Raw genomic sequence first — 72,089 nt, forward strand, 5'->3', positions numbered from 1 at the left:
GGGGACTCCGCCACCTGCACACGAAGCTGGGGATTGTGTAGCAGGGGCTCCGCGAGGAGGTCAACCCCCACGGTGGCCGCCACGGACCTGGTCGTTGAAAAGAGCTTCCAGGTCCGGAGGAGGTCTTGGTAGAAGACCGGCAGCCCGGAGAGGTCTCGCGGAAGACCTCTCGGATGGAGGTAAAAGAGCTGCCGGTCGTATCGGAGCCCTCGAAAGCGGCGGAGGAAGGCGTGCGCCAATACGCTCCACGCCGGACTACCCGCACCAAACAGGAGCCTCTGCAGGGCCTGGAGGCGGAAGACATGGACCTGAGCGCGTAAGCACTTCAGGCCCTGCCCCCCCTCCTCCAGGGGCAGGTGGAGGACCCCTGCAGAGACCCAGTGCGTCCCTGGCCAAAAGAACTCCAGAATCACAGTCCGGAGGTTGGCCAGGAAACCCGGGGCCGGGACCAGGGTGTTGAGTCGGTACCAGAGCATGGACAGGACCAGTTGATTAAGCACCAGTGCCCTCCCCCGAAGGGAGAGGCACCGGAGTAGTCCTGTCCATTTCCGGAGCCGCTCCGTCACCCTGCCCTGCAAATCCTGCCAGTTCTCCGGCGGAGACGGATGCGTGGCAGAAAGGTAAACGCCGAGATAGAGCAGCGGACCCGCGCTCCACCTGATGGCCTGAAGCGCAGGTGGGAGGGAGCTCGCCTGCCACCCGTCCCCGACCACCAGGCCAGAGCTCTTGACCCAGTTGACCCGGGCGGAGGAGGCCGCCGAGTACACAGCCTGGCAAGCCTCCACCCGCGCCAAGTCGCCCGGGTCCTGGACCACGAGGAGCACATCGTCGGCGTATGCCGACAGGACCAGCCGCAGCCCCAGCTCCCGAAGCACCAACCCCGTCAACCTCTTGCGGAGGAGACAGAGGAAGGGCTCGATCGCCAGAGTGTACAGCTGGCCCGAGAGGGGGCACCCCTGCCGCACTCCCCGCCCGAAGCTGACCGGCTCGGTCAGGGTCCAGTTGAGCCTGACCAGACACTCCGCAGAAGCGTACAGCACCTGGAGAAAACCCACAAACAGGGGTCCGAAGCCGAACGCTCGCAGAGTGCCCAGGAGATACCCGTGATCCATCCGGTCGAACGCCTTCTCCTGATCCAGGGACAAGAGGGCGAACGACAGACCATCCCTACACCCCAATTCCAGAAGGTCCCGGACCAGATACAAGTTATCAAAGATGGTGCGGCCCGGGACGGTGTAGGTCTGGTCTGGATGGACCACGTCCGCCAGCACGGACCCTAGCCGCATCGAGATGGCCTTCGCAACAATTTTGTAGTCCGTGCTGAGGAGCGAGACGGGACGCCAATTCCGTAAGTCGCGGAGGTCCCCCCTCTTCGGCAATAAGGCCAGCACGGCTCGCCTGCACGAGAGAGGGAGGACCCCGCTCTGCAAAGCCTCGGCCCAGACGGTGACCAAGTCTGGGCCGAGGACGTCCCAGAACACGCGGTAGAACTCCACGGTCAGCCCGTCCAAGCCCGGAGATTTATTGGTGGGCATGTGACGGAGGGCCTCCGAGAACTCGGCCAGAGTGAGAGGCAGCTCTAGCCGGTCCCGGTCGCCCGTGCTGACCGTCGGGAGCCCGTCCCAGAGCACTCTGCAAGCGTTAGGATCGGTCGGATCCGGGGAGAAAAGAGTGGCGTAGAAGGCCCTGGCCCTCTGGCACATCTCCGCCGGATCCGTGAGGGGGGTGCCGTCCTCCGCCAGGAGGCAGGTGACGTGCTTCTTGGCCCCCCTCCTTTTCTCCAGGGCGTAGAAGAAGCGGGAGCCGCGATCCATCTCCCGAAGGAGGTGGATGCGGGATCGAACAAAAGCACCCCGGGCCCGATGGTCTTCGAGGGCTCGGAGCTCCTCCCGCTTCTCCCGGCACGCTCCGCAGAGGGATGGATCCTCGGGGCTGGCGGCCAGACGCCTCTCCAGCTCCAAGACCTCCCGCTCCAACTGCCCTATCGCCGCATCCCTCCGTCGGCTGGCACCCCGAGTGTAGTCACGGCAGAAGAGCCGGGCGCGCACCTTCCCCAGATCCCACCACCGCCGCACCGAGGAAAAGGCGCGCCTCTGCCCTCGCCAGGCCAGCCAGAACTCCCGGAAGGACGCCACAAAGCCCGCATCCTCCAGCAAACTATTATTAAAGTGCCAATAGGCCGGCCCCGGCCTCTCCGCGCAGAGAGAGGCCGTCACGGTGGCAAGGTGGTGATCCGAAAAGGGGGCCGGCCGAACGCTGGAGGAGTGGGCCCGTGAAAGGTGGAAACGTGACAGGTAAATACGGTCCAGCCGGGAGTGGCACGACCGATGGGCCTCCACCCGGACGAAGGTGAACGTCGAGACGTCGTCTGGGTGGTGGTCGCGCCAGACGTCCACCAGGGAGTGGCGGTCGACAATCTCCCGGAGGACGTCCGCAGCTGCCGGGCACTGCTCGGTCCCCGAGCGGTCCCGTTCCTCGAGGGTGGTGTTAAAATCCCCTCCCAGGACCAGGCACTCACGAGGATCCAGGGAGCCAAGGAAGGCGGACGCCCGCTGATAAAAATGTAGCCTCTCCGGGGCCGATGTCGGGGCGTAAACGTTGACGAGATTAACCACAAGCCCCTCCACACGGACCCGGAGGTGCAGCAGGCGACCCGGCACAGCCTCGGCGACCCCTAGCACCTCGGGCCGTAGGTCGGGGGAGAACAGGGTCGCCACTCCAGCCGCGCAGACAGAGAAGTGGCTAAAGTAGGCCCCGTCCCCCCACTCCAGCCGCCAGCTAGCTTCAGCGGCAGGATCCGTATGGGTCTCCTGCAGGAAAACCACAGAGTACCCCCCCTCCCGGAGGAAGGAGAGCACCTGGCTCCTGCGGAGACCCATCCTACAGCCTCGGGTGTTTAAGGTGGCAAGGATGATCGGCGCCATGAGGAGGGCTGGGGGTGATCCTCGCTGGCAGACACGCCCACGGCCTCCGGCAGGCCGCGCAGCAATCCGTGACCAACCCCGAAGATGAGTAAGGAGTCACGGAAGACACGGACCCGCCGGTAGGCCGCGGCGGTCTGCTTCCCGGTCCTCCTACCCTCCCCCATGAGGGCCCTCGCGGCCCGGAGGACCTGATGGAAATCCCCCCACCGCTGGAGCGCAAGATGGACTTTGTTCCGGGAGCCACGGACGTCCTCGAGGAACTCCCGCAGCTCCTCCCTCAGCGCATGGGGGGGTGGGGTCACTGATTGATGACTGGCCCCCAGTGGGGCCCCTGTCACAGCCCCGTGGCCCACTGAGGCGGGTAGGCAGGGGGCAGATCCCCAACGTGGCAGCAGATGGACCGACGCCACACGACCCGCCCCGCTCCCAGAATCAAGAAGGGGCGGTGGAAGGGGAACAGCAGCCCCTGGGGGGTCGGGACAGGAAAGAACTAGTGAACCCGCTCCCTGGGAGGGATTGCCAGGGGCGGCACTGATATCACAGGAAGTGGGGGGGATAAGGACAGGGCCAACAGGAGTAGGGCGTGGATCAGGGAGAGAATCCGGGAAGGAGGTGGAAGCAGAATCCGGAGCCTCCATAGGTGAGACGCCGGAAGGTGGCTCCTCCTGGCCAGGCTCAAGGATCTGGGAAGTGGGCAGGGGACCCCCAACGATGCCGGGCTCAGCCACTGTGGCATGTGCGGCAGCCTCGGCATCCAGAGAGAGATGGTGGTCAATGGGGTCCCCGCTGGGGAAGGAGGGCGGGTCCTCCACACCCAAGAGGGACACCCCCTGGGAAGCGGGTCCCGGCAGCGGGGCACTGGCCATCGCCTCAGCGGCCGTCAACAGAGTGCCACCCGCAGCCAGGTCGATAGAACATTCCAGGGGACCCTCAGAGGTGGGAGCAGAAACAGCGGGTAGGGGAAGGGAACCCAGGGACAGGGGGGATGCAGTGAGGTCGCCCAGATCGAGGCCCGCCGGCAGAGGGTCGTCCTCCCTCTGCGTGACCGGGGTCAAGCCCAGGGCCTCGATCTCCGCGTAGATGGGAGGGAGATCACCGTCCACCACCCCAGGGCCCTCCCCGCCAGCACCCGAGGCGATACCCACCGCGGCACTCTCAGAGGCGTCAAGTGGGAAGGGGGCGAGAGAGGCTCCCTCGGGGGCATCCACAGGAAGGGACCCCGGAGGAGGGGCGGTGTCACCTTCCGGTGCTGCCACGGCATCCCCAGCCGGCACCACAAACTGGGAGTCATCAGGGGACAAGGCGGAAGACTCGACATCGGTGCCCCCCTTCCTGCTCTTCCGAGGGGCCTCCGAATCCGAAGTATGTAAAGAAACTCGAGCCTTCCGCTTGCCCCGCTTCCCCTGCACTAAGGACCAGCCCTCCATGGCATCATCTGGGGGCTGGCTAACAGGGGTCGGCTCGGGGGGTAAGGGCAATGGCTCAGGGACTCGAGGAGGCAGTGGTGGGACAGCAGAAACCGGGGAGGATTCCCCCTGGGACGAGCCCTCTCCCACGGCCGGCGGTAGCCCCGCCACACCCTCCTCCACAGAGGTGGACCGAGAAGGAGGAAGAGGGGCAGCTTCAGGTGCCGGGCAGCTAGGGGGACCGGCGATGACAGGGCCGGCGCCGTGCCGGGGCTCGGGGGTCCCGGATGCTCCTCCGTGCTGGGCCAAGGGACAGTCCCTCCGGACGTGCCCCATCGCCCGGCAGAGGTAGCACCGGGCCTCCCCCGTTGAATAATGCACCCGGTAGTGGGCTCCCTGGTAAGGGACCAGAAAAGACCCCTCGAGTGCCTCTCCGCCACGCGCCGCCGGCGGCAGTTGAAGCTGCACTTGCCGACGGAACGAGAGAACATGACGGAGGGCGGGATCCTTGCAGCCCAAGGGGAGAGGGCTGATGACAGAGACGGGGCGTCCCAGGGCAGAAAGGGCGGGCAGCAGGGCGGCATTGGGCAGGAAGAGAGGGACGGAGGTCAAGATCAAGCGGACCCCCAGGTCTTCTAACGGCTCCAGGGGGACGAACACGCCCCCCACCACCAGGCCCGTCTCTACCGCCTCCTGGGCGGCAGCCTCCGATGCCAGGAAGAAGACCACCTTCCCGTACATTTTGGAGGCCGCCACGATGGCCGTGGGCCCCACTACCCTGGCCAACGCCCGCACGTAGGTCTCCACGTGGGGCGAGGCGGGCACCAGGAGGCAACGGACACCGTGCTTCCTGGTCAAAGTGGGAAAGGGGCCCCGGCCGCTGTAGATGTTGGCGGAAGCAGCGGTCGGAGGAGCAGCAGCAGGCGGGGGGGCCGCCGCCACCTGGGCGTACGCCCTGGGGGCCGGGGGAGGGACACCTGCAGAGCTGGTGGAGGGAATAGCGGGGAGGGATGCCGCAGCCGGTAGCGGGGCTGCGGCAGCGGGGGCAGTCTCCGCCATGGAGGGCCTGGCCTTTCTAGCGGGGCCCTTACCCTTCTTCCCACCCCGACCCTTCCCACCGGCTGGGGGGGCTCCCCCCGAATCAGAAGGGGCGAGAGAAGTGGCAGCAACGGAGGTCTCCCCAGTACTCACCGCCGCCGGTGCCCCAGCAGGGGCGGTGGTAGGTGGATCGGCAGCGGCGGTCGAGGTAGAGGCTTGGGCAGTGGACACGGGGGCAGGTGGAGGAGGGGTAGTGGGAGCATCGCGAGGGGTCTCCCCCGCCGCATCCCCCGCCATAACGAGAGCGGGGAGGGGGACAAACAGCAAGGGGAGGGGAGGGAGAGGAGGCGGCCACCCTTCCCCGCTAGGCTGCAGGCAGGGGAGGAGGGCGCCAGAAGGGGAAGGCTAAAGGGGCGTAGGGAGCAACCAAGGACTAAGGGTGGGATTGTTGCAGGGCACCAACGCAGAGGGGGGTTCCGGCTCCTCCAGTTGCACTAGGGGAGCGGGGGGGCAACGGCAGAGGGGGGTGTGCAGTGAACAAGGGGGAACCAAATGGGGAAGGGCACAAGCGCCTGAGAGGGGGCGTGGGCGCATGGGGGGGAACCGATCAGGGCTGGGGGAGCACAGGGTGGGGGGAAAGGGCGAGCTGAGATTGGGGTAGAGGGACCACGGGGACAGCTACAGGGCCGGGGCAGAACTATCAGGCAACAGAGGGAAATAGGTGGGGTGGACAAATGTGGCAAAGGGCAGGGGGTCAGTCCAGTATGAGGGGGGAGGTGGTGCACCCACAGGCACTTGTGCCAAAAAGTCAATGGTTGGCTGCTGCTGCTGCAGGCCCAAATGGTGGAAGTGGGCGTGGTGAGCCAGGCGAGCAGCTCAGTCCCAGAGGCAGGAGTCCAAAGCAGAAGGAAAACAGCCAGCGGGGGTGGTGGAGGGGGCAACGATGGTGGTGGGGGCGAAGGGGGACACAGATGGACTGGGGACAGGCTCCACGCCACACCCCCGGTGCCCCAGCGGACAGAGTCCAAACCCCCACCACAAGAGCACAGTTTGAAAAAGACTCAGTCCAGAAAAGCCCCCTCCACAGTGGTCTTCATACTGTCTCCAGCAGCGGGTGGTCCTCTTCTCCTTCCTCTCCTCCTCCGGGCACCAACAGCTCCCCAGCAACAGCCACAGTAGGCCCAGCAGCTCCAGGTGGTGGTGGTCTGGCGTCCAGGCAGGAGGGACCCCGCTCAGAGGGTGGTGGTCTCAGCAACAAGAGCTGGGGTCCCTTACTCCCCTCTTCTCTGGGAAGCAGGCCAGCAGCCCCCCCCCAAGGGGCTGTAGGTGGAATAACAGCAGTAACTGAGGTGGGGGGGGGAACCACCAGCCAGCCAGCAAACAGACAGCAGAGAGAGGGGTAGGTGGTGGTGTCTAGCCCAGCCAGGGAAGCAGCAGGAGCAGGAACAGCAGCAGAAACAGCAGCAGCGAGGGCCCAATGCCCAGCAGGAACAGCAGCAGCAGCAGCAGCAGCCCTCTCCCTCCTTCCTCTACAGCAGAGTGGCAGAAGAGAGATTTCTGGCCCCAGGAGAAGCAGGCTTCTGCTCCCTGAGGGACCAGAGCAGGGGCTGCAGTAAAGTAATCAGGAATCTGCTAGAGCCAATTAAGGCAGATAAGCTGAATAGAACACCTGCAGCCAATCAGGGCAGGCTAATCAAGGCATCTGGGTTTAAAAAGGAGCTCACCCCCAGTCAGGCAGTGGGGAGCTGAGGAGAGGAGAGGAAGTGTGTGTGTGTGTGTGTGTGTGTGTGTGTGTGTGTGTGTGTGTGTGTGTGTGTGTGTGTGTGTGTGTGTGTGTGTGTGTGTGTGTGTGTGTGTGTGTGTGTGTGTGTGTGTGTGTGTGTGTGTGTGTGTGTGTGTGTGTGTGTGTGTGTGTGTGTCAAGAGGTACAAGGAGCTGAGAGTGAGAGGCTGTGCTGCTGGAGGACTAAAGTACAAGTGTTATCAGACACCAGTAGGAAGATCCTGTGGTGAGGATAAAGAAGGTGTTTGGAGGAGGCCATGGGGAAGTAGCCCAGGGAGTTGTAGCTTCATGCAGCTGTTACAAGAGGCACTATGGATAGCTGCAATCCACAGGGCCCTGGGCTGGAACCTGGAGTAGAGGGTGGGCCTGGGTTCCCCCCAAACCTTGCAACTCCTGATCCAACACAGGAGGAGTTGACCCAGATTGTGGGGAAGATCACTGAGGTGAGCAAATCTGCCAATAAGCACAGGACCCACCAAGGTAGAGGAGGAACTTTGTCACACTATCTAATGCTTCCTTCCTGTGATGTTATGAGTATAATATAATATCTCATTGAAAGGTGACAGGGCCAGAAAGAGTTAATTAACTCACCTCACTGACTGACCTGACCCATGGGTGAACCTTAAGAATTGGTTAGCAAGATATGTAAATGAATAGAGCTTTGAAATGCAAGTCTGCATTGTTAGAGGTAGAAGGGAAGGTGTTTGCTCAGGTCTTGTGATGTAAGTGAACAAGTCTTGTCTATTGCTAAATTTTTAATTCAAAGATCAAAAAAGGAATATTAGCATTTAAGATGATACTTAAGTGAAATAGTATTATTGTCTATGTGTCTCTTTGAAGGTTGTGGTAATCTGTATCTGAACTGTTTAATGAATAAATTACTCTGTGCTAATTGCCAGGATGTTTGAGAGAAGGAATTAAGCCTATTGTTTTCTCAGGCCAAAAGGCTGCTGGAAATGTATAAGAAGCCTGGGACACGATCCTTCATCTCAGATTTGCTTTGGGTTTCAAGAGGAGGAAACCTTAAGCCATGAGGATTGAGATCCCCAGTCGTTGACTGGAGCCACCCTGAATCTGGACACTGGATTATAACTTCTGGACTATATCTAAAAGGACTTTTGGCAACTATAAGATCACCTCTACTATGTATCTGAACTTCAAGAACTGAATTCAAGTCTGTATGTGTACTGATCTTTTAACCAACACTCTTTTTTTTTTTTCTAATAAATTTTAGCTTAGTTAATAACAATTGGCTATAGTGTGTATTTTGGGTAAGATCTAATTATAATTGAACCTGGATATGTGGCTGATCCTTTGGGATTGGAAGAACCTTTTCTTTTATATGATGAAGTAAGATTTTCAGGAATCATCATCATATCTGTCAGGTGTCTGGATGGAGGCCTGAGGCTGGGCACTTTAAGGGAACTGCGTGGTTTAGACTTCTAAGTAACCAGTGAGGTACTATAGAAGCTGTTTTGTGCTGGTTTATTATGTTCTATAAACATATTAAATAATGTATAATAATAATTTCTTATGGTCCAATACTACTCCCAATGAGGGCTGAAATTTTTTGTTGTTGCCCCTTTTTTTCTACAACAATATCATGGATGTGAAAAGTCAATGATATAAAATAATTGATACGTATCCGAAATATTATTGCTTCTGAACTGGTTTGCCTCTTCCTCAGTTCTTTAGTACATTAGATCATTTCTGTTTCATCTTAGTTTTATAATGTTAAGTAATTAATTAAACAAAATTCATATCCTATCATACTCCAACATAAGGCACCAGGAATCGAAAAAACATCCATGTAGATCTGATAGTGTTCAGTTTTTAAACTACTGTACTGATGAGCTAATCCCAGTTTACTGCAACAGATGGGAACAGAGTGAATAATTAAACATTCACAGTACCTGTCAACCTTGTTGCAGGGTCACCAAATTATTTCAATTAGTACCCTATATTTCTCAACAAAAATATAACTTCAATTTCTTGTGTGCGTGCGCATTTCCAGGCAATGTTTATTTTAACATTTAAATCTTGTATGCAGAATTTCAGAAGCTGAAGTTTGGTTCTAAGATTCAATATTCATAAATACTGCAATTTAAATACTAAATACAGGGAACTAACTAATTCCTTGCATTAAAATGTACAGAATTCCAGTTCCAGAATTTTGGGGTTTTTTGTTGTGTCAAGTGAAGTTTGGTTTTATTGCAACAAATCTAGTTAGAATTTAATTTCTTTTAACAGTAAAGAGTAAAATGGACTTCACTTTGAAGCTTTCTGATCTAGTTCAGAAAATATCCTACAAGCATATTTAAAGGAACACAATGTCTTATATTCTACTCTTCCCCAGTGGAAAATCTTATCACTTTGTCTTGTGCCAGGCTTTAAAACCATGGACACACAAGGTAAAATGAGCTGTCTTCATCAAAGCAAAGCTGCTTCCTGTCTGAATGGAAGCCAGGCTGAAACGGATGCACCGATGTAAGCTGATCATTTTTAGAATGATAAGGAATGAAATTGGCAGACTTTTCCTCTTGCGAACTTGGATTACATTTATGCTTCAAGATATGCCTCACTGTTGCATTTGAAAATGCAATAAAATGCAAACCAAATAATGTGTATGCTAAAAACTTTTTATTTACATTCAGGTTTCTAGGAAATGAGTTGCCATGATGATCCTTTAAAACACCTTTATGTCTGTAAAAGTATTATAGCAAAAAGGGTTGATTAGTTTAGCTTGTGCACATGGGAAGACACAAAAACAAGAACTATTTTTAAACCTCTAAAATATCTATCAGATTTATAAATTAAGATACAATTTTAAGGTTTACAACTTTTGTTTTCTATCAGGGTTGAAAAAGATGGCATTTAAGTGAATAAGAGCATAATCCAAACCCAATTAAAGACACAGGAAACTCCCTCCCCTGGCCCTTTTCCCCCTGTGACTTCAGTGTGCTTTGAATCTGTCCTTAAATCCAGATTTCTTGTTCCACTGGAAGAACAGCAGATAGCAATGGAATATATCATTTTCACTTTTGTGATGAAATCTTAAATGTTAAAACTTTAATCTTTGTATATCTCTCTGTTATCACAGTGATGAATACCAAACAAATGTTTGTGATAATAAACAGTAAATTAATGGAATACATCACAGGAAAGCAAGAAATCCCGGCTTCCCTTTGGGATAGAGCAGGTGTTTTTATTCTGTCTAGATACCAAGATATAAGACCTTAATGCTGCTAGTGCAGGGGTGGGAAAATATGTTGGCCCAAGGGCCACATCGACATTACAAAACTGTATAGAGGGCTGAATAGGGAAGGCTGTGCCTCTCCCAAAAGCCTGCCCCGATTGACCCATCCCACTTCTCACATCTTGACTGCCCTCCTCAGAACCCCTGACCCATCCAACCCCTCCTGTTCCCTGACTGCTCCGAACCCTATCCACATGCCTGTCCCCTGACAGCCCCCTTGGGATTCCCACACCAACAACCAACCCTGTTCCCCATCCCCTGACCGCCCCCCAGAACCTCCACCCCATCCAACTGCCCCTTGCTCCCTGTCCCCTGACTGTCCCACTGGATCCCTCACCCCCATCATGGCACTCAGAGCAGCAGGAGCTCGCAGCCCCACCACTCGACTGGAGCCAACCATGTCAACCATGCTGCCCGGCAGGAGTGGCAGGCCACAGCACTGGCAGGAGTGGCGCGCTGCGTCTGCGAGGAAGCGGGGACAGCAGAAGAGGGGCTGGGGTCTAACCTACCTGGCTGGGAGTTTAGGCTGGGCAGATTAAGTATGGCTGGCAGACTAAATTTTGTCAAAACTATTTTTGGAAAATTGAGGTTTTAACAAAACACTCCCCTCCTGCCCTGGAAATCTCTTTCCAAACTTTGACTTTTCAGTCTCAGACTAAAAACTTTGCTTCTGTATTTTTGGCAAAAAGTTGAATTTTTCTACTGGGGAAAAAAATTCCTACCAACTGTAATTTAAGGCCATGATGGAGGAGGAGGTTGGGTGAGGTGGGGTGGGACATTTGTATGTATGTAGTGGTGAGTCAGAATTAGGGAGATTTTGTTCTTTTTTGGTATTACTGTATCTTTAATGTTGCTTTTTGGAGGAGTTGTAGATACGCTGGAGGGCAAGGATAGGATACAGAGGGACCTAGACAAATTAGAAGATTGGGCCAAAAGAAACTTGATGAAGTTCAACACGGACAAGTGCAGAGTCCTGCACTTAGGATTGAAGAATCCCATTCACTGTTACAGACTAGAGACCATATGGCGAGGAAGCAGTTCTGCAGAAAAGGACCTAGGGATTACAGTGGATGAGAGGCTGGATATGAGACAACAGTGTGCCTTTGTTGCCAAGAAGGCTAACGGCATTTTAGTCTGTATAAGTAGGGGCATTGCCAGCAGATGGAGAGATGTGATCATTCCCCTCTCTTCGACATTAGTGAGGCCTCATCTGGGGTACTGTGTCCAGTTCTGAACCCCACACTACAAGACGGATGTGGAAAGTTGGAAAGAGTCCAGCCAAGAGCAACAAAAATGATTAAGGGGCTGGAGCACCTGATTTATGAGGAGAGGCTGAGGGAACCGGGATTGTTTAATCTGCAGAAGAGAAGAATGCAGTGGGATTTGATAGCTGCTTTCAACTACTTGAAAGGGGGTTCCAAAGAGGATGGATCTAGACTGTTCTCAGTGGTACCTGATAACAGAACAAGGAGTAATAGTCTCAAGTTGCAGTGGGGGAGGTTTAGGTTGGATATTAGGAAAAACTTTTTCACTCATAGAGTGGTGAAGCACTAGAATGGGTTACCTAGGGAGATGGTGGAATCTCCTTCCTTAGAGGTTTTTAAGGTCAGGCTTGACAAAAGCCGTGGCTGGGATAATTTAGTTGGGAATTGGTCCTGCTTTGAGCAGGGGGTTGGATTAGATGACCTCCTGAGGTCCCTTCCAATCCTGATATTCTATGATTTTAAATACACCTAAAGATATTGTGATAGTGGCTGAATGCAACTGGAAGAAAATAAATATATAAAACAAAATATAACCCTGATAAAATAAAGTATATTGTCAATGACAATATACTTGTTGCTTGGCTTCCAATGCTTTCTTAGCAGGCATCAATCACTGTGCACAAAAAGTGTTTACTAAGATGCATTACAAAAATTCCCATTAAGTTAAATGAGATTTCTGACATATTTGTACAAATGTCTCTATTAACAGATGCTCAACTTTTTTTGAGTTTGTGCCAGTTCTGTTCATTTGAATCTGCCCCATTATTGCATACAGTTATGCGTACATTTCTTACATTTTGGATGCACCTATTTTATGAATAGTATATACCTCTTGTGATGAGTATTGTCTCTTAAGTGCTGTTGGTGAGAATACTGGAAACTTGTTCAGTAGTCCTATGAAACAGCTGGGACATGATTGTCATTGAAAATACTTTGGTATGTATTAAATTATTATAAAACTTTTCCTTTGCTGACAGCAGTTAGTTGTCATTGCAATTTTCTTTTATACATATTTTAAGGATAAAAAGCCCATTTGTTAAACATTTCTACCAGAAACAATCACCCCCACCTGGATCCCATGGAATTTCCTGTAAACCAGAGTTAGATCAAATTACCTGCTTTTCTTAGTGATATGTGAACATCAAAAAGTTTGACGGTCAGGTTCAATTCCAATATGCTTCCAAAGCATAGATTATTTAAGTTATCCAAAACTTTGAGCGTTACCCTCCCATTCAAGTCCCCACAAAGCCCTCTTTAGCTCTATCCACCTTCATCTGAGGTGTCATGTTCTCAAAGTTTCTTTCTCCCCTGACCACTGTTCTTCTTCATACAAATACTCCACAAGAAGCCTTTCATGGATTCTGTTCCTTTCTCTTTCCTTGCTGGGGCCAGTAAGGTTACCCAAGTCCTATAGTTGAAGTTGTATCTTATTCCCCAAACTCATATGTTAGAAAAGACGGACCAGAGTCGATTCCCTATTTGTTTCTTTTTTTAAACACAGGTTACACCTCTTGAAAGAGGTGTATGTGGAAGGGCTACTGGGATTTGCTTTATCTCTCACTCTGATCACCTATGCCAGGGTGAAGAAATGTTGAATTTCTAGCATAATCAGGACTGGGTCAACTCCCTAGCTGACAGCTTCATTTAGATCTCTGTCCTTGCTCTATGAGTCCTCTTTAAAATGGCTCCAGGCCACCTATTATCATAGGGAAACCCCAACTCCTATTGGGATATTGTGGGAAGGCACTTGAGCATGTCACTGCCTCTCATATGTCAGTTCCAGTAGCTTGGTTTGAGCTGGGTCATAGTATGTACCCCTGAGCATAGAGAAAGTTTGGGAACTGCATGTGTGTATCGGCAGAATCTCTGATCATCTAACTGACCTTTCTGTCACCATATATGGCACATACTCAGTACCCACCAATTTTGCACATGATCTCTGCTGTTTATTATTTTCAGAATATACCTTGTTAGAGATTATTAGTTACATTAATAAAAAGATACTTATAAAATAATATGGCTTTTGTCAATTACATTATCAATTACAGGCTATATCTGTGTCCTTTAGCATTTTCCTTAATAATCTCTTCTACCTCAGGAAGAAGAGATTAAGGGAACAATAGGCAGATTATTATAGGAGTGTCTCAAAATCCATTTTTCAGGATAACAATGGGGTTTGAGCTGTGTATTTGAACATGCCAACTAACTGCTCTATTGGACTCTAGGAGAGTAAAATGGCTTAAAACAATGGTTCTTAAACTTCTGCATAGCTCAGATCATATCTTACTAAAACAGTTGTTTTGCGGTCCACCCTTCCTATTTATGACTGCACAAGCCACCTTCCCTACCATTGGTAATCATGTAACACCATGTGAAAACCACATCTACATTCTGGACCTTGGAAGAGACAAATTCTCTTATAAAGGCCCGATCAAGCTTCCTTTGGAATCAATGGGAGTTCTGTTGTTGACATTACGTGAGCAGAACTGCCCTCTAGAGAGAAAAGAAATGTTTTTTGCTCAGTAAAATCTTCCCATTGGGGTAAAAGAACTTATTCCAGACTACTGAAGGACATTGCAATCAATGGAGAATTTAAAAGAAGTTCTACAAAAAACAATTTTAGATAGCTGAAAGTATCCCTTCAAGTGATTTATTTTTATTCTTTTTTAATTAAAGTCTCTCTAGACAAAAGAAAGCTTGAAGAGTTGTTTTTCTTCACTTTTAAAGAGATGTTGCTTTCCAGGCTGGCTTTCTCAAGTGCTTCCAGCTGTAGAAATTACTTTAGTCAATCTTAACTCTCAATCTCTAATTTATTAGTGTTGACTAAAGGGAGTTGTAGGAACATGAGGACGAAGGAAAAAGGAACTAAATCTTAGCTCTAAACCTATAGGATTTTTATAAACAATATGGAGCTATAATTTTCCTTTGTTATCTTTGTCTTCTCAACTTGCTCAGTACCTCCTTTTGTTTCTTGTTCCTAATTCTTCAGTCCTGATGACACCACAGTGTGATAGTTCTATATCTTAATACTTCAGGTTATAAAGAAAAGTTTTCTTTTTGTGTAATAGTACTATTGACATAACATTTCTGTCTACTGTGGACTCTGTTCCACATTACTGAAGTTAATAGGAGTCTTATGTTTGATTTCAACGAGAACAGGATCAGGCTCTGCTGTGAGCAGTTGACATTTCCACCTTGCTGCAAAAGAGTCAACACATGATTTTTTGTTTAGATTAGAGATCCAGGACATTAGGGCTGGAGCGAATGCAAGACTGTCTTTACGTCCTGTTTATGTAGATTCTTATCTTCCTCTTCTATGCCCCAAGTAGCCATACTAAGCATTCAGAACTAACATCATGTTGCCTCCTCCTGAAAAGGAGATGATAATAGATTCATAGATTTCAAGGTCAAAAGGGATCATTGTGATTATCTGGTCTGACCTCCTGTATAACACAGGCCATAGAACTTCCCTTCAAATAATTCCTAGAGCAGTGGTTCTCAGAAGATTGTACTAGTAACCCCTTTCACATAGCAAGCTTCTGAGTATGACCCCCTTATAAATTAAAAACACCTGTTTATATATTTAACACCATTATAAATGCTGGAGGCAAAGCGGGGTTTGGGGTGGAGACCGTCAGCTCGTGACCCTCTATGTAATAATCTCCGGACCCCCTGAGGGGTCCGAACCCTAGTTTGAGAACCCCTGTCCTAGAGTATAGCTTTTAGAAAAAAAAATCCAATCTTGATTTAAAAATTCAGTGATCGAAAAACCACCACAACACTTGGTAAATTTTTCCAATGTCTGATTACCCTCACAGTCAAAAAATTATGCCTTATTTCCAGGGTGAATAAAATCTTTATCCAAACTTTAAATTAAGCATCATATAACAGGAATGACGTATCAACACAAAACAAAAATAAACAGCCCTGTGAAGGACAGGGTGGATTAAACTATCAGCCTTCTGTCAGATATTTGTTCTGCCCTTTGAAGATATTTGGCCATTAGTCCTCTGACTTTCTTGAAGTCTCAAGAATTTATGTAATCCCCCAAGATTGCAGGAGTCTGTCGTTCACTTAGTGGATATCTCTTAACAGAAGAAGGGTATGGAGGTCATGCAGTCAGTTCTATGTGGACAGGTAGGATGGCGGTTGTCACAGGTTCTGTCTCAGGGTAGCAATTAGGGTATACTGGAGGTCCACCTGGTGATGCACCAAGATGACACCAGTATTCCAAAACATGGTTCCTGCTGGCACCCTAACAAAATAGGATTGAGGTGTCCTGGCACATGCCTACACTGTCCTTCACCCAAACAAGATCTCACAGATTCTGTACTCCCAAGGATTTGACTCTGTGACACCTGTCAGTCACTCTTCTGATAGTTTTTATACTGATCTTCCTTCTGTGGTCTCTAGAAGACAGGACAAGGATCTAGTTGGGAAGGGTCATTTGGAATAGTGGACCCCAACTTCCTTCCCATCTGCAGTTCTGCAGGGCTGAATTCATTTGCTAGAAGTGTTGCTAGAAGTACGCCATCAGAGCAAGATGAGGATCTGATGATTTAGAATGAAGTTGTTTTGTCTTACTGCACATTCTATTTCACATTACTTTGAGGGAACTGTGAGCCAGATGTGACACAAGTGAAGCTGAAGTTATCTTTGGGTATAAGCTTTCATGAGTAAAATCCCCTCTTCTTCAGATGTATCATGCATAAATCTGTTAGTCTTTAAGATGCCACCGGACTCCGCATTGTTTTTGTGGATAAAGACTAACATTGCTACCCCTCTGATGCTTGTAATTATCTTCAAGCCTCATAATATTGTTAGAGGAAAACTGAGGACCATTGTCAGAGATGTCTTGTTCTGGAATCCCAAAATAGGCAAAGATGAGTTTTATCCTCTTTGCAATTGCACTTAATGTGATGTTGAGCAACCTGGCATCTTCAATGAATCTGGAGGAATAATCAGTCATCAAAGACAGGTTGTATTATCCAGATAGAAAAGATTGGTTCCAACATTCTGCCATGGTAGAGGAAATAGTAGTAATGGTTCAAGTAGGTTCATTCTCATGTGAGCGCAAATTTCACATTTCACAATATGTAGTTGTTTGCTCACACCAGGTTGCCAGAGAGACCACCTGGTTATCTCTCTGCATTTTGTAATGCCTCGGTATCCCTCAGGCAGTCTGATAAAGATTTTCTGCTGCATTGATGTTGATGAGGGATAACTGGTCTGTGGATCCCTTCAACCATAGACCCTGGAAAAATCCTGGATCCAATAGGTTTCATACATAGGTGCTGGAACTAGAGGTTGAAGTGTTTTCCATTATATATAGGGTTTACAGTTTGGTTCAATGGCTCTCAGCACCCCCACTATACAGATTGTTCTAGCACCCTGGTTTCATAGATTTCAGACTGTTTTTTGTCCAGTTTTATTTGCAGTGAGTCATGACTTGGCTCAGTAATTGATCTGCCTCTTGCTTCTCTCTCAGTTCCGGCAGGCATTTTTTCTGTAATTGGTAAAGTAGTAAGAACTAAATCTATAAACCCTTCTATGAGCAGCTTCTCCTGCTTATAATCTGGCTGTGGTGTCCCTGAGATCAGAGCCCTTGAGAATGTATCAGCTATGGCAAGATTCTTTCGAAGACATGAGCAATCAAAAACTAAAACATCATGAGTCTCATCTGAAAATGTTGTATCCTAGATCGTAACTATCTTTTTTTAATTAAACCTAGAATATTGACTAGCGATTCTTGGTCAGTTTCTACATGAAATGTTGTACCCAGTAGAAAGTCTCTGACATGTTCATCAGCCTATGTGGTGGCTAGGAGGTTTTTTTTGTTTGCTTGTTTTTGTTTTTTTGGTGTATAGTACTCCTCAGTATTGATGAGTGCTCATAAGGCATATTCTTCTGGGTGCCACTGTGAAGATAATTATTCCTGATGAAGGACTGCACCTATCTCACAGGATAAGACATCACCTGAAATGGTGGTGGTTTTGTGTGGCTTATATAGAGTCAGAACTGGTGACGTGCTTTTTCTCTCTGAACGCATGACTCAGGAATTTTGTGGACTAAAGACATCCTGTAACAGCTTTGACTTAATTACCAGGTGAGGCAGATATTTTCCCATGTGTTTCCCCATGTCCATGAATTTACAGACTTCACTGAAACTCTGAGGTTCTTTCCTCTGGGTAATTGTTTGCACTTTCTCTGGAACTGGCCTTTATTAATGATATGACCTAGACACTTGGTTCAGTCTTTTGAGAATCTACTTTTGTCATTAAATGTTAGGCCTACTTCTCCAGTCTTTCCAAGACTGCAAAGAGATGTTGCTCACACTGGTTTGAGTTGATCTATAGTTACAGATATCATCCATTTGGCAGACAATCCCTTCCATACCCTCCAGGAATTGACAGCTTCCTTTGGAAGTGTTCAGGAGTGGATGATATGACAAATTGTGGTCCATTGAAACAAAACTTTCCAAAGGGTTCAATAAAAGTTCTTGGTAATAAAGATGTGACAACAAGAGATGTGTGCCAGAATGGAGGATTTAAGACGTTTGCTTCACCAAGTTGTCCAAGGGTGTCTTCAACACTTGTATGTACATGGTGCTCTCTAAAGACATTCTCATTGATCTTAGTATCGTATACACATGTCTGAATATTATCATTTTGTTTTGCATCCACTACTATTTTGGAAATGACACTCGTCTGCTCCATGTTGCTGAGCTCTGCTCTGGAAACTTTGGAAAATTCCTCCTATTCACAGATTCTAAGTCCATGGTGATTTGTTCTTGGGTGGCCAAGTAGAGCACGGTATAGGTCATCAACAATGTAGTTTGAGTGGCCAAAAATTTTCCTTTCATATTTACTGGGGACAGTCCTGGGCCTTTCAATATATAATGGTTATTAAAGTATTGATGCTTTTATCCTCCTATCAAGTAATTCTGGAATCACTATTACATCAATAGCTGTATCTATTTTATTTTTCCGAAGGTGAACATAGTGATACATGGTGGTTCTTTTTGGTCATCTCCTATGGCTTCAAGGTCTGCAGTCATAGAATTCTTTGGGTCTTCTTGAAAAACAGCTGCTACCGTGCATTTAGAGCTGAAGATTGATCAACAATGTCTCTTTTTTTCAGATCATTTGTCCATTTGGTGTTCCTTGCTGAACAAAGCTGTTTGCTATGAGGTGATTAGCCATGTCATGGGCATTTTTTCATGCTCTTGTGTATTCCTTTTCTTTACTCCATATTAGCACAGCCTTTTTTGGACCCCTTTCTGCTTGTACTGGTCTGGGTGGGTATTGTTTCTTGGTATAAGTATTTTCCTTCCCCATGTCTATGGCTTCCATAGTGGACCCCTCCTCAAAGATTCCCACTCCCCTTTTCCTTTGACTTGTTACCCAGGGTTTTCAGAACCAAAGCAGTTGTAACTTAACTGTTTCACTCCAGATGGTGTCAGGAATAAATCAATAAGAACACAGCAATGCTGTGTGATGAAAGATTAATGCAAGTAAACGTGCTCTTTTAAAATGAGCAATAGGCTTAGAACATACCAAATAATTACCTAGAATCTGAGATGGTATTAAGTAATTTACAGCAGGTCCACGATGGCTGGTTGCTTCCCCACTGGGGAGTATGGTGACATAAAAAATATCTCTGGATGGCTTCAGAAAATTACTCCAAAGTATACTGTATTACAGGGTGGCCAAATTTACTGACCATCCAAGCACCATGTGACAATCTTCAGAAGTTTGAGAGCTGGATTGCAGCTGCTGAGGCTCGGGACTTCAGCCCTGCTCCTCCTTCAGCCCTGAGCCCTGAGACCCTTCTCCCTGCTGGGCAGAAGCCCTTACCCCACCACCCTGCTGCAAGGCAAAGATAACAAACCCCCCACCCAACAAGTCTGGTAGGTGGAGAAAGAGGCTGGGGCAGCTCTACGACCCACACTTTAACTGAAAGAGCCTCATGTGGCTCACAAGTCAAAGTTTGGCCACCCCTGCTCTATTATCTAGTCTCTTTATAACTAACTTCTACAAATGGCATTTCTAAACAGTAACAGCTGTCACCACACTTTGTGGGTTCCAAACTCACTCCTGTGTCATAACTTTATTGACAAGTGAATAACACAAAATTAACATGAAACTCCAATTGAAGTTTTGTCTATTCTAAGCATTCCTCTCTTAGAACTGCATCTCCTTGCAAGATTCTGAAAAGGAGTGTCTCAGCAGAGAATGTTGCCAACCTGTTACACTTCATGCTTCAGAAAGTCAGGCCCTTTTGACAGACACCTTCTTTATGTATGCTAGATCTTTTTCCTTTTTTTTTTCTAATGATAGATAAAATCTTGGGGGATATAATCTTGGGTATTACTCATTTTTATTGTCAGCTAATAAGGCTATTATTACTAATGCACACTGAAAACTATATCAAGTAAACTCTATTCATTTTTCTAAGTGATTTTAAATATTTAAATTTATATTTATAATTATTAATTTAAAAATTGTCAATTAATTATATGACAGTTTATAACAGGGTTCTGCAATCTTTGGCATGCGGCCCGCCAGGGCAAGTGCCCTGGTGGGCCGGGCTGGTTTGTTTACTTGCTGGGTCTGCAGGTTCAGTCAATCGCAGCTCCCACTGGCTGTGGTTCACCACCCCAGGCCAATGTGGGCTATGGGAAGTGACATGGGCTGAGAGATGTGCTGGCCGCTGCTTCCCACTATCCCCATTGGCCTGGAGCAGCGAGCCATGGCCAGAGGGAGCTGCAATTGGCCAAACCTGCGGATGCGACAGGTAAACAAATGGGCCCGGCCTGCCAGGGTGCTTACCCTGGTGGGCTGCATGCCAAAGATTGCCAATCCCCGGTTTATAAAATTACATTATTTAACTATTTAATGTGGAGAAAATGTGCAATGGGTATAGAACTGCCATCTTTTAGTTATATTCCACAGTGACACATGGAAAATAGCAGTGCTACACAAATATTACCATTTGGGCCTTAGTGGGGGGAACCTCATTTACATAGAGTACATGTGGTTGTTTCTTTTTGATTTCTCTGGCAGACAGATGAACTAGACTTAAATTTAAGCCTATGTTCATTGCTACCTTCTGTTTCTGGACCAGCCCCCCTCTTCTTGTGAAATTGACTGCATGTTTTCTTCCTTCAAATGCCCCTCAAATTTCATTTCTTGGACTTATTTTCCATCACTAATCTCTCTATTGCAACACTGCCTGCTGTAATTTCTATCTAGTTAACAGAGACAGTAAATGGAAATAAAAAAGTTAAAGAAATACAGACATTTGCAATGCTATATATAATTTGGTTTGCATCGCGAAACAAAAATTTCCACAAACACTCCGTTGCTTGATTCCCTATATATCCTTATCCCACCTTGGCTGTGGTGGAAGTGGGAGTCTATTATCATCAATCATTGCTTTGTCTGTTTAGTTTAGGGTCCGGTCCAGCAACTTTTGTCTGTTAATGAAATTAGCCCCAAACTGCAGTGGAAGAACTCATGCAGGATCTGTAACTTACCCAGGATACAATCTGGACTGATGAACAGTTGTGTCACCTCAGTTGTCTAACCTGGAGTACCTTTTACACTGCTTCACTGTGAGAACTCATAGACTCATAGACTCATAGACTCTAGGACTGGAAGGGACCTCGAGAGGTCATCGAGTCCAGTCCCCTGCCCTCATGGCAGGACCAAATACTGTCTAGACCATCCCTGATAGACATTTATCTAACCTTCTCTTAAATATCTCCAGCGATGGAGATTCCACAACTTCCCTAGGCAATCTATTCCAGTGTTTAACTACCCTGACAGTTAGGAACTTTTTCCTAATGTCCAACCTAAATCTCCCTTGACTACCACTCTTGGCCTGCTCACACACAGGCTCTAGCATATAAATCACTCCCAGCTATATTCTCTGAGTGCTTTAGCCAATCACTCTTGAATTACACTGCAAAGTAGCATCAGCAAACTCCCAGTCTCAGACTTTCCCCAGAAATGTACATGTTCTACTGCCCAGCTCTCCGGGACAATGCAAACTGATATAAATCTGTCATTTTATTAATAGAAAATGATATGCACAAATTCTGTTATCCTAAATGGAGTTACCAACACACTGGTTTAGATTAAAGCAATAAAACAAGTTTATTAATGGCAAAGAGACTTTAAGTGAATACAAGTAACGAGGCATAAAAGTCTGAACTGGTAACAAGAAAAATAAAAATAAAGTAAATTTAACAAACTAGAGAGAATTCAAAGCAAATGTCTCTCTCACCACCTGTTTCAGCAGTCATACTGGCTGAACCTTTTTCAGTCAAGATCCCTCTCTTGGTCCAGTGCTGGTTCCTATGTTCTTCAGGTGTCGTGGATGCCATAGGCAGAAAGAAAGGGAAGAATCATTTGGGGCATCTTTCCTCCCCTCTTATAGATCTTTCCCTTCCTCGAGAAGCATTTCTAGCTGAGAATCCAAAGTCTGTTTGGATGGGAACCCTCCATTTTTTTTAAGATGTAGATTTTGTGCCCATGTCCCTTTTCCTATCAATGAATAGCCAATTAAGCAGGTGATTGTCCATTTGGCCTGTTTACCTCAGCTAAGGCATCAGCTTGTCTTTTATCTCTACAGAATTGGTTTGGATGCTCTCCAACTTGGAATATATCTTACCAACACCTTACAGTGGAATCTTATAACTTTACATACAATCTTACCACACATATTTTATCAGGATAATATTGACTGGAGAGTTATTAGTTTTCAAATGATGCCTCACAAGGTATACTGTGTATAAAGGGTATAACAATAAAGTGTAATGGGTGAATACAGGAGTATAGAATGTCATAGTGACCCAAGATTAATAAATTCTGCAGGACAGGGACATTGTTTTCTTGAGTACCTCTAAAGCATGTTGAGTATAGGACTAGATCAATAATGATGAAATTTCCATGACATATGACCATGACACAGATTGGCCAAGAGATACAGAAATGGCCAAACTTGCAGATTAGATAGCACTGGAAACAGTTTGGTAGGGTTTTTTTTGTTTGTTTGGTTGGTTGGTTCTGGTTTGAAAGTTCATCATGGGAAATGGAAGGGGAGATATGTGAGAGAGAATTATGTTGAGACAAAGCAATTTAATTTTTTTTTTAAATGTCAGAATAATGTTTGTTTCTCCAAGCTGGGAAAACTATTTGTGTCTGCATTGTAAAGCACCATAAACAAATATATTGAATGAAGGAGAAATAAATCAGTTGCTTAAAGGAGTAGAAACATTTCTTATCTTTTTTGGGAATGGGGGAAAGGGATCCTTTAATATTAAAGAAAGAAAGTTTAAACTTCAGCCTAACAGACTATTACAGTCAAGAAATTCAACTTTTTCTTCTATGGAAAATGAAATAAAGTGCTTCATGACCAAGCCTTATCTGGTACATAATATTTCCAATAAGATAAGTTCTTTCTTTAATATTTTTGTTTCATTTCTTCAATATCATAATATATCTGAATTCTTCCCATTAAGTTTACCTTTAAAATTACGAAGGACCTGTACAGAATCTGCCCTACTGCATTTTTTTCATATAAATTGAAAACAATTGTTCACAAATCAGCATAGAAATACACAACATAGTTAAACAAATGCAGTGAAATTTCTCCACTTTTGTACCTAGTCACCATGTTCTGTCTCTACATATAAACAATTAAACACCTTCTCTATAATAGGCCCTGAATGTTGCATACAGGTAATAAACACAATTATTTGGGCCCCATTATGTCCATGTAGTTCCCTCTTATTAAGTTTGTCTAAAGAACAAAAAGACACAACATATTTAGAAACCCATATTTTCTCTGAAGTGGGAATGGATTTGGAAATATTTATCTATGCAATATTTATGAGCACATTGTCACCTGTTTTTGAGCATTCAAAATTCAGATATGTGCATGCAAACTGCATTAGCATTTGCAGATTTGGGATTAAATTTATCTTACAGCTAACAGAAATTGCCAAAAACTATAGGCATAGTTTCTGAGGTTTGATGGAGACCCCTTTAAACTGTAGCTTTTATGATTCACTCATTGCTGCTTACATATATTCAGGTAGTTATTCCACATAAGTTGTAAAGGTATTTGAAAGCAAATTCTATTCCACATAAACATATGTATAATCAAAGCAGATGGAAGAGGTTATTGGGTTTGCACTGGAAACAGAGACAATAAGATTAAAAAGAATGTTCAGTTTCCTTTATAAAAAAAAAAAAAAGCTCTATGACAAATGCAATATCCTTGTAAGCAGTATCACCTTGGTCTTTTAATAGAATGTATCTATCTAAAATTTGCTCTATTTAAAATATTATTCCATTGTAAAATAATTTTAGTTAACAGAATTATTGATCTCACATTAATACAGAGGACTATAACATTTAACATTCTTCTTCTTTCATACTATGGATCTCTAACCTTTTCATTCAAAAACCTATTTTAGTATATTAACACTGACAAATATGTGGTTCTGATCAAGTGAATATTTTTTTTACATGCCCTTTCGCTAACAAGGTACAATTACTGACCAAAGACAGCGCTGAATGAAGGGAATAGAATAATGCATTACTTTTTAAACCCTGGGATTAAATCTGTCTGCAGCCACAAATGAAATGAGATGTGTGGTCTGAATCTACTCTCTGCTAGATATCTGCCCTCCTCACAAAACTACCACACATTTGGTATGATTGGCAGTCTTTGTTCAGAGAAGCCCTGGACTATAAAAGGTTTTGTAGGCCAACAAAGGAGTAATTTAACAGGATGTGCTAGAGAATTTACACAGCAACTGCCTGAACAATTATTGGTCTTTTGCTCATACTACCACCTTACTAATTTGAGACCCAAACCCACAGATATTTAGGGACATGAAAAATAATAATACTATGACTAAAATTATTCATGTATAGAATTGTTTACAGGACTGAGGCCCTATTAAAAGCCCTGAAAACCACACACACACATACAGAGGCAGAAGTAGTTCAAGTTTTTTCCCTGAAATTCTCCCTGTCAAGATTCCCCAGTGCTGACCTGATAGAAAATGTAGTGTAGGAGTAGCAGACAAGAAGGATAGTCTGGTAGTTAAGGCACTGGGTCTCAGGAGTTCTGGATTCAATTCCCATCTCTAATGGCTGGTTTACAGTATGGGAGTGTGTTATGGGTCAAAGTTATGCAACTTCAGCTATGTGAATAACGTAGCTGAAGTTGACGTACTTAGATCTACTTACTGTGGTGTCTTCACTGTGGTGTGTCGATGGGAGACGCTCTCCCATCGATTCTCCTTGTGCTTCTCATCCTTCTATTCTAGACATGATAAATCAGCCTCCACTGGATCAATTGCTGCTCACTGTGATGTCACATCCTTGGCTTATTTGCATATTTTTTGTGGCAAAAAAAAGACAAAATGCCAAGAAGTCTCTGACTGAAAGAAAAAGTACATTTTACTCCAGACTGTCAAACTCCTGGGAGCTACTCAAAACCAAATCACAGTCAAGTGGGAGTTGCGCAGATCAGCTGTATGCAGAATGTGGAAGCAGAAGGATAAGCTTTCACCTAAGTATGAAGATGGACAGTCGAATAGCTATTGTAAGCACAGACATGAAGGAAATGCACCCTGATGTCTACCAGGCTCTGTTTATATGGTTCAAGGAGAAGAGGGCACAGGGAGCACTGCTTGCTGGACCTGAAATCAAGGAAAAAGCTCTTCAGCTTGCTGTTTCACTTGGATGGAAAGATTTTAAGGCAAGTGATGGTTGTTTTACCAGATGGAACAAATGTTTCCATGTCTCTTACAAAAAAGAACATGGCAAAAAGTAGCTGGCAGATAAACCTGCAGCTAAGCAGCAGCCAGAGCCACCCTTGGGTAGGGCTAATTGAGGCAACCGCTCCGAAACCCGTGCTTTGGGGGCTGAGGGCTGGTGCGATTGGCTGGCATGGTCAGTCCCATAAGAGACAAATCCATCACCTCCGCCCAGGCCCTGCACCTTCCCTAGGGATGGCCCTAGCTGTAGCAGTGCAAAAAACTTCCTCACATTCATGCAAAGTTTTCCTTGGCTGACATCTACAATGCTGACAAAACAGGACTTTATCTGTGACCGAGAACATGTCAAAAAACCGAAAAGCTAAAAGGAGAGAGTAACTGTTATCATCTGTGTCAACATGGATGGTAGCGTCAAATGTCTACTGTTCGTGATCGGGAAGTCATTATGAGCCACATGCTTTCCGAAAAATTTCAGTAAACTACTCCTCAATTATGTCAGTTCAGTGAATGCCTAGATGACAAGTGAGATTTTAATCAATGGGATAAAAAAGTAGGATTGTCCGTTTGACTTGCAGAGCTGTAAGAAATGCCCCTTACTGCTTCCTCCCCTCACCCCCAGAGATTGGTTATCCTAAACACTCAGCTTGAATTCTTACCCCTAGCCCTATATCTTTGAGTCAACATATAGATCAAGGTATGATTAAGAATGTGAACATAAGAACATAAGAATGGCCATACTGGGTCAGACCAAAGGTCCATCTAGCCCAGTATCCTGTCTTCTGACAGTGGCCAGTGCCAGGTGACCCAGAGGGAATGAACAAAACAGATAGTCATCAAGTGCTCCATCCCCTGTCGCTCATTCACAGCTTCTGGAAAACAGAAGCTAGGGACACCACTCCTGCCCATCCTAGCAAATAGTCATTGGTGGACCTATCCTCCATGAATTTATCTAGTTTTTTATTGAACCCTGTCATGGTCTTGGCCTTCACAACATTCTCTGGCAAGGTGTCCCACAGACTGACTGTGCATAGTGTGAAGAAATACTTCCTTTTATTTGTTTTAAACCTGCTGCCTATTAATTTCATTTGGTGACCCCTAGTTCTTGTGTTATGAGAAGTATTAAACAACACTTTCTTGTCAACTTTCTCTACATCAGTCATGATCTTATAGATCTCAATCATATCTCACTTTAGCTATCTCTTTTCCAAGATGAAAGTCCAAGTCTTATTAATCTCTCCTTTTATGGAAGCCTTTTCATACCCCTAATAATTTTTGTTGCCCTTTTCTGAACCTTTTCCAATTCCAATATATCTTTTTTGAGATGAGGTGACCACATTTACACACAATATTCAAGATGTGGGCATAACATGGTTTTACATAGTGGCAAATGATATTTTCTGTCCTGTTATCTATCCCTTTCTTAATTATTCCCAACATTCTGTTCGCTTTTTTGACTGCTGCTGCACATTGAGTGGATGTTTTCAGAGAACTATCCACAATGACTCCAAGATCTCTTTCTTGGGTGGTAACAGCTAATTTAGACTCCATCATTTTATATGTATAGTTGGGATTATGCTTTCCAATGTGCATTACTTTGCATTTATCAACATTAAAATTCATCTGCCATTTTGTTGCTCAGTCACCAAGTTTTGAGAGAGCTTTTTTTAGCTCTTCGCAGTCTGCTTAGGACTTAACTATCTTTAGTAATTTTGTATCATCTGCAAAGTTTGTCACTTCACTGTTTACCTCTTTTTCCAGATATTTTATGAACGTGTTGAATAGGACTGGTCCCAGAAGAGACCCTTGCGGGACACCACTATTTACCTCTCTCCATTCTGAAAACTGACCATTTATACCTACCCTTTGATTCCTATCTTTTAACCAGTTACCAGTCCATGAAAGCACCTTCCCTCTGATCCCTTGCAGCTTACTTTGCATAAGAGCCTTTGGTGAGGGATGTTGTGAAAGGCTTTCTGAAAATCTATGTACACTGTATCCACTGGATTCCCTTGGTCCACATGCTTGTTGACTCCCTCAAAAAATTCTAGTAGATTGGTGAGACATGATTTCCCTTTATTAAAACCATATTGACTTTTCCTTAACACATTATGTTCATCTATATGTCTGACAATATTGTTCTTTATTATAGTTTCAGCCAGTTTGCCAGGTACTGAAGTCAGGTTTACAGACCTGTAATTGCCAAGATCACCTTAAAAATTGGAGTGACATTAGCTATCCTCCAGTTATCTGGTGCAGAAGCTGATTTAAATGATAGATTACAGATTACGGTTAGTAGTTCTACAGTTTCACAACTCTTAGGTGAATACCATGTGATCCTGGAGACTTCTTGTTGTTTAATTTATAAATTTGTTTGGAAGCCTCCTCTAATGATACCTCAATCTGGGAAAGTAATTCAGATCTGTCACCTAAAAAGAATGGCTCAGGTTTGGGAATCTCCCTCACATCCTCAGCCGTGAAAACCAATGCAAAACATTTCATTTAGTTTCTCTGCAATGGCCTTATCATCCTTGAGTGCTCCTTTAGCACCTCAATTGTCCAATGGCCTCAAAGGTTCTTTAGCAGGCTTCCTGCTTCTGATGTATTTAAAAAAAAATTGCTATCACTTTGATTCTTTGGATAACTGTTCCACAAATACTTTTTTGGCCTTCCTAATTGTATTTTTACACTTCATTTGCCAGTGTTTATGCTCATTTCTATTTTCCTGACTAGAATTTAACTTCCACTTTTTAAAGGATGCCTTTTTTCCTGTCACTGCTTCTTTGACTTTGTTGTTTAGCCATGGTGGCTTTTTTTTGGTTCTCTTACTATGTTTTTTTTTAATTTGTGATATTCATTTAAGTTGAGCATCTATTACGGTGTCTTAAAAAGTTTCCATGCAACTTGTGAAGGGACATTACCAATCAAAAACTGCAAACCAGATTATTGTTGCTTTTGATGCACACCACAAATAAGATGTTCAGACAGTCCTGAAAACTATAAATTTGTTAGATTGCGTTCATCTGGTTGCTGAGGCATGGCAAGATATAAAGCTGACAATTTCCATCTGTTTCAGGGCAGGTAAATTTGTCATTGGAAGGTGTGCAGAACGAGGATATTAAAGAGTTTGATGCTCTCCAAGTGATGTAACACTTCCACTCAATGTGGAAAAAGAAAAAAAGACTCAGTAGCTGCTGTGGCTGTGAATGAGGATTTGCTCACATTCAGCGAGCTAACTAATGAGGAATTACTGAGCACTGCAGCTGCTGCAAGGCCAGAGAAACAAGCTTGTGTTGATGAAATATATAATCAAGAAGATAATCAAGAGAGTGGGAGAATGATTTTGATGAAGTTCCACCTCTGACAGACTCCGAAGTCTTTGTACACACTTTGGCACTTTTCTTAGCTAGAGGGACTTGGTGACAGGGTCTACAGCAGTGGTTCTCAAAGTCCATCTGCCACTTGTTCATAGAAAGCCCTTGGACAGCTGGGCCAGTTTGTTTACCTGCCACTTCAGAGGGTTCAGTCAATCGTGGCTCCCATTGGCCGTGCTTTGCTGCTCCAGGCCAATGGAGGCTGCGGGAAGCAGTGTGGGCTGAGGGCCATCCTTCCTGCAGCCCCCATTGGCCTGGAGCAGCAAACTGGGGAGGGAGCTCTGATCAGCTGAACCAGTGGACGCGGCAGGTAAACAAACTGGCCCAGCCCACCAGGGGCTTTCCCTGAACAAGCAGAGGCCCAGCTTTGAGAACCATTGGTCGATAGTATCTTTAGTACGTTGAATCCCATCTTCAAAAAAAAAAATTGTGACTGAGAAGAAGCAAAGCAAATTAACAGAATTCTTTCACCTGAAATGAGTGAGTTTATAATTAATTTACAAGTTGATACTGTATACATGTAATACACTTTGATGAGGAATAATAATAGAGTAATAACCTAAATTAAAGTTTTATTATTTGCTTAGCAGACACCCTTAGCCAGGGTAACTTACAGATTGTTCAAAATATGACTGTTAAGTGCAAGTTCAAAAAATGTTTACAAGTAAGAGCAAGAGGTTGTGTTTGTTGTCAGGTTTGAAGTTTGATTGTTCTTAAACATAAAACTAAAATTTGATACTTTATAACTTTAACTCAGTTAATTCCACTTTCTTCATACAATATGTAATGGGCTACAAATGAAAAACAGAGCATATATTTAAAATGTACAATAGGTATATTAATGTAATACTTTAGCAATAATAATATACATTGTATTGTTACAGTAATAGATTGTTAGCATGTGCTGTAGCTGATTTATGTATCAGAAAAAGCAGGCTGATTTTGGTCAGATGACACTCCTCATGACAGCAACAGTTGCTTAGGAGCAACATAGCAGATATAATGAATATCTACTGTAATATTAATAATAGGTGCATGCACCTTCTTCCTGGCAGCTATTTCTACCCGAAACAGCCCTCCTCTGTCTCTCTGCAGTGTCAATTCTCCAGACATTTTCAAATCCCATCTGAAAACATATGTCTCTGTGCAACATTCTTAATGTCTCTCTCTGCTGTTATTTTTATTTGATGTTTGTAGCACTACTGTTTAACTCTGCAATGTATTTTGAAATACAGTTTTTATGAAAGATTCCAAACAAAGCACTCTTTGTTATTTTTATTTATTTATTTATTTATTTTACTTAGTTGGAGGAATGTAGGCATCTATGTGTCACCTATAAAGAAAAGCAGTGAAATGAAAAGTAAAAGGAAAGAAAATGTTCTTCACATTAAAGGTTATCTGAAGCCTCTGTGAACATACTGGAAGAGCAGTGCAAAACTTGTTCATTTCACTTTGTGTGGCTTTCACAGGACTATACTCTCTGAAACCATTTAAAATTAGAATTCTAAACTTCATGACAGACTAGTATGTACCACACTTTCAACTTTAGAAACATTGGTAGGGATAATATGAGAGAAATCTTTCCTACCCCAGCATTCACTGTATTATCAGGGAAGTAGATAGCCACTCAACATTTCCCAGGATTTTCATGGAAAAACTGTTGGCCAGTACCCTTATCTTGCTTCTTCAATAGGCAGCCTGGTAGTCACTATTCATCACAATCCACAAAAATTCTCTTAGGGACGTACCTGCCACCTTTTCCTGCAGTAGCAAGCAAGTAGATGCTTTCTCCCACTGTTGTCATTGTATGTATGGGTCTCTGTCTGCTTGGCAAAGAATATATGTGGTTTTCTCTATCAATTCCTCAAGCACTAGAGAATACTAGGGGAGATGCATGTCTCAGGCCTAGAAACCAAAAAATAGCTGCAATGATAGGTGATTTCCAAGCCTATTGCAGGAGGAGGAGGGCTATGGGTCAGGGACTGTTATAAGTGCTGCTTCCCCCTATTCTTGGAACAGCAAGGGACAGGAAGAGTTCACCTTCCACCCTTTATAGGTCCCAGGAAGAGTGTAGAAAGCCATTTGTCTAGGTCTCAGAGACATACAATATAATGAAAGTTTACAGGCCATTTATCTATACTCTGCCATCACTCCCAGAAATAATTCCAAGGGCAGAAGAGAGAATTACTGGCACAGAGATCTAGAAGACTAGATTTAAATTGTTCAAATAAAAAAACTGTGGACATTACAGGAGCTATGATGAGTTTGGGATCACATATGACACAGCAGTAAAATAAAATGTTGACTAAGAAATATTTGTGATAGTTATGTGTGGTTAACTAAATTTACTATGATGGTATTAGCTAATAGATTATAGGTAGTTTACAAGAGCTTTTCCTCCATTTGTAATGTATATGAGTACAATCTCCAATGCATAGTATAAAGGTTGAAATTTGCTGACATACATGTCATTCAACCCAATTAACACTATGGAGTTACACTGGATGCAAACCAGGGTCTAATTAACGCCTATTGACATACTTTTTTGAAAGTATCAGAATCAGCATACTAATATGGAAGAGCCTTTCAAAGGTTCCCTTGGCCTTGATAAAACTAATAGCTAAGAAAAAAATTACCCCGATGTGGAACATAGCCAAATTTTCTGTCAGTCATGAATATCAAAAAAACACCAAGATTTTGAAAACCTTAACTTTTACTAGGGATAATGTATAGCCTGGTCTTATGCACTGGCCTAGTTTAGTTGTGCAGGAGGTCAGACTAGATGATCATATTGGTCCCTTCTGACCTATGAGTCTATGAGTTTTCCTTAATACTTCTAGAAGAGGGGTTCCCAGACTTGGTTTGTGGCTTGTTCAGGGTAAACCCCTGGAGGACTGTGAGATGTGGTTTGCCATTCCCAGCCAATGGGATCTGCAGGAAGCGGTGTGGGTGGGTCACTGCTTCCTGCAGCTCCCATTGGTCAGGAATGGTGAACTGCAGCCACGAGGAGCTGCAAATGGCCGTACCTGCAGACGCTTAGGTAAACAAAGTGTCTCTCGGCCTGCCAAGGGCTTACCCTGAACAAGCCGCGAAACAAGTTTGGAAACCCTAGTTCTAGAAAACTCTCATCTCAGCAGATTTGAGTATTCCCTTAAAATGGGGAATATCAAATGAAAAATGAACTACAAATATATAAATATAGTCATAAATTCACAGTAGTGTGATTATGAACATTTTCACAGGTCTTTATAGTTAAACGACTATTTCCCCCAGTAATAGCTTCAACACTCTTACAAAGTCTCTACCATAAAGAAACCAAGACAGCTTTATACTACTCTAACTATTCATAAGGCACTTTATTAAATGGGCCTTATACAAAACTTTATATTTATGGTTTCATATGTTCACTGGGCTCTTCTACGGTGGGATTACAAAAAGGTGAGATCTATATTTATTTAAATATGTATAAACAGTATTCCAGATACATAGAAGTGGAAAAACTGAGAGAGCTTGATCTGTCACTCTAGAGTGTCAGTGCCACAGTGGGGAGACATCCTTTAGATGAGAAAGTGTGTATCTATATCCTCTGCCTGTCTCCACTTTTTGTGTCTCCTCTTGGCTTCAGGGATCAATGAAGTTCTGAAAGCAAATCAAGGTAAAAAGAAGATTTAGACAGACATCAGAGAATGTAAAGGATTCTGTATGCAGGGAGGTAGATGGCAGGATAAGAGTAGTCTTGGCTGCCTTGTAGGAAAGATGTGCATAACCAATGTTGCAGAGGTCTTCTTCATCTCCATATAGAGACTTAAAGTATGGTTATTGGATCCAAACACTCAATGAGGGCCTAACTTTTAATTATGGGACTCAAATGCACTGGGATTTTACCCAGAGGGGAAACTGTTTAAACTCCTTTTAAATATGGTTCAAGAGATAACATTAGCCAAAAAGTCTAAGACTCTAGGGTGCCTCAAGTGCCTCTCCCACTCTTACTGATTTGCTATGTGATTTTGCTTATTTTCCATTGTCTTGAACTAAATTTGTGTAATCATTTACACCAGAACAAAATGATCATAAAACTACACCATTCCAATTTGTACTCACCTTGCACAGGTGTAACTGACTACAAAAGATGGAGGTCAACAGACAACTGGACCGTTAGGGTCTCTATGTCTCAATTTCCCTATTGGTAATATTTACGTTCGTAAAGCTCTTTAGAGAACATTGGATGAAATATTCCAGGCAAGTGTAAAGCTTATTCTACCACTGTTCTCTAAGGAAACAACTGGTTATATAAACTATGCACTGCACAATGACAAAATGGGTAGGCCATTATCAATATTCTTTTTTCATAGCAATTGTTTCTGGTTAACTTGGACCAAAGCAACATTATTTGCAATATCCCAATATTATGCTGTGGCAGATGTAAAGATGATGCATTTCCTACACACTGAGAGGCACTGAGTGTGAATGTATAAATATAACTTGGAGAAAGGAAAGATTTTGCCATGTGACTGAGTTTGTGTCCCCCAATAAAAATGTGTTGTGTAGGAAATGTCATAGTCTTGGTAAATCTGGTCTTATATGCTTGCAGGCAACTATTTCAAAGTTTTCTATCAAAAACAATATGAGTTCAAAATAGCATATATAATTCAGCAGTTTGAAATAAACACCCAATTCCATGAAATCAGTGTTCCATGTTACAAAAAAGCGTAACAGAAAAAGTATTGTCATTGTCAGATGGGACTGGAGGGTTATACTGACTGGAGCATGTGCATAAAGGCACTCGGTTGTGAAATAGAATAGTTTGTTATACTTCATTTCAGCATTAAATAAGCCCTTGAAATGGATTCTTGAATTAAGCAGAACAAAATGTGACTCCTCAAATAAAGATGAGGAGTTTTTTCCCTTTTTTTTGAGGAGATGAGAAGGAAGGATTTAGTGATTGGAACACACAAACTTACATTTCTAGGGGCTTTTCCTTGTTCCTATCTTTATTTTTCACTTGTACTAATGTTAAGCATTAAAAATAATGTGTGAACTAAAACTGTTAAAAGCACAACTTTCATTATTGAAGCTCTGCTAACATTGCTGGGCTTTTTGCATTGCTCTTGATTCAGCTGGAATGCTTCAGTACTTACTCTAGTTCTGTAGCATATATAGTATTAATAGGTGATGTTAACACTTTATATTAGCATTTAAAGGGATCACTTAATGCATTTTATAAACTAGGGAAATTTCAGTTGCTTTTACATGGTTCTTGCTGTACTGTTTAATTAGCAGTCCATAACTTACGTTAATAAACCTTCTTCTCTGATCAGCAATATTCTGTTTGGTTTGCTATTTAATTTTCAAAGCATGTTATACATAACTTGCTATGCTCTATTAAGATATTTCTTTCTTATAAATAGAGTTGGAAAGGAAATGGTTCTCCTGTCCCATGAATAGTTCAAAAATTCAACTTCCCCCCTCCCTTTTGCATCTGGATAATCTGAGACCATTCATTTATCTTTGAAGAGGGAAGTGGAGAGGGATAGTATGCTGGACCAATCTGAGAGATTTAGATTCAGTGCAGGGACATAAAACTACTTTCATCAAAACAAATATGTTTCTGCAAAAAGTTTAGGTTTTGATGAACTAGCATTTTCCAGTGAATTTTTTTTTGGTCAAAAAATTCACAACCAGCTTTATTAATTAAGGTTCAATGGGTTGTAAGGTCATGTGAATTAAGGAGATCAATGTGATGTATATGAATTTAAAAAAAAATTGGATTTTTGTTTTGTATCTTTGGGTCTGATCATGTGAGTTGTTGACCGATCAACCTCTCACTGAGTCAGGCTCCTTGGGAATAAATGTCTTAATCAGAGGTTATAAAACTGTTAACTTTTTGTATGTTGACTCATACTCATTCTAAGTTGTTCAGCTCTATGATCACCTATGTCAGGTTCTACTGGGAGGGTGGTTTGCTCATGATACTTTGCATGAACTGTAGCTTGCAGATAGCAGTAAAGAATTAAAGAATGTCTTCTGAGGTCCAGATAAACCATATATGTGGTTAGAGTTGCATGGAATTATATAGAGTTGCAGTCATATTAGTTTGTATCCTGTTAAGAATGATTATAGCTTTAGTACTATAGAAATTTTAGCTCTTTGGGCTTGGTTAGATGATGTGCTTATAGTATTCTTCTGTGACACTGTGCCCTGCAATATGTCAGTGACAGATCTCAGATTTAATAAAATTGACAATATTTAGTATTATCTGAATTAGATAATATGGTAAACAAGAATCCAAATATGTTAATTTAAACAATGTTCCTACTCTGAATAAAACAAAACATCCACAAGCATTTAAAAGTAAGGAAATGAATAGTTAAAGGAAGATTGGTACTTATTCATATGTACTTGGTTTTACAGTTTTTAATTGGAGGGACCCAAAAATCTGCAGCCTGAGTACCAATTCAAAACAAATTGGGATACAATGTGATAAAGTATACAATGTTCTGACAAAAACATTCACAGGAATTTGAAAGCTTGCTTGGAATAAATTAAGGTAACTATTCAAATGTTTATCTTTTAAATAGGGTTGTCAAGCATTTAAAAATAATAATACAATTATTAATAAATAATAAAATAATTAATGAAATTAATCACGAATAATCACACAATACATCACACTGTTAATAAGAAAATACCATTTATTTAAATATTTTTGGATGTTTTCTACATTTTCAAATATATTGATTTCAAATGCCACACAGAATACAAAGTTTACAGTGCTCAATTTATATTTATTTTTATTACAAATATTTGCACAGCAAAAAACAAAAGAAATTGTATTTTTAAATTAACCTAATACAAGTACTGTAATACAATCTCTTTATCATGAAGGTTAAACTTACAAACATGGAATTATGTACCAAAAAACCCTGCATTCAAAAACAAAACAATGTAAAACTTTTGAGCCTACAAGTCCACTAAGCCCTACTTCTTGTTCAGTCAATTGCTCTGTTTCCATGTGCAGGAGATAAGGCTGTCTTGTTCTTGTTTACAATGTCTCCTGAAAATGAGAACAGTTGTTTGCATGACATTGTTGTAGCCGGCATTCTAAGATAATTACATGCCAGATGCACTAAAGATTTGTATGTCCCTTCATGCTTCAACCACCATTGCAGAGGACATGCATCCATGCTGATGATAGATTAATCTTATTAACAATCGAAAGCAGTGTAGACCGATGCATGTTCATTTTCATCATCTGAGTCAGATGCCACCTGCAGAATATTGATTTTCTCTTTTGGTGGTTCGGTTCTGGAGTTTCCGTATCAGAGTGTTGCTCTTTTAAGACTTTTGAAAGCATGCTTCACATCTTGTCCTGCTGAGATTTTGGAAGGCACTTCAGATTCTTCAACTTTTTTTCTAGTACTATAGCTATCTTTAGAAATCTCACACTGTTACCTTCTTTGTTTTTTGTCAAATCTGCTGTGAAAGTGTTCTTAAAACATAAAAACATGCTGGGCCATCGTCCGAGACTGCTAAAACATGAAATACGTGGCAGAATGTGAGTAAAATGGAGCAGGAGACATACAATTCTCTCCCAAGGAGTTCAGTCACTAATTTAATTAACACATTTTTTAAGGAGCATCATCAGCATGAAAGCCTGTCCCCTGGAATGGTGGCTGAAGCATGAAGAGTCATAGAAATGTTTGCATATCTGGCATGTAAATATCTTGCAATGCAGGCTACAAAAGTGCCATGTTCTTACTTTCAGGTGACATTGTAAATAAGAAGCTGGCAGCATTATCTTCTGTAAATGTAAACAAACTTGTTTCTCATACCATGGCTAAACAAGAAGTAGGACTTAGTAGATTTGTAGGCTCTACAATTTTACATTGTTTTGTTTTTGAGTTCAGTTATGTAACAAAAAAACAGTACATTTGTAAGTTGCACTTGCATGATAAAGAGATCGCACAACAGTACTTGTATGAGGTGAATTGAAAAATACACTGGTTTCAGAGTAGCAGCCGTGTTAGTCTGTATCCGCAAAAAGAACAGGAGTACTTGTGGCACCTTTTTGTTAGTCTCTAAGGTGCCACAAGTACTCTTGTTCTTTTTGAAAAAAAATTATTTCTTTTATCATTTTTACGTGCAAATATCGTAATACAAATAATATCAAGTGATCATTGTATACTATGTAGTCTGTGTTGTAATTGAAATCAAAATATTTAAAATGTAGAAAAATATCAAAAATATATAATAGTATTCTACTCTTTAATAATGCGATTAAAACTGAAATTAATCTCAATTAATTTTTTAATCTTGATTAATTTTTTGAATTAATTATGAGTTAACTGTGATTAGTTGACAGACCAAATTTTGAATGGTAGTAAGATTTTCCAAATTAGATACCTTAAAGATGAAAAATACTGAAATCTCATTGCTTTATATCACTGGACAAAATTATTTAGGCAAGTAACTAGAATATTACCCAAATTTTCAATGTGAAGAGCACTTACAGTCATGAAGTAAGATATCAGAGAGCCAGTGTTTTACATTTCAAATCTGCCTATGGGACCAGATTTGAGGAGTTGGTGCATAGGTAAGCCAAAACTTATTCTTGTTATTGGTATATGCTGTGGGGGGGGTCCTATTTTTGGAGTATCCATTGATTGGGAGTAAATTCAGTAAAGTAGCTTCATCATCTATGGGAGGATGTCTACCCTTGCACATCTACCCTAGAGCCTGGAAGAGGTATTTTGATTGGGTACTGGCACAGGCATTCCCCTGAACTGCATGCAGTTGAGAAAATCTCATAATACTTTCATGGCAAGGTATCAAGTGAGAACATAATCAACAAAAAACCCACAAAATTAAATTAGAGAGACAAGGTGGGTGAAGTGATACCTTTATTTGGGCCAACTTTTCTTGGTGAGAGAGACAAGTTTTCAAGCTACACTGAGCTCTTTGAAGAGCTCTGTGTAACCTGAAAGCTCAAAAGTGTCCAATAAAGGATATTATCTCACCCATCTTGTCCCTCTAATATCCTGGGACCAAAATGGCTACAACAACACTGCAAAAACTAAAATCAGTAAATTATCAGAACACACATTTGTTGGCCCTTTAGGGCATGTTTTTATTGATATCATATTCTGAAAATGGCACTTTCCAATTAAGCCTTTTCCATGAGAGTTACACGTGCCACAATATTATGCCAGCATTCACATCTTGCACTACTTCTGTTCTTCAATTTTTAGTCACTAATTCTTTTTGAAAGATATATAGATATAGATATAGATATATAAACATGATTATTATAGCCACCATACCCAGAGAAGTCCATACATTAAAATACATGATTGAAATATATTTAAGAAACAAAAAACTGTAACCTCCCCAAAAAAACACAGAAAACTCCAACATGTTTTGGTAGTATTTAACATTGAATCAAGTTTAGAGCTTCTAAGTATCCTAGTCCAAAGAAAATAATAAGAAATTCAGTTAAAAAAGAAGTTGCAGTACCCAAGCCGTAACAGTAATAAAACGAAACACTCACACACTACAGAGACTCATCTAGAAAATGCTGATCTGCTGCAGTTAATAGAAAACAGCACATGGCAGCATGCCATGAGAAAATAAAATCAATAGAAAAGAAAACCATTCTAGATCCATTTTAGCAGTAAAAGTGACTTACACTAGAAACTTTGTAAAATTAATGTCACAAGTGTGCTGAAGGAAACAAAAGTTTCCTGCTTTCATTCACCTCAGGGAGGTTGGTGCTTTTAGGAACTGCTCATGCACAATTTTCCCTTGAATAATTAAATCAAATCCATTGGTCAGCACAGTTAAAAAAATAAGAAAAAATCCACTCTCTGTTTCTGGCTCAAAGCAGTATTGGGTTAAATTTACAGGGTGCTGTTGTCCAGCTTGTCCTCCTTATGCTGATCTTTTCCTCTCTGACATTGAACACACAGAACTGGCAGAGTATTGTAGTCACCTGTTCAATGCTCATTGTACCTTGAATATGTGTGTGTGGGGAGGGTGTTGTTTTGTTTTTCTATGTTTGTAGAATGGCATTTGTTGGTGCATCCTTATGTTTGTGTTGTGTGCAAATTTGAGAAAACTGCCAATAAACTCTTTGGAGGAATAATAATTAACTGCGGTAGAATAAATTTGTGGTGAGGAATTGCTCAATATTCTAATAAGAATCACTCTAGTGCATACTGTGTGTTCCCTAGACTCTCCAGAGACTCCCATTCAGATTCAAGGAAGCCAAGACTTCTGATTAGAGCTGAAGACTCTGGCCTGGTCTACACTATGCGTTTAAACTGAATTTTGCAGCATTAAACCAATTTAACCCTGCACCCATCCACACAATGAAGCCATTTATATCGATATAAAGGGCTCTTTAAACCTATTTCTGTACTCCTCCCCGATGAGAGGAGTAGCGCTGAAATTGGTATTGCCATGTCGGATTAGGGTTAGTGTGGCTGCAAATCAATGGTATTGGCTTCCCGGCGGTATCCCACTGTGCACCATTGTGACCGCTCTGGAAAGCAATCTGAACTTGGATGCACTGGCCAAGTAGACAGGAAAAGCCTCGCGAACTTTTGAATTTCATTTCCTGTTTGCCCAGCGTGGAGCTCTGATCAGCACGGGTGGCAATGCAGTCCCAAATCCAAAAAGAGATTCAGCATTGACCGTACGAGAGATACTGGATCTGATCACTGTATGGGGTGACAAATCTGTTCTATCAGAGCTCTGTTACAGAAGACAAAATGCCAAAGCATTTGAAAATATCTCCAGGCTATGATACAGAATCCACAGCACAGTGCTGTGTGACAATCATAACGGAAAGAATCAAATGGACGCTCATGGAGGGAGGGAGGGGGTACTGAGGACTCCAGCTTTCCCACAGTCCCCGCAGTCTCCGAAAGGCATTTGCATTCTTGGCTGAGCTCCCAATGCCTGAAGGGTCAAAAACATTTTCCTGGGTGTTTCAGGGTATATGTTGTCAATTTACACCCTCCCCCCACCTGAAAGAAAAGGAAAAAAAATGTTTCTAGCCTTTTTTCAATGTCACCCTATGTCTACTGCATGCTGCTGGTAGACTAGGTGCTGCAGCGCTGAACACCAGCATCCCCTTCCTGGTGGCAATATGACTGATATCCGTTTTCATCATCAGCCCATAAGTGCTCCTGGCTGGCCTCAGTGATGTCGGCCGGGGACGCCTGGGTAAAAATGGGAATGACTCCCGGTCATTCCCGGCAGATGGTACAAAACGGCTGGTAACCATCCTCATCATAGCAACTGGAGGCTGAGCTCCATCAGCCCCCCCCTTTCATGTCTAAAGAAAAGATTCTGTACTGCCTGGACTATCATAGCAGCAGGAGGCTGCGCTTCTCTCCCTTGCCACCCTTTAATGTGCTGCCTGGACTATCATAGCAGATGGAGGCTTCCTCCCCCTCATTTTATCTTGCTAAAAAGTCAATGTTTCTTATTCCTGCATTCTTTTTTACTTCATCACACAAATGGGGGGACACTGCCACGGTAGCCCAGAAGGGTTGAGGGAGGAGGGAAGCAACGGGTGGGGTTGTTGCAGGGGCACCCCCTAGAATGGCATGCAGCTCATCATTTCTGTGGGATCTCTGGGGTTCTGACACGGAGCGGCTGTGCTCTCTGGTTCTCAAATAGGCTTGCCTCATATTCTAGGCAGGACTGAGTCTACTTTTAGACAAAACATAAAGAAGAGAATGACCCGGGGAGTCATTCCCATTTTTGTCCATGTGCCCCCGGCCGACCTCAGCGAGGCCAGCCAGGAGCACCCATGACAGCAGCAGATGGTACAAAACAACTGATAACCACCATCTCATCACCAATTTACAATGGCAGATGGTGCAATAGGGATGGTAACCATCTCTGCTACCTTGCAAAGGCAAATGAATGCTGCTGTGTAGCACTGCAGTACCGTGTCTGTCATCAGCATCCAGTACACATACAGTGATAGTGACAAGGCAAAATGAGCTCCATGGTTGCCATGCTATGGCATCTGCCAGGGCAATCCAGGGAAAAAAGTCACGAAATGATTGTCTTCCGTTGCTTTCATGGAGGAAGGATTGAGTGACAACATTTACCCAGAATCACTCGTGACACTGTTTTTGCATTGGGATCTCAACCCAGAATTCCAATGGGTGGGGGAGACTGCGGGAACTATGGGATAGCTACGGGATAGCTACCCACAGTGCAATGTCCAGAAATTGACGCTAGCCTCGGTACATGGACGCACACCGCCGAATTAATGTGCTTAGTGTGGCCACGTGCACTCGACTTTATATGTCTGTTTTACAAAACCGGTTTATGTAAAATCAGAATAATCCTGTAGTGTAGACATACCCTAAGAATCAGGAAAGTTGGCCTCCACTCTCAACTCTACTATTGACTTGCTCAATGGTCTTTGGGGAGTCATATTTAACCTCTAGAATAGGATAACATCAGCTCATGTGAAGAATGGTAAGATTCTCCTGAAAAAACCCTCTTACTTAAGCTTGTTCTCCACTCTGGTTAATGCTTGAACAATACTGCCAGCAGGCTATGAACCAGCTATTTTGTCCTCTAACCTGAAAATAAGTCATCTTGCTGATGGGTTGAAACCATATGAAATCCTAGGACATTTTTCCTGTGTGTTTCTGTTTGTTGAGAGGTTTAATAAGATGCTGCAAATTAGAATTTTAACATCACTTCTGACTGCACTCTTTCCATAGAAAGCTGTGTCATTTTTGGTGTCACAATTTCAACCAGTTGCTTGAAGAACTTGCAACGAGAGGTGCTGTTTTACCAGGTGATCAAATTACTATAATTCTGTCTTCACAGGGGTGCCAGGCAGGAGGGCTGCATGAGGAGTTTTTTGAGCCCACTTCATACTCTAGTGGTAATACAACAAACTTTAGGTCTCCTGCTCCCACGGATCAGGCATTACCTCCTACTATTTTGTCTACAAGTATCGTTGCTACCATCAGAAAAGGGCAAGCAAAGTGCTTATATCCAGTATTTCTAAGAACTACTCACATGAATATAGGCACCTAACTAGTGAGGTTATCTTCCCCGTATGAATGAGGCCGAGGAGCCATGGAAGATAAAATGAGTACCTTCCACTCCCTTTCATCTCTGTTACCTTTCTAAATTAGCATCTAGTTTACAATCATCTCTCCAAAAGTGGCTCAGAAACTGTTCCCATGCTCTCAAATCCTCAATCTCTTTGGTAACTCTTATGAAATGGTGAAGCCTACATATTGCCAAAGTGGCAGCTGAAAGCTGTGTACGAAATACCTGCCCCAGGGCCGCCATTCAGCAGGAAAAGTTAAGATGCCCAATAATAGATTGCAGCTCACGCAACTCCTGGTAATCAAGCCCAGTAGCTCCTGAATCTTATCCTGATGGAGTCAAGATCTACCCTGCAATGTGTCTACCTCAGTCTTCATGTAGGTCAGCATAGTGAAAGGCCCCTCCATAGACTCCACTATAGGCATCTCCAAGTTATCACACAGTGCCTGGAAGGTGTTCTTCAGGCTAGCACACTTCTCTGAATCTGTTCTATCTGCAAAGTCATCTCATCAAAGCAGTGTACTACATGCCATAATCTAGTTTCCTGCAACACTGCCCAGTGTAACATCATATGAACTTTTCAAATGGTGAACAGGATGTGGTACATCCCATGGGCATAGATTTATCAAACCAAAACTGTCCCTTAAAAAAGAAACCCAAAAGGTTAAAGTCAGAAGGGTGCACCAGCAGCAGCTGAAAAGCAGACTTGATATCACACTTTGCCAACAGTAATCCCGGGACACAAAACCAGACCATGAGCATAGCCTCATCAATGGAGAAAAAGCCAACAGGACATAAGGTTGAGTCTATTGCATTGTGAACTGAGCTGCCCTAGGGATATGACAGGCAAGTAATACTCACTTGGGTCTTCTTAGGGACCAAGCCTAGGAGAGATCCTCCAGGTTCTTTATAGGTAAATGATTGAACGATCCTACTACTCTATTAGCTTTTAATTTTTGTGAAATCTTTTTCGTTATGATATGATCTAACTCTACTAAGGAATTCAAGGTTTTGGAAATAGCTTGACTTTTCCCCCCGAATAGGGGATCATGAACCCTGAAGTAAACCCTTCCCATAAATATATCCCAACTATTTTGTCAGTGTAATTCTAAAGGAGAACCTTTAACATCTGATGCTTAACTGAAGATATAGCTTTGACTAAGCCCCCACTTCCAGCTTGTGCCCACTCCCTCCTTGATTCCTATACCCTGTTCCTGTACCCAGGGCCCGTGGGTGGCAGCTGACTTACTCCCAGTCTGTTACTATACTGCAGCCTTTTCCAGCCACTGTAGCTACTATGGGCTGTATGGCCTCAAAGCACATTTCTCAAGCATGTCTAAATTTACAGATACTCTGAGAACACCTGCCTTTATTAAATGTGCAGCAAATGTTATTACATTGTTGAAGACTTAAAATGCCACTGTCAGCATGATTGCTAGTCAGGTCAGGGGAGAGAGATGCAGAACCAGAAAAGAAAGGATTTGGCATGTCTGAAATTTGTATATGGCAAAACTACAGGGGGAAATTCACACAGTGCCTTTTGGACACTCACACTAAATTCACAAACAAAAAGTAGCAAACTTGATAAATAATCAAAGAGCTTGGTATAGACACTGCATCTAAATGTGGAAGGAGGTTTCACTCATATCTAAAGAGATACCAGTATTCCATCGGCATTTGAGTTTATTCAGGCTACTTAGCTGGAGGAACTCACCTGAAGCTGAAACTCCAACTTATGTTATGTGGACTTGAATAACAGGCAAGTATTTTACCTTGTGTGCTGAGAATTTATGCACATCTTATGTATTGGATGGTGAGATTTTTAGAAGTGCTCAGTGTTGGCCTAACTCTCCCCCATAGAAGTCAATGGGAGTTTCTTTTCCATTTCTATCAGTTGTCAAAATCCTTTAGAGATCAGATGTAGGCCACTGCTGGGCATTTTTGAAAATTCTTCCTTTGAATCTTTCTTTCAAGGCTACTAATGGTATTGCCCAGGACTGGTGGATTCTTTGCTCCATATCCTGTATGAATAAGTATGAACTGTAGTTAATTTTAGCTCTTTCAGTTTCAGCACTATGCTTGGTGCAAGCTTATCCCCAGAAATGGTGGCTACAAAATGTCTGGGCAATATCTCTCATTTTAAAAAAAATAAATATTTGAAAACAACCCCACATGACAAAGAGCATCAGGACTGTGCAATTATTTGGATTGTACCCTATGTTGATAGCAGCTTTATGAAACATAAACATTGTCAAATTGGATCAGATCAATGGTCCATCTCATCCAGTATCCTATCTCTGAGAGTGACCAGACTCCCCACAGTAGACAGATGAGGGATATACTGCCATCTGCCATAGCAGGGCTCCTCTTCTAATTTCCAATAGTTAAAACTAATCTCTAACTCTCGAATCATGAAGTTTAATATTCCTTTCAACATTTGTTAGCATTAGCTATTATAACATTTTTTGTTATCCATATAAATGCCCTTTTTGAATCTTGCTAAGTTTTTGGCCTCAATAACATTTTGTGGCAATGAGTTTCCCAATCTAATTATGCATCGCTTGAAAAAAAGTATTGCTTTTTTTATCTGTTTCACCAAATGTCTGCTTGTTTTTGTGTTAAAAAGGATCTGATCTACCTGATCTACCTTGTGTATATCATTTATTACTTTCTATTCTTCTATCATGTTTCCTTTCATTTGTCTTCTTTTTTAAGGTAAACAATTCCAATCTTTTCAATCTATTTTCATATGAGAGTGTTTACATGACTCTAATAATTTTCATCACCCTTGTATGAACCCCTTGTAAATCTGCAGTATCCTTTTTGAGACAGAATATATAATTATGCTGCATACATACTTTCAGATGAGTCTGCACCACTAATTTGTATAATAGCATTATAATAACATGCATATTATTCTTCATCCCATTCCTTATTCATTTTAACATCTTGCTTTTGTTTTCTTAGCTCACATGCAATTGAGCAACAGTCTTCAATTAATCCTCCCCAATGATATACAGATCCCTTTCCAGAGCAGATCATAACAATTTAAAACCCAACAAGGTGTCTGGATAGTTTAAATAAACCCCCTCCCTAATGTGCTATACTTTTAATTCCTCTACATTGAACTTCCTTTGCCATCATGTTGCCTATTCACCTAACTTGGTTATGGCCTTCTGAAGTTCCTCACAGTCTTCTCTGGACTTGTTTAACTTTGGTAACTTTGTCATTTGTGATTTTTTCCCTACTTTACTACTCACTCTCTTTTGAGATCATTAATGAATATATTAAACAACTTTAAACCTAATATGGAACCTCCATGTTCCCCATTATTAACCTTTTGACATGACGAAAATTGACCATTTATTCTTGTTCTTTCCTTTCTGTCTCCTAGCCAGTTTTTGATCTATGACAATACTTTGCCTCTCACTTCATGACTACCTAACTTCTTTGGTTGTGTCTTCTGTGGGACTGGTCTAAACTCTTTTGGAAGTCAAAATTATGATAATAGATTCTCCTTTCCCACAACTTTACTGACAGCTTCAAGGAAGTCTAACTGATTAGTGAGACATTATTTCTCTTTGTAGAAACCATGCTGATTAGCTCTCTTTTAAAGGTCATATCTTCTGAAAAGTAATTAAAATAGAGCTGAAAATTGGCCAAATCTCCTCTTAAAGAAATCAACACTCATTTATTTATTTATTTATTTTCATTAGCAAAATAGTTGGAGGTAATTACGAAACTGCCATTTATGAGTTGGAGCTCCCTAGTTATTTTTGTAACATTAAAAGAATGCACAACATATATATCAAAGTACAATACAACATATTTCCCAAATGTCTCATAAACTGTCATGTTCTGGCAGCAGAATACATTAAAACAGCTTTTTTTCTTGGTAGCTCTCTTTACCTCATCAATTTGTAAAGACCATGGTATAGATGTAGCACTGTTCTTGCTTAAACAGGATTCTAGGAGAGAAAAAATAGATAAACTTTATTTTTTTCCTCACAAAGGGCCAGATTCTCTCATTGGGGTTGACCCTCCAAGAAGCTGAGTACTCCCGACCTACACAGAAGTTCGGGTGCTCACCACATCACAGAATCACACTTTGCTATATATTCACCTAAAGCTCATAAGTGAAGACAGGTGACAGGGCCAGTGCATTATATTTTGTCCAAATCTACACGGACATTTTACTGAATTTAGGAAGCCTGATGCCTGTATTCCACTGCCACAATGTAGAAAAGCTTCTTGTTCCCTCTCATAACTCACCCTTGTGCATGTGCACAAGACCAGCCACAATATGACCTTAATCAGAGATGTGGGGGAAAAAGACCAGTTAAGAAAATTCATAAATTCACAGATTATAAGGCCAAAAAGGACTGTTGTTACAGGCCACCAAATTATCTGAGCTAATTCTTATTTGAAATAGAGCATACCTGTTAGAAAAAACACCCAATTCAGTGACGAAGGATCTACCACAACCCTAGGTAAATTATTGTTATAGTTAATTATCCTTATTGTTAAAAATCAGATCTTTGCCTGCTAGATTGAAGATCCCATAATCAAATATTTGTTACCCATATGTAGGTACTCAAATACTGTGATCAATTCACCTCTTAGCCTTCTCTTTGTTAAATGAATGGACTGAGCTCCTTGAGTTTATCACTATAAGCCATGTTTTCCAATTATTTAATCATTCTCTTGTCTCTTCGCTGAATGCACAAACCACACAAATTAAAAAAAATAGACAATACACATTATGGTTTTTTATTATCATTATTCTGTACAGACTGCAGTTCGGTAGAACTGGTCAAAAATCTGAATTTCTAACTCATAGGAAATTCTAGTATTTGAGATCTGTTTTCATCCCGAATCATTATGAAAAGTTGAAATATCAATTTTTTCACAGAAGAAAAAGTTAAGAAATAATAATTTTAGAATGTTGGAATGGTTAGTTTTGGTTTATTGAAACAAATCAAAACCTTTTGTTTTGGTTCAGTTAAACATTAATCTGTGTTCACTTGAGCTGATGTCATGTGAATTGTAGTTCATATGCTTCATGTCCCAATCTTCTATGTGCCAGGGGCCCTGGCTGGAATAGGCTTCCCAATGATGCACCATTGTCATCTGACTTCCAGGATGCACCACATATGTTCAGACAGATTTCGCCATGTGGGAAATGGATGACTATCTTGAAGATAGGTTTGTATATAAACTACTTTTTGTTAAAATATGCTTTCCTATGAGGTGCTTTTGTTCTGAAGAAATAGTATTTTGTTTTGAGAGATCTGGCTAGTCAATGAATATCCCTGTCATTGCCCATAAAAGAACAGAACTGCAGATGGTGAAGTGACATCAGATGTACTGAGGTAATCACAGTGAACTGCTGATGTCTGCAACTTCAGATCCCAATCCGGACGAAGTGAATTGCAGGATTTATCCAGAGAATGATGACAGCTAGAGGCCTGAGACCTAAGTGGGGTTCTTCAAGGAGGCCTCAGGGAGATCAGAGGTGCAGTTAACTGTGTCAGGAACTGTGTCAATCTCAGTTAGAGGGTATTGCAGGAGATGACAAAGGCATGCATAGGTTTGGTGAGGTTTTTATCAAATAGAAACATCATCCAAGATTGTGAACCTACAGAAAGCTTTTGAAATAACACAGTATGAATTAATCAAAATACACAAACCACTACTGTCATACTGGGTATATTTTAAAGATCATGTCTATTAGCTTCCCTACAGAAGTCATTCTAGATACAATGTATAGCCTTGAAAATATCCCTGCAGTTTTTCATACTTCTGCTGTATCATAGAATCATAGGGCTAGATAGGACTACAAGGGTCATCTTGTCTAACCCCATCTTTGATCTCATAATGAGATTTCCCTTTGCATAATATTTAAAGAGCAGTTAAAGTGCATTTGTAAAAATAAAGCACCTTACTCAACATTACTACTCTTTGGATACATTCTAAATTTAGTCTGTTTTCTTGAAGAACAAAAATGAATTTTCACTACGTTTTAATCTTATAAGCACTTTAGAGCAAATATAGTAATAGAAAAGAGCTGGGTTCCTTTCTGGCTCACGTATCATCACCAAAATTCTTAACGTTCCCAATGTGGAATATTTATTATTAGTAATAATGCATGAATCAGAAAGAACTGAGCTTGACTTTTATATTCAAGCTTGAGTCTGAATTTAGAAAAATCTATCCTTTTATTTGTACGATGAGAAAACATGGTATTGAGTCACTGACAGATAAAACAAATTCCATTTGCAGAGCATGATACATTTTTAAAAACTTCAGTAAGCAGAAGCACATTCCATAACAGGTCAGCATACTGCTGAGATGACCTTTGGATAACTCTGTTGAGTGAGGCTTTTGAATAACTTCATTAACAGCAAGGCTTCTGGATAATGACATTAGCTTTACTTACATCAGGGTTTGGCAACCTCTGGCACGTGGCTTGCCAGGGTAAGCACCTTGGTGGGCCGGGCCAGTTTGTTTCCCTGCCGCGTCAGCAGGTTCGGCCGTCTGCGGCTCCCACTGGCTGTGGTTCACTGTCCGAGGCCAATGCGGGTGGCAAGAAGAGGCACAGGTGAGAGATGTGCTGGCTGTGGCTTCCTGCCACCCCCATTGGCCTGGGACAGTGAACCACAGTCAGTGGGAGCCGCAGACGGCAGAACCTGCTGACGCGGCAGGGAAACAAACTGGCCCGGCCCACCAAGGTGCTTACCCTGGCAAGCCACGTGCCAGAGGTTGCAGACCCCTACTCTACATATAGCAAACCATGTGAGCAGAGTCAGTTTGTAGACAGATATTCTACGGAAAGGTGTGTTATGCTGTGCTTCGATGTTTTCTGTCTCTCTGTGTTTTGGGGGTTCTTTCATGTTCTAAATTCTAAGAAATAAAGTAGTGTCATGTAGCAACATTCCAGCACGAGTGTTTATCTTTGTATCTATTTCTGTGTTTGTATGCCATTAACCATAACATGGAGGAAGAGGAGGAAGAATGGAGGGAATGCATTACTGTCAGCTTCAGGCAAGCTGTCATAGCCAGAGTGGGTTTGATTGTCTGATTTGGATATTACAGGTGATATCCACTGGACAATCAAGTTTATAGCAAATCTCCTATATAGGATCTTGCCAGGTGCTGAGGCTTCTTCATTGTTGCCACATACCTCTTTCCCCACCCTCTTCCCTTTTCCATGCACACAATTTGATTATTTTGCATGTTTGGAGTGGTTGCCTGAAACATCTCTAAGTGTGCCGAGGGACTAGCTGGTTACCATTTGGGAATGAGAAGTATTTGATCTCCTAAAACAAGATTGATCCATGGTTTGGGTTTTCTCAACCCCCTGTCAGTAGCTAGAAGTTTAGCTGTAGATTTTCTGTTTGTTGCAATTTATACATGTATGTTTGTTGCAGAGTTGTCTGGCTAATCAGGGACAGAATTGGGGTCAAACAAGTTGGTGGAAAGGTCAAATGTATAAGGCTTTAGCCTTAGTAGTGGAGAACATGGGTGTGGACCTCTTTCAAAGCCTGAAGTTTCCCTTGGTAAGATGCATGACATTCTTCGAAGGAAAGGGTTCAAGAGATCTTGGCAGGTATGGTCGGATCCCAACAGTGCTCTTCTGCATGTACAAGAGGGAACAGAGGATGTCAAAGAATCATAGAACATAAGGATTGGAAAAGACCTCAGGAGGTCATCTAGTCCAACTCCTGCTCAAAGCAGGATCAACACAAACTACACCATCCCATCCAAGGCTTTGACAAGCTGGGCCTGAAAAACCTCTAAGGATGGTGATTCCACCACCTCTGTAGATAACCCATTCCAGTGCTTCATCACCCTTCTAGTGAAATATGTTTCCTAATATCCAACCTAGACCTCCCCCACTGCAACTTGAGATCACTGCTTCTTTTTCTGTCAGCTACCACCACTGAGAACAGCTGAGTGCCATCCTCTTTGGAACCCCTCTTCAGGTAGTTGAAGGCTGCTATCAAATCCCCCCTCACTCTTCTCTTCTGTAGACTAAATAACCCCAGTTCCCTTAGCCTCTCCTCATAAGTCATGTGCCCTAGCCCCCTAATTATTTTCACTGCCCTCCGCTGAACTCTCTCCAATTTTTCCACATCCCTTGTGTAGTGGGGGGACCAAAAGTGGATGCAGTACTCCAGGTGTGGCCTCACCAGTGCTGAATAGAGAGGAATAATCACTTCCTTCGATTTGCTGGCAATGCTCCAACTAACGCAGCCCATATGCCATTGGGCTTCTTGGCAATGAGGGGCACACTGCTGACTCATATCCAGTTTCCTGTAATCCTCAGGTCCTTTTCTGCAGAACTGCTGCTTAGACAGTTGGTCCCCAGCCTATAGCGGTGCATGGGATTCTTCCTTCCTAAGTGCAGGACTCTGCACTTGTCCTTGTTGAACCTCATCAGATTTCTTTTGGCCCAATCCTCCAATTTGTCTAGGTCACTCTGGAACCTATCCCTACCCTCCAGCATATCTACTTCTCCTCCAGTTTTGTATCATCTGCCAACTTGCTGAGGGTGCAATTAATCCCATCATCGAGATCATTAATAAAGATGTTGAACAAAACCTGCCCCAGGACTGACCCCTGGGGCATTCCACTTGATACCAGCTGCCAATAGACATTGAGCCATTGATCACTACCCGTTGAACCCAACAATCTAGCCAGCTTTCTATCCACTTTATAGTCCATTCATCCAATCCATATTTTTTTAACTTGCTGGCAAGAATACTATGAAAGACCATATCAGAAGCTTTGCTAAAGTCTAGATATATCACATCCACCACTTTCCCCATATCCACAGAGCCAATTATCTCATCATAGAAGTTATCTCATCAATCAGGTTGGTCAGGCATTACTTGCCTTTGGTGAATCCATGTTGACTGTTCCTGATCAGCTTCCTCTCCTCCAAGTGCTTCAAAATTGATTCCTTGCTCCATGATTTTGACAGGAACTGAAGAGAGGCTGACTGGTCTGCAGTTTCCCAGTTCTCTTTCTTCCCTTTTTAAAATATGGGCACTATATTTGCCTTTTTCCAGTAGTCTGGAACCTCCTCGGGTTGCCACAGTTTTTCAAAGTTAGTAGCCAATGGCTCTGCAATCACATCAGACAACTCCATCAGAACTCTCCGATGCATTAGATCTGGACCCATGGACTTGTGCATGTCCAACTTTCTAAATAGTCCTTAACCTGTTCTTTCACCACTGAGGGCTTCTCACCTCCTCCCCATACTGTGTTCCCCAGTGCAGCAGTCTGGAAGCTGACCTTAACTGTGAAGACTGAGGCAAAAAAAGCATTGAGTACTTCAGCTTTTTCCACGTCATCTGTCTTTATGTTGCCTTCCCCATTCAATGAGAGTCCCACATTTTCCCTGACCTTCTTCTTGTTGCTAACATACTTGTAGAAACACTTCTTGTTACCCTTCACATCCCTTGCTAGCTGCAACTGCAGTTGTGACTTGGCCTTCCTGATTACACCCCTGCATGCTCTAGCAATATTTTTATACTCCTCCCTAGTCATCTGTCCAAATTTCCACTTCTTGTAAGCTTCCTTTTTGAGTTTAAGCTCACCAAAGATTTCACTATTTGCTATTCTTTTTGCACTTAGGGATGGTTTGTTCCTGCGCCCTCAATAAGGCTTCTTTAAAATACAGCCAGCTCTCCTGGACTCCTTGCCCCCTCATGTTAGCTTCTCAGGGGATCCTGCTCATCAGTTCACTAAGGAAGTCAAAGTCTGCTTTTCTGAAGTCCAGGGTCCCTATTTTACTACTGCCCCCACATTTGGGAGAGATTATAGTTGTGGTCTTCAGTTTGGAAAGCACTTCAATCTGTCCATGTTCAGGTATACTAGGTGGCCAGTTACTAATTCGTAACTAGTTTGTTCTTAAAGTTGCAAACATAGTTTCAAAACTACAATTTTGTACACAAATCATTCCTAATTTCTCAGAAATGTATTTATTGTTTGTAAATATTTTCCAACAGATTCCATGCTATAGTATGTGTATGTTTGTCTACAATTCACTGTGTCTGCAACTCTTGGAGTTTTTAGTTAATTACCAAAGACACATATATTTTGATTCTCTGACTGGACAAATGAAAATTTTTAAACAAGAGAATGACACAGTAGAACATAAATACGCTTGGTACAAATTGATAGGTGAATAATCACTTGTGTCAAGTCTTGTGAAACTGTCTGGATTCATAAATATTTTTATAAATAAACAGACAAATGTCCAAATATTTTAAAATAGCTGATGACAAAATGAACTCTCCACATTTATTAACACATACATCAATTAATCTCTTTTCATACTATTTTGTTAGCCCTGATTTTTATTAGTTACTAGAAGAAACACCATGAAGGGCCTGACAACCTTATTTATACAGTAGATTAAAAAAGGCCACCTACAGTTGCTTTTTGGGCTTATCACAGCAATAAATTGATGGCAAAAAGACGGTATACATTAAACACACCTGATCTCTTCCTTTCCATGTCCATTTCCCCCTCTAAAGTTATCAAAAGTCATGTTTTTAAAGTATATTTAAAATATTATTTTTGTTTATAGTTTATTTTATTTTCTTGTCTTTTTGTAGTACTTCTTGAGGAGCAGAAATAAAATCAGTTCTGGAAAGAAATAAGAATTACAGCATATGCTCAAAATTTCAGCACTAGGAATAAATGAAGGTATTACACTCAGAAAGTAGAATTCCTCACAAATGACATATATACTTTACTACTTTTTCTGTAGTTACTATATTAAGTGGTAATTTTTCTTATCAGTTCATGAAATGCAGAGGACAGAAAGGGTCCCTCATGAATTTTAAAAGGGTTCTCAGCTCCTCTTTAACTTCACTTCTTTTAAGGTCATCTTGGTGCTCAATTCCTTCAATATGTTTAAAAGTAGAGATACAAAAAATACCTAAGGGCTGAAAAGTTATGCAGCTTCCTAGAACTCATAAACTGCCTTAGCAGAAATCCAAACTATTCAGGACCTGGTTGTCGCAGTGCACACTGGGGAAAGCCAGGCTAAAAGCTCTGTTCCACAGATGGTATTTCATAACAGCAAGTAAATGAGCTTCCTGGTCCTTAAGAACCCTTCCTCATTCTTCCATTCTCTCTCTGCTGGGGAAAAAAAAAAACAATAGTAGTTGCAAATTTAGGGCTGTAGTAACTGGCGCGCAGCTCCTCAGCTCTGCAAGGAGTACACACGGGCAAATCTGTTGAGTTAAAATGCATATCTGTTGTGACAGGCAGAGATTCAGCTATCAATAGTTTCTATCAGAGGTAAAATAGAAATATTGTTAAGAAGGAATTGTTGTGAATCTGGAGTGCTGGATCTCTCAAACTCAGTTTCAGGTTCCATATGGGAGAATATTTTTTTAAGCCTTAGATTGCCTTTAAGTAAAGTCCCTGTGCTATTCTGGCAAATGAAGACATACTCCTGATCTGAGGCAAACTTGAGCACAAGTTTTTAGGGAACTTGGTGAACACAGGCTTCAAAGACATCCAACCCTCAAAGAGGTATCAAACTGGGAAAATATGATAGGGAAGACAGAAATAAATAACTGAATTGAAAAACAATCAGCTGAATGGAAAGGAATGGGGTTATTCCCGTTCAGTCTTGTGGAAATGATTTTTTTTAAAGACATGGAAATTTAAAAAGTGTTATATTATTGGAGATAGGAACTAAATAGTTATCCTGATACCATGAGGTATAGGAGAGGAGCGTGGAGGACTGCACTACACTGCAGCCAGAGTCCCCAGGAATGATGGTCTGATATTGGTGAGGTAAGTGCTGCACCCCGGGGAAATTGTGCAGTGTGCTTCCCTCTGTAACGAACCATAATCTTGACCTCACACCACTGTCATTTGGCAGTTAGTGCATGGAATAATACTAGCAAGAATAATTTCCAAGTCATATTGTGACTGCCCCTATCCAGCAATGCAAGGTTCTTTGCCTTCTTAGTTTAGAAGTCATCGATCATGTCTACTCCCTTGTCTCTCTTCTCATTTTGCCTTCTTCCCACTCCTCGTTTGGTGTCAGTGGATGGAATAGTCTTGAATCCTGTCATAAGACTTCAGCTCCTAACCCAGCCATAGTGATTTCAGCTATACTGGTGTAAGGTTGGGGGTCTCTCACAGAGTACATTCTGTTCTATTGTTGTACTGTTCAGCTTTAGCAAAGAGTTGCCTCTGCCATTTCTTTGAAGAATCTTCAAGGGAGGAGGATCAATGGCATAGAGGATCCTTGAGCAAATCCTTCCCACAATATAGGATCCCCTTTTCCATCCCTTTCTCTTAGTTGAGTCCCACCACCCAACCATTTCAAAGTTTGTGAACAGTTCAGATGATTTTTAAAAGTGTAAGTTAGAAGAATTTTGGCTAGAAAGTTGATGCAAATGAATGATCTCTTTAGCTGTACTTTCTCCTGTTCACCAGTAGTGGTAATAATGAACTCCCTACCCTCTGTGGGGTACAGTGCCTACAAATACACTTCTCAAATTTTTGTCTAGATGATTTGTTCAAATGTTGGCACAAAAATATTTTTTCTTTATTGTAGAACTGCTTATACAAGGCTCTGTGCAGTAGTTCTCTTGTTTATTTCTTATCTCTTCCATTTTCTTGCTTACATTCTGTGTTCCATGAATTCCTCAGATCACTACCCTTAAAATTTTCCCCAATGTTACCCTCAATGCCTGCAATGTCTCCTTGATCCTGTATGCCTCACAATGTCTTTTTCCTCCATTAAATCCTTCCTCAACTACTACTACTTGTCAAATTAATGAAAAACAAAAATACACAGAAAGTAACAACTTTGAACTCTCATTGTGTATCTATCTTCTTCCCCTCTTTTTTGCTTTAAACCATCTCTCCATATGATTGTAACTTCATTGTATGTAACTTCTCCCACTGACTTCAAGCATTGGCATGAACCCCTTTGACTTTAAAGTCCTTAGGGTAAGAATTGCAATTGTGGTAAAAAACAACTATAGGATCATATGCAAACAAATCATTTTGAATAAGATTCACGTCATCTAAAGATGTGAGAAACATTCTTATTTTTGCTAAAACACTGAGGATCATAACATTTAAGTATTAGAAAATTAATCACTAAATATTGTCCATTTTAGGCAACCTTAAATTTAGGAATCAAGTTTTGGATTATATATAAATGCTATTATTTTTCTTTTAAATATTGTAATTAGATTAGGTACATGTGCTGAATGCAAATTGAAAAAACAGAGAATACATACTTATTTCTGAATTTTTCTTTAATCACATAATAAAAAGTACAATAATAATGAGTTTTACACCAGTGGTCAGCAACCTCCGCACATGGATCTCCAGAGTAAGCACGCTGGAGGGCAAGGGCCAGTTTGTTCACCTGCCACGACACCAGGTTCGGTCCGATTGTGGCTCCCACTGGACACGGTTTGCCATCCCAGGCCAATGGAGGTGGCAGGAGCCACGGCCAGCACATCCCTAGCCCGCGCCGCTTCCCACCACCACCTTTGGCATGGGACAACAAAACAGCGGCCAGTGGGAGCCACAGTACGCCAAACCTGTGGACGCGACACGTAAACAAACTGGCCCGAGTCCCCCCAGGGTGCTTACCCTGGAGAGCCGCATGCCAGAGGTTGCCAACCCCTGTTTTAGACGCTAAGAGTAACACATTACTGATTTGTTTATTAAAATTCCCAGGCCATAGCTTTCGTATGAGCATGTTCCACTCTTTTTCTAAGATCCTTTAAATTTCTAACCAAGTTTAAAATATTTGCTTAAACAATCATCTTTCACTTTGTCAATAAAACATTAGCTATTCATGGATGTTCTCACGTTTGAGAACTAGGGTCTAAATTCTGAACCTTGGGTACTTTTGCAGTGCTAAGACCATAGTTCTTCCTTGGTCAGCAGGGCTCAGTAGCCACAGATTCATACAAGGAGAGATAAGACCACACAGATCACTTTCCTCCCATCCCTCCCCAGGACAGAGCATATTCGCTTCAATCCTCCTTCCTATACAACACACATTCCCATATTTCACTAGGTATTTTTAACCCATGCACACACCAACTTTCCTAAAACTGCAAGATTAGGCCATACAAGAATAAAACAGTCCAGGTTATAAATGATATATTCAGTGAAATGTCAGTTATTGGGGGCGAGGGGGGCAGCGTCAGAAGATTTCAAGGTGGTAGTGTGGATGGGTAAGTTTCTCCCCAGCAGAGTGACAGCTATAGAGAGTGGAATATCTAGCATAGAAGTGGAGAGATCCAGTGAACTGTTTAACACAAAACAAAAAACAAAACAAAAACAACAAGCTATGTAGAGTTGGTCAGGAATGCTGTTTTGTCAAAACTGAAACTTTTTGCAGAAGTGTATATGTTCAATGAAATTTTCCTTGGAAGGTTTAAGGTGGAATCCTGGGTAAAGAGAGGAGACTCCATTTGGTCATAAAAAGGATTGGGTTAGAGCAAGGACTTGACATGGAGGGCTCATATCCTAGGTGTAGTGTCCTAACCACTGAGTTATTGGCTATTCTGAAGGGGCTGTGTGTCTTGCTCGTCTCTGTCTCTCTCTAAATTTGAAAGTGCCTTGGAATATATTAGAATATGATTTATAGTATTTATCATTTAAAAATGTGTAACGATCACAAACAATCCAGGCATATATATTTTTCTAGATTTCTCTGGCTGGCCATTTGAGTAATTCTTTCCGCAGCTTTTCTAATTCTATTTCTGTGGTCACTAATATGACTTGGAAACACTATTTTCATATGCAATATATAAACACTTTATTTGCACTCATTCCATTTATGATCACAGTATTCTTACACAGAGAAATCATTAATTGCATCGTATATACAGTGCTGCATGACTGATCAGAGAATTTCTAAATTCATAAGTAATCTTTTGTGGGTGGAGTGAAATATTGGCTTAAAATCTTAAGGGTCTTGTTAGTGGTATACAAAGCTCTCAACTCTTAGAGACACAAAGAACTATGTCTTTGCAATCAGTGATAATCAAAAAGGAAATATGGCCATGAGGTGGCAGCCCATCAATAGCCTGATCTAGAATTAACCCTACAGGCATTTAAATAAATAACAACAAAAATGAAACCTACCAACAGGCTATGAAAGACATAATTCAGTCATAAAACCACATCACATGACGGGAAATACATTCCATATTTTGCATCTGGGTTCATTGTTGGATAATATAAGCAAATATCCCTATTGAGGAGCAAGGAGCACAAATGAGAGTAGAGCTAAAATTACACTTGTATGTCATACACGTCATTTTGCTTGGTATATCATTAATAAACTGGACTGTTATATCCTTATATGGCCTAATCTTGCATTTGTAAGGAAATCCAAGTCTGCACTGGATTAAAATGAAATTATGGAAAGGCATCTTGAATAGTAGAAACACATTCTGTGCTCTTTCTTGCTTTTGTTTTTTTCATGATTGCAAGGTGGGAAAGAGTTGCAACTTTCAGCCCCTTATTATCATTTGCTTTGAAAGCCTAATAGGATGTTTTGGATTGTTGATAGTCAGTCTGTGAACTGCTTATAATAGCGTGTATGCTTCTTACAAACATCTGATCTACCAAAGGTTAGAGGAAAAAAGGTGAAATGAAAACTTTTAACAACCAGACAATAAATACTACTTTTACTTGCCAAATAGAGCTTTCAGGCAGAAGTTAGGGACTGATAGATATAGATAGATATAGATAGCTTTAGGTGTAGATAAAAATCCTAACTAAAACTTAGATGTTGAAGTTCTCTGATTTTTTTTTATGAACAGCTGAAAGCTTCCACAAGACTTCAAATGAAGGTAAAACAAGGAAATGTGAAGGTGATAAAACACAGAAGATATAGAAGGTTTCATAAAATTTTTTAAATTGGTGTCTTGCCACTTTTCTTGGTCAGCATGTATGTGTCAATATCATGTCCTCTTCAATACAGCTATTTAATGTTTATGAACAGGATATATATTATTACAATACTAGAATACAAAGACCTGGAATTCTTCAGAATTGGTCTCAGTACATTATGTTTCCTTCATAAATTCTTCCCTGCTGCTCCTCATCAGCTTCACTCTCACCAGTCTTATTTGGTTATCTGTACACTGTTTGCCACTGCTTTGGCTTGTTTACTAAGATTTATCTAAAAGCTTTCACTTATCTAAGTCTTTGTCTAACATTTCTAAAGGTGGTTTTAGGCTGGGTCAGTGAAACACAACACTGCTAATACTTTCTATAGTTGTATGGCAGAAAGCACTATTACATGCCTAGGAGATTAGCACTGCATAAGTAAGTCTCATTTTAAGACTAGCACTGGTTTGAGAAGCCTTGATTTTTGTGCAATTTTGAGAAGCTGCCTGATTTCAACCCTTTGATTCATGCTTTCTATTTACTGCCAAGGCTAATTTATAGAATCATAGAAATGTAGGGCTGGACGGGACCCAGAAAAGTCAAGTCCAGCCCCGGTGCCTTTGGAAGGACCAAGTAAACCCTGAGAAATGTTTGTCCAACTTCTTTTAAAAGCTTCCAATGACAGAGACTCCATAACCATCCTTTGAAACCTATTCTAGAATGTAACTACTCTTACAGTTAGAAAGTTTTTCCTAATATCTAACCTAAAACTTCTTTGCACAGATTAATCTCATTACTTCTTGTCCTACCTTCAGTGGACATAGGGAACAATTGATCACTATCCTTTTTATAACAGCCCTTAACATATTGAAAGACTGTTATCAAGTCCCTTCTCAGTCTTCTCTCTAAGACTGAACATTCCCAGTTTTCTTAACCTTTCCTCATAGGTCAGATTTTCTAAACCTTTTTTTCATTTTTGTTGGTCTCCTCTGGACAAATTTGTCCACATCTTTTCTAAATTATGGTTCAAAGAATTAGACATAATACTTCAGCTGGATGATTGGTAATGTCACATTAAAAGCTTTGTCATTTTAATAATCAAATTCCTAAAGCAAATTACATAATTGACTAATTTGCCAACATTTGTTTTTAAAACAAGGACATTTTGAACTATGGACCTGAGGCCACATTCTCACACCTTATTCACAGTGTGTAGCACTTTCCTGTATAATTACCACTATTGATGTGAATGTGATCACTTGTAGAGTAAGGTGCTCTCCAGTGTGACTAATAGTTGCAGAATCTGGAATGCAGCAAGCACATGCAGAAAAAGCAAACTTGAGAGGTTTTTTGGTCCTTCTGTAAGGTCCAACCAATTTGTATTCATACTGAATTAAAGACAACCCCTCAGACTCAGATCTTCTCTTTTAGGTTTCAGCACATAGGAAAAGGGATGTATAATAGAAATTGCATTTTAGTCTTAACTACATATAAGGGTACAGATTACTCACTCTAACATTAATTTAGTTAATTTCTTACAACTATGTGCAGTATCAGAGGTCAAATACTTAATGCATTTACCTCCTTCTTATATAAAGAAGTGGCATATAAAACAAAGGCAATTTCAGTGAATGATGCTAACTATGGGAAAATTTTATTGTTCTTTTTTCATATCACAATTTTAAGTGGTAATAACATCTTAATAGGCAGCAGGTTTAAAAGATTCACACAACACACTGTCAACATGTGGAAATCGTTGCCAGAGGATGTTTTGCAGGCCAAAAGTATAACTGGATTAAAAAAATAAATATATTCATGGAAGATAGGTCCATGAATGGCTATTAGCCAAGATGGTCAAGGATACAACCTCATGCTCTGGGTGTCCCCAAATCTGATTCCAGAAGCTGAGACTGGATGCCAGACGATGGATCACTTGATAAATTGTTCTGTTCATTCCCTCTGAAGCATCTGGCACTGGTCACTGTCTGAAGATAGCCTACTGGACTGGATTGACCATTGGTCGTACCTGGTATGACCATTCTTACGTTCTTACTTTAAAATCTATTCAGTAAACCTGACTGAAAAACTATTAGAACTGAATAAAGAATGTAAAAAATGGACATGTTTATGTAAGAGAAGTTGAAAAGTTCCTTTTGAAGAATAACATCCTGTTATAAAAGCTGTTAGACATCACCCTCATGGATTTATTTATATATATATATATGTATTAGAAAACTCTTTATATATATATGACTTTAGCACAGCTGAGCCTTGATAGTATGGTAGGTTAATGGCAATGATAATGGTAATGCATAGCTTGTATAGAAGCTTTTCCCTACCATTGCAGTCAATAGACATTAATGTACTACCATACTAAAGATGTGATTCCCTCCCTTAACTATCTATTTTGGGATATAAAATATGGTGTGGTATATATCTTCTGTAAGAATATGAAACAGGCAAAAAAGCAAGTTTTGATAGAGCCACTAGAAGCCAGAGTTCTTTCTCCAAGATAACATCCATTAGCTATTTTTGTGAACTGATAGTAAATGACAGGAGCAAGGACAAAATTTTCAAATATGGTTGCCTAAAGATAAGTATCTAGTCCTAATCATATTTAGAGACCTAAAGTGCTGTGCCTTACAGAGGCACTTGAGCATCCACAGGTCCTACTGACGTCAGAGGTGCTCAGCACCTACAAAAATTAAGCCACGTATTTTAGATATCTAAATGTTGATTTGAGTTATCTTTATGCACCCACCATTGAGCATATTGGCTTAAATATAGTAAAATTTGTAAATTATTTCCCCCATCCTGATTTATTTTAAACAAGTACTGTAAAATGCTTAAAGTTTTCATAGAAAAAATCAAATAATAGTTCAGACTTCAGGTAAAAACAAAGCTAACAGCAGTATGTTACACTGACAGAGATTAGCAACTGTGAAGGTATAATGAATATGTTTCAGTAGAAAGAGAAGAGATTTTTGGATAGTGTAGTGGAATCTTCTTGTAGCCCTGTCTGGCATTTTGGATGGTATTTGGACTGGATTCAAGAGTCAAAATATTATCTCTTTGGTAGTATTATAAGGACATTTCCTAACTAGAGAAATAAATGGATCCCCTTTCCACTCTAGATAAGTGCAAGGAACTAGGAAGAGAAAATTAGTTTAGCTACTAATGTGATGCTTTTCTCCTCAATAAATGATGAGTACTAGATCCGTTGATGTTTGTTTTGGATATGAAAGGTGACATCTCTGAATAAATGTAATGAAAACCAATTAAAGGAGAGTAATCAATCATATCACTTAGAAACCCCAGATGATTTTACAACCACATTGCAAAAAGGAGGCATAGCAAATGCCATGTTCTGGAGGAACCCCCAGCCTGAGTCCATCTGGTTGTTAGAGGTTCTCTACCAGGAACAAAACAAAAAGTCATTTGTAACAAATTGTATCAATGATACATATGACGACATCTGTCTTACATAACAGTCCTCTGGCTAAAATGAGGAAGCTGTGTGTAAGTGAAATAGCCCCATCAGGAAGATAGATGTATCACGTGTTCAGACTCAGAGGCAACAATGTTCTCAATCACATTAGCACATCAGTAGGTCAAAGAGATTTTGACTCTCCATGAAACCATGGATAAACACTAGTTTATTTATTTCATTAAGCTGGCATTGGCAATCCTTGAGCTTACAGTATATGTAAAGGAGAGATATGCAGGCTGCCAAAGGGTTTGCAGTTAATGAAACATCATCTGCTTTGTGTAAAACACCTTATTCATGATGTGCCAAAATGTGTTCTCCTTTCATAGCGGCTATGGTATCACCTTGTAACAGAAATATAGCACAGGAAAAAAAAAGGCACAGCAGCCAAAACTTTAAAGTCCCCTCTCCCCGCCCCCCAACATATGTCCTGCTATTATCTGTTAGCAAATGCTCCAGTTAATATATTCTGGCATATAGCAGAGGTGTGATTGCAATGCTGCCATAGCCATGGAGTCATCAAAGTGACATACAGCTGACAGTCAATACTCAGTCTTTCTGATTAATTGTTTGGGGTACAGGGATGAAGGGAATTTTTAGTGCGCTGTGGATTTTTTAGTAGTGCAGTTCACTCAGGTTTGAAAAGTAAAGCTAAATTGGAAGCTGTGTTGATGCAGAAATAATCTAGACAATTTATTTAGCATTCTTCTGGCATATATTTATTGTGTCTGAGAATACAAGTGCATAACCCAGCTTGTAATAATTAGGAAAGGATAAAAAAGCAGCTGTTTTATACAACAAACAAACAAATAACAAAGAACATGTTTTAAAATGGGGAGGCTGACAACTTCTGACAGCTGTTAAGTCCATTTGGAGCACAAAGAGGGTGAGTTTAAATCTTTTGCTTTGGATTTCCCTGTGACTGGTGTAGAGGAAAAGTGTGAGCAAAACAAATTTGCTAGTGTGTTTGACAGTCAGAGGATATCATTTGTTTCCTTTTGCATTGGTTATGTAAGTACAGAACATTCTTTTTTGTGACAATCACAGGAAAATCATGGGCTGGAAGGCTGTCAAACTCTCCTCCTTTCCCGACCTGCTCCCTTCAATAAACTGAATATGTCTCTACCATCTGAGAAGGAACCAGAAGAACCGAGTTGAGAGAAATTAAAATGTTTACATGTCTAATTCCTGTTCTTGCTGCAACATATGCAAATGAAATAGAATCTTATTATAGTGCCTTCTATTATAGTTTTTTTTAATGTCATGGTTCACCATTATGTTTTTTTAATGTCATGGTTCACCATTATGTCTCACTCTATGACAGAGTTAATATTCTGCTATATGCTAAATTCTGTTGATATGCTAGTCCTTGGGAGAAGAAGGGACTTCTGTGATCTTGTCTTTCCTTGCCTCCCTCATCTACCCTTTTCTTCATGTCTCTCTTTTTCTATTTACCTTCCCCCTTTCTCCTATAAACTTAACAACTCTCCTTCCCCCTCATCCCCATCTCTGCAACAAAATAATTATGATAAATTTCAAATTAAGGCAATTAGAAAAGAGACATGGACATGTTTATCACTATCGTGAATCACTTTGCTTTGATTTTGGACCCTTTGCACCTTGTCTGTTTCTTTTTAATTTATAAGCTCTACACTCCCATTACAATCTAATAATGCTGAAAATATATATAACTTTATAGTGCATAATGGTTTCAGGGGATAGTCATCCAGAGATACGTATGGGTGGCTGAAACTTTAAGAAACATTGGGCCCAATTCCAAATTTCATAGCAGTGTTGAGTAGTGCCTATTCTGTTTCTTGTCTGGTTAGGGTTGATTGTGACTCGGACTGGGTTCCTGGACAGAGATGTAAAACGGGAGTAGTAGAGCTGGCTGGGAATTTTCTGTCTAAGCCTTTTTTACCAGAAAATGTTAGCTGAAACTGAAACTAATTTAGAAAGAGTTGATTTCAACAAATGTGCCAATTCAAAATATTTTGGGAAAAAAGAAAAGAAATTCCACATTTTTTAAATAAAATTTTGTCCATTTCAATCAAAGCAACATTTTATTTCACAATTTTAGTTAACCTAAAAAAAAAAGGAATAAAATAAAATAAAATAAAACCAGTAGAAATATTAAAAGGTCAAAACCAAAATGGAGTATTTTGAAAAGATTGAAATAAAATATTTTGATTGACCCAATTTTGAATTTTATTATATTATTTTTTTGAGATTCTCTCTTTGTAAATATTTTTGAGATTTTCACTTCCATCCTTTTCTAAGATAGGAAAATTCTGACATCTCAAACTATTGCAGAAAAAAGTTTCCTTCCCAGCTCTAGAATAAGAACTCTTATTGAATCTCATGAAGGCTGCCCAGAACATGCAGGAGTAAATGCACTGCATTCCTGGCAAGAACAGGTGGCCTGAGAGGAGCAAGAAATGGGCAGAAATAAGCTCCATGCACTCTCAATGCCTGAGCTAGCAGAGCTGAGCCACCTTATGGGGGAGGGAGTCACATTTTGCTGCTACTATTGGGGCCACCCAGAGCAATAAGGAAGAAGGAAGGAATTGTGCTCCAGGGTGTCTACAGTGCATTAGCTTCCCCTTCCCCCTCAATGACCATGTCAAATGACTCAGGTTCTCGGAAGCTCAGGTTATGGGGTCTGAGCCTGTAGAATTCAGGCTCGGGCTGGGATCCCATGAAGGGGGATGGTCCCAGAGACCAGGCTCCAGCCCAAGCCTGAACATCTACATGAAAATTTTACAGCCTTGCAACCTGATGTCCACAAACCAAAGTCAACTGACAGCCACAGGTGTTTAATTGCACTGTAGATATATCCTCAGAGGCATGAATGTGAGGCCACAATACCTTGTAGCATTCTTCTAGGTGTGCTGCACCTTGCCTACAACGCTTGATCTGGGTGTGACACTAGCAGGGCAGGTGCCAGCTGTGGCCAAAGCCCCCCATGTCCTCAACTGAATAGTGACAATACATAGCCAGAATCAGTGCGACTTACTTGTGTATTAGTATTGTTAAAGAAGTATTAGTATTAGAATTACAGGAATGTGTTTTTAGTGTTTAGATTTCATTGAATGCTCATGAGTTGAATACATGCATTGATCTCACTTGTAACATCTGTGTCCCATATTGTAGGTAATATTTGAGCATTTGTACTGTAAGTCTTTGTAACTCTGTAAATCACCAGACAGGAGAGAGAAATTAATTAGCATGAAATGCTAGTCTCCAGCAGAAAGAGTTATGTCTTTCCTAACAAGGAAGGCCCATTGACACCAGATGGGCTAGAGTGGAACATTAAATAGGATAAAAGATTATGTTGTTTACTCCCTGACCCCATGAAGATGGGTCCTTGCAAGTTAATTCATCCCATTGGAGCTCAAAGCAAAAGTGGGAGAGGAAATAAAAACCCCTAACAAGTAGGAAATGTATCTTTATGGTACTTGGACTCTGGGGGGCATGGATATTACCAGGCATAAGTAAAAGATCCCCAGTGCTTAGCCTGAGTTAGCTCTAAAGGACATTTGCCTTATTTAAAAAAAAACTATTACTTTTGAAGCTTATGATTAGAACTCCTTTGTGTGCATATATGTTCACCAGCTTTAACCTTTAAATAACTCTCTTGTTTCTCCTTTTCCCTATTAATAAATTTTGGAGAGTTTATTATAGATTGGCAACAAGCATTGTCTTTGGTGTGAGAACTAAGTGCAATTGACCTGGAGTAAGTGGCTGGTCCTTTGGGGCTGGGAGTAACCTGAATATAGAGTGATCCTAGGTGTAAGGATCATTTATCACAAAAAGTATCTTACTTGGGTGGCAGGAGAGATCAGAGTACCCCAGTGGACTGTCTGGACTCCATATTAAAGTTGTTATGGTGCTGGGGAGTTTACACTTGATAGTTGGTTTGTGAAATCAAAGTTTTGACCTTCCACAAATTTGGGGTTGCACCCTGGCTGTTACCTGTCTGCCCTGAAGTTGGTGTTCACACTCTTGAGCCACTGCAGGAAGGCTTGACACTGGACCATGTGTGCAGCACAGTCTAGTCCCGGGATGGGCAAACTTTTTGGGCTGAGGGCCACATCTGGATGGGGAAAATTGTATTCAGGGATGGGGCAGGGGATTGGGATGTGGGAGGGAATGTGGAGTGTGGGAGTGGGTGCAGTGTGCAGGAAGGTGCTCAGGGCAAGGGATTGGGCCAGAGGAAAGGTGTGGAGGTGTATGGAGGGGGGCTCAGGGAAGGGGGTTGGGGTGCAGGAGGGGTACAGAGTGCAAGAGGGGGATCAGGGCAGGTGTGCAGGAAGGTGCAGCCTGTGGGAGAGGGCTCAGGGCAGGGGGTTGGAGTACAGGAGGGGTTCAGAGTGTGGCAGGGGCTCACGGGCAGGGGGTTGGTTGCAGGAGGGGTATGGGGTGTAAGAAGTGGCTCAGGGAAGGGAGTTAGGGTGGTGAGGTTCAGGAAGGGGGCTTAGGCATGGAGGTGGGGGGCAGGGGGCAGGAGGAGTTTGGGCTCTGGTCCTGCGCCCTTACCCTAAAGCAGCTCCGGGGTGGCAAAAGCGCTCATCGCGGTCAGGGTAGGCTCCCTGCATACCTGCCCATCCCCATCCCTGCACTGCTCCAGGAAGCGCTGCGGCCCCTGCAGGAGGCGGAGTGGAGGGCTCCTCATGCGCTGCCTTTGCTGCACCTCCAGGTACCTGCCTCAAAGCTTCCATTGGGCATGGTTTACCATTCCCAGCCAATGGGAACTGTGGGAGGTGGTGCCTGAGGCAGGGTCAACTTACGGAGCCCTATGCCCCACCTCCCTGGGGTCGCAGGGATGTGGAGCTGGCCACTTCTGAGAGCAGCATGGGGCCCACAGTGCTACAGGGGGCAATCCCACAGGCTGGATCCAAAGCCCAAGGGCTGTATTTGCCCACCTCGATCTAGCCCATCAATTTCAATGTGACTACTAGTTGAGTAAGGTACACTCATCATGAGTGAGGGTAACAGAATTAAGGCCATTAGTTTGGTATCCTGAATTGTTATTCGTAAATAGGATTTTCACCTACTAATACTTACATTATATAAACAAAATTCAGGAGGAGAAAAAGAAACATGAAATTATGAGAGATTGTTTAATTAATTCTTATCTGAGGAATCCACTCAGTCGCTTTCTGCAGTGCACATATATCCACTTAGTGTATCAATTTTATCCACTTTGCCTTACTTACAGATCAGAATTACAATATCCTTATTTTTCTGTCTGTCAGAAGCACTTAGGCCAGCAAAATTACATAGCCAAAATGTTTCTTTCTAAACTCATGTTAAATTAACAGAAGGAGAAGAATGGATAATGGAAAGTAAGATTTCAGTTAAATATTCCAATTAGGAAATTCTAAAGTTAAAAATGAACTCCTAATCTTCACCCTGCCAATCTTACGTGCATGCATTGTTATATGATCTTACTTGTATTAAATAATCACATTACTATAAAAGTGTACATCTACAGATGTAGCAAAACATGTCAAGGACTAAGATTATCCAAAAAACGGGTGCCTAAAACTAGGTTCCTAAATCAATGCTTAGACACACTAGGTTAGCTACAGAATAGTACAAAGGAGATATATCAGCAAAACTCTCCACCTGAGTTTGCTACATATTTCTTACTAGTTCATCCAGCATGTTGCAGGAAAACCAGGAGCAGTGCTGCATTTACCATAAATAAAATGCTAATTTAATAATTCACTAACAATTGGTAACTCCTAGGGAAGACAAAGATCTGGTGCAAATTTGTTTTTGCTAGGAGCAGTTCTTAATAGCCTATTAGTACATGTTAGTAAATAGACATATCTTTAGTTCTTTCTTTTCTGTATATTTGATTCATTTATATATTAACTATTCTTTAGAATCTTATCTTCAGTAAAGAGTATGTCTGAATTCTAAGGCCCAGCACACTGATCCTTGACCAGTTAGTCACCCTTGTCAAGAATTTATTCATTATGCTGTATTTCGGGTCGGAAACCTCTGGCATGCAGCTGGCCAGGGTAAGCACCCTGGCAGGCTAGGCCAGTTTGTTTACCTGCCGCATCAGCAGGTTTGGCGGATCATGGCTCCCACTGGCCGCAGTTCGATGTCCCAGGCCAATGGGGGTGGCAGGAACGGCGCAGATGAGGATGTACTGCCGTGGCTTCCCGCCACCACATTGGCCTGGGACAGTGAACCGCGGCCAGTGGGGCTGCGATCGCTGAACTTGCTGATGTGGCAGGTAAACAAACTGTCCTGGCCCGCCAGGGTGCTTACCCTGGCGAGCTGTGTGTTAGAGGTTGCCGACTCTTGCTGTGTTTAATAACTCTAGAGGCACCTTCATGTCTATGAAACTACAGAAACAATGAGGAGTCCTTGTGGTACCTTAAAGACTAACACATTTATTTGGGCATTAAGCTTTCGTGGGCTAAAGTCCACTTCATCAGATGCATGGAGTGGGTTATAGCCACAAAAGCTTATGCCCAAATAAATTTATTAGTCTCTAAGGGCCACAAGGACTCCTCGTTGTTTTTGCTGATACAGACTAACACAGCTGCCTCCTCTGAAACATATGAAACTATAGATATCTCTTGGAAATTATCTTTTTAACAGATATATTTAAAATGCTGACATAAGTATATATAGACTTGGAAAACTAATAAGACATTATAGCTATAGCAGATGTTTTCTTTTTGGGAAATCAACATGGAAGAATGATTATGGAGTAAGAAAGACCAAATGAAGAGATATTAACTTGAAGCATTGTTAGTGCTCTCAGTTGTAAATAATCATGCCTCCACACATGAGTCAGGTAAACTGTGAATGCATAGAAATTACATCACAACATATATGAGAATGGGACAATATTCTCAGCAACTAGGCTTTCTTTTTCTGAAACCCTATATAATCATAGTCAAATGAAAACTTAAATTGGGGGGATGAATACTGCATATCCCTCCAGATGCAGGAAAACACACATATCCAGCTCTTAGTCTGACAACAAAGGGTAGTAATGTATCTATTTATATCTGTATTTTGTATAGTGCTGTACTAATCCCTGAATAATAATTTTAGATTAAATACTATGAATTGAACCTGTTATTTTGACAACTTCAAGGTCGTTAACTTCAGACATGCAACAGGCAAGTTCTAAAGACCCTGTTTCGATAAAATGATCCACGTGAGTACTCCAATTATCTTCATTCACAGGAGTGAGCTTTTGAATTAAAAAATTAAAATAAAAATTAAATAACAAAGGAATGAATATCATAGAAGTTACCTCAAAATGTCAAAAGCATGCTGGACTATAGGACCGTTTAACTTTACCGTTGCCCTCGCTTGGTTTCCTGAAGCCCTACAGCAGCAATCCAGCAAACACTATCAAAACTTTTTGATAGGTCCTCCTTCAGAGGGCTTGGTACTTTAATGTCAGTGAGGAACACAAGAGTAGTCCTAAACTTTGGACTGATTTGACTCACATGAGTTTATAACCAGGGATTGGCAACCTTTGGCATGTGGCCCGCCAGCGATTCACCACTCCAGACCAATGGGGATCTGCGGGGAAGCGGTGTGGGCTGAGGGATGTGCTGGCTGCCGCTTCCCGCACAGCCCCCCATTGTCCTGGAGCAGCAAACTGTAGCCAGTGGGAGCTGTGATCGGCCAAACCTGCAGTTGCAGCAGGTAAACAAACCGGCCCGGCCCTCCAGGGGCTTTCCCTGGTGAGCTGCATGCCAAAGGTTGCTGATCCCTGGTTTATACCTTCAGCCAAAGACACTTCACTGTGTCTGCAAACTCTTCAAAGCACTTCCCTCAGCCCACCAGCACAATCTCTGTCTTGCTTGGTTTCAGCTTTGGTCAACTGGGACTGATGTTACAATGTTGCCCTGGGACAATGAAACACAATGATAACTCATTGCTGGGGTTGACCAACTGGTTTGTTAGGAGTGTAAGGTGGGGAACTGAGTCACAAGTCCACCCATTTAGGCTTAAACATGTCTGTTCCATTTTGTTTCTGACAGCTATCCCCATACTCCATTTTGTTTTGTTCTCCTCCTGTGACCGCCCTTCCCTGGCTGTTAAGTTGCTTACCAGAGCCACTGCCCTTCTCAAAGGGAGGGCCCCTTAAGTTGTTAACAAGAGCCATTGCCCTTCTCAAGGGATGGCCACTTGTGCTGCGTGCTAAATGGGACCACTGCCCTGTTCAAAGGGTTAGGCTTGTTATCACCTGTTGAACCTGGGCTCGGTGTAGGGCAGGCAATGTCCACAGCTGCAAGACCTATTGTGTTTTTAAGATCCTGGCATGAGTCTAGGCCTCATGTGCTTTGAGTCACCTATTGCACAGGACTCTGCCGAGACATGTTCTGTGCTCACCTGCAGTCTTTTTTCCTGTGCCTCCTCCCCTGTGACAGAAGGAGCCTATCAGGGTTACTGGTGGGAACTGCCTGAGTTTGCCTTTAAAACAGACATTTTTGAAACCAACATCAGAAAGGTTCCTACATTGCTGCTTGGTCTGATCAGCAGGGATTCTGGGGGGGTCCTTCTATGCTCTCCTTTTTTTTTTGAGCGTACCCCCGTTTTTTGACCCCCCCCCCACGAAGAACGAATTACTACCTGAGAGATCTCCTGATTATTAAAACTGTACCGAGCCCCTCCTTGCTTCTTCTGATGTTGCTGCTGCTTCTGCCTTTGCTGCTGCCTTGGGGACTGTTAAGTATCCCTCTGCAAAACTTTCCATACTTTTATTTTATACTTTAGCTGCTGGCTCGGTTTCCCCAGCACACAGACTCAAGCTAACCTTGGTCTGTGTCTTAAACCCTCTCTAAGCTCCGCGGTGCTTTGCCGCTAAAAATAAGTTTGTGCCGCTGCTAAACTCTGCTCCTGTGGGCTTTGCCTCGGGGCTCCCTGCTTTCAGCTGTATCCATTGCTGCAGCCACCACCCCTTGGCTTCCTTGGGAACTGTATCCTGGGCACATACCACTCTGCCCTCTGTGACTTCCCCATAGCATAAGGGCACCATAGGTTTTGTTTTTTTAGTTTAATAAGTCCATAGTTTGTTAAGATTTTAGAGCTTGTAAGTTCACTCTGCCTTGTTATACTTTACTGTTTGTTGCTCCGTATAGTTGCTTGTTATAGTTTTTGCTTAGAATTGTGATATTTGTTGTTTTGCCTAGTCGTTGGTTAAGATAGATAAGGTTTTTTGCTGCTTAAATTTCGTCTTCCCCGCTGCCCCGATCTCTCCCTGAACTTTCCCGTGTCTGTTTTTCCCCCCGCTCCAATCTCTCCCTCTGTGTGCTTCTCCATGTCTCCCTGTTATAATCCTTTGCTGCTTTTCCCCTGCATCTGCACTCCCTCCAAACTTCCCAACTCCTTGCTGCTTCCCCCCTGTCCCCACGTCTGCATCACCCTCCGAACTTCCCAAACCCCTTGCTGCTTCTCCCCCTGTGAAACTTCCCAAACCCTTTGCCGTTTTTTTCCCCTTTGTTTTTGGTGTCCGCTTGTTGCTTAAACCTCTCTCTAGCCCTTCTTTACACTTCTCCGCTGCCCCTCCCCTACTGAAGATCACCATCACGCTGCTCCGTTGTCCTTACCCTGCAGGGCTTCAGAGTCTCTTGCTGCTTCCAGCCGCACTCTCCTCTCATCAGTTGCCACTTATCATTCACTTCCCTCCCCCCTCCTGTTCCTTGACAGATTATCTGCTATCCTAGCCTCACAAATTAAGTCATTACTTTTCTTTTATACTGTTACATTGCATAAAATTCACTATATTCACATTTACTTGTAATTATAACACCCCATTGGTTGCTTCCACTTTTCTAATATACTTTGTATTTGCATTGATACCATTGTGTTACATTGTGTATAAGGCCACCAACCACTTAATACATTCTATCTAAGATTGTTGACCATTTTATATAGAAGCTACCATTTTATTTTGCATTTCTTTTGATACGCTTATTGACTGTACTGTATCCCAATTGTGCTGAACCCCATTTACAGTACCCCAGTGTTAGAACTCCCTACACTGTTCAATAAGAAAGACCCCCCCCATCATTGTCTATTGTAAACACCCTATACACCCCATCCGATTGTATTTCATTGTTAATTCCCACCACTTCCTTTTTTCTTTAATAAAGAAATTATTGGCACCCGACCTGTGTGGTAATTGCTCCCCAAGATCCCATATACCTGCAGGCAGGGACAAACAGCTTATCATTATTTATAAATTTTCAGACAGATTCTGACAGAACACGGAGTAATGGTCTCAAGTTGCAGTGGGGGGAGGTTTAGGTTGGATATAGGAAAAACTTCACTAGGAGGGTGGGTGAAGCACTGGAATGGGTTACCTGGGGGGTGGTGGAATCTCCTTCCTTAGAGGTTTTTAAGGTCAGGCTTGACAAAACCCTGGCTGGGATGATTTAGTGGGGATTGGTCCTGCTTGAGCAGTGGGTGGACTAGATGACATCCTGAGGTCCCTTCGAACCCTGATATTCTATGATTACAGTAGAACCTCAAAGTTACAAATGCCCTGGGAATGGAGGTGTTCATAACACTGAAATATTTGTAAATCTGAACAAAGTATTATGGTTGTTCTTTCAAATTTTTGTAACTAAACATTGGCCCTAATACAGCTTTGAAAATTTACTGTGCAGAAGAAAAAATGCTGTTTTTAACCATTTTAATTTAAATGAAACAAGCACAGAACACAGTTACTTACCTTCTCATTTTTTAAAAAACTTTCCCTTT

This window comes from Gopherus evgoodei, chromosome 1 (assembly GCF_007399415.2).
Source record: "Gopherus evgoodei ecotype Sinaloan lineage chromosome 1, rGopEvg1_v1.p, whole genome shotgun sequence".
In the NCBI taxonomy this organism is placed as follows: Eukaryota; Metazoa; Chordata; order Testudines; family Testudinidae; genus Gopherus; species Gopherus evgoodei.